The 62,223-nt window shown below is 39.8% G+C and overlaps 3 protein-coding genes and 1 long non-coding RNA gene across 4 annotated transcripts; 1 reads left to right on the forward strand and 3 right to left on the reverse strand.

Annotated features, from left to right (window-relative positions):
• Positions 1 to 1,144: 1,144 nt before the first annotated feature.
• Positions 1,145 to 14,911, reverse strand: naalad2 (N-acetylated alpha-linked acidic dipeptidase 2). Its single transcript, XM_038693819.1, has 20 exons — positions 14,758 to 14,911; positions 14,093 to 14,204; positions 12,849 to 13,035; positions 10,874 to 10,975; positions 10,571 to 10,696; positions 10,072 to 10,152; positions 9,728 to 9,833; positions 9,553 to 9,646; positions 8,959 to 9,054; positions 7,631 to 7,716; positions 7,232 to 7,351; positions 6,996 to 7,078; positions 6,822 to 6,885; positions 6,645 to 6,710; positions 6,414 to 6,507; positions 5,922 to 6,012; positions 5,543 to 5,807; positions 5,363 to 5,444; positions 3,811 to 3,903; positions 1,145 to 2,520 (listed from the first exon to the last, which is right to left on the reverse strand). The coding sequence occupies exons 1-20, from the start codon at positions 14,837 to 14,839 to the stop codon at positions 2,331 to 2,333; spliced, it is 2,220 nt and encodes a 739-aa protein (XP_038549747.1). The 5' UTR covers positions 14,840 to 14,911; the 3' UTR covers positions 1,145 to 2,330.
• Positions 14,912 to 17,554: 2,643 nt separating this feature from the next.
• On the reverse strand, positions 17,555 to 21,694 carry LOC119883401. Its single transcript, XR_005440635.1, has 3 exons — positions 20,504 to 21,694; positions 20,032 to 20,090; positions 17,555 to 18,045 (listed from the first exon to the last, which is right to left on the reverse strand). It is a non-coding gene; the product is annotated as an uncharacterized LOC119883401 (long non-coding RNA).
• Positions 21,695 to 21,795: 101 nt separating this feature from the next.
• On the forward strand, positions 21,796 to 53,477 carry LOC119883399 (NADPH oxidase 4). Its single transcript, XM_038694026.1, has 18 exons — positions 21,796 to 22,180; positions 22,681 to 22,776; positions 27,479 to 27,589; positions 27,989 to 28,073; positions 32,448 to 32,545; positions 33,276 to 33,303; positions 33,614 to 33,686; positions 36,289 to 36,369; positions 38,686 to 38,845; positions 42,958 to 43,122; positions 43,391 to 43,453; positions 43,988 to 44,048; positions 45,074 to 45,155; positions 46,388 to 46,507; positions 46,608 to 46,716; positions 47,618 to 47,686; positions 50,601 to 50,701; positions 50,841 to 53,477. The coding sequence occupies exons 1-18, from the start codon at positions 22,124 to 22,126 to the stop codon at positions 50,959 to 50,961; spliced, it is 1,680 nt and encodes a 559-aa protein (XP_038549954.1). The 5' UTR covers positions 21,796 to 22,123; the 3' UTR covers positions 50,962 to 53,477.
• A 462-nt stretch (positions 53,478 to 53,939) lies between these two features.
• Positions 53,940 to 57,850, reverse strand: tyr (tyrosinase). Its single transcript, XM_038694027.1, has 5 exons — positions 56,832 to 57,850; positions 55,938 to 56,154; positions 54,984 to 55,131; positions 54,431 to 54,612; positions 53,940 to 54,341 (listed from the first exon to the last, which is right to left on the reverse strand). The coding sequence occupies exons 1-5, from the start codon at positions 57,657 to 57,659 to the stop codon at positions 54,094 to 54,096; spliced, it is 1,623 nt and encodes a 540-aa protein (XP_038549955.1). The 5' UTR covers positions 57,660 to 57,850; the 3' UTR covers positions 53,940 to 54,093.
• Positions 57,851 to 62,223: the final 4,373 nt, after the last annotated feature.

The raw sequence follows: 62,223 nt of genomic DNA on the forward strand, positions 1-62,223 counted from the left end.
GGCAAAGTCTTTATATCCAGTTTTTAGTGTGCAATTGTTAGTATTGTAAGTCCACATTACTTGCTGTAGAGATTGTAGTTGAATGTGCTTTATGAAATGTGTTGTGTGTTTGTTTGCAGCATGAAGTACTGGAGCTACTGCAGGGAGAAAACATCAGACTTTTATTCCTTTATGTCCCAGTGGAAGACCTGGTTACGACTTGGCGCACTCCTGTGGTAGAATAAAAAACCCAATCGTTCAGACAGCAAAGCCTGTGATCTTTAGCCGCAAAAGTATCTCTTTTCAACGAACTAAAAGGTTCCTTCAGCCCCTGTTGTGTGCGTATAAATTGCCGTACAAAGCGATGCACAGGCATCATTATTTGTAACCACTATCCATGAGTAAAATTTACAAAGGAACATCAGATTTGATTGGAATATAATGAAAATCTATAGGCTTTGCTTGACCATTAAAGCAGCTTTTTTGTGTGGGAATATAATGAAGAGACACATGATAGTTTTTTTTTTTTTTTTTTTTACAAATTTAATAACAAACTGGATAAAGCCATCAAAGTTCTTAAAATAACTCCATTATTAATGACACCTTTGAGTGTTAACTGAACTGCAGTAAGCCAGACTCAAGCTGCACAGCCAAGCCACAGCCAGCCATTTAGGTCACAGTTGGCTAGTTGCCTGCCCCTGCCTTGCATTGCTCTTGGCTAGTAGAAAGCAATCATTAGTTATAAACCTATGCAAGGGAGCATATTTTATGAGAATTTTTAAAATAAAGTTTCTGAGGGTCTGAAAAAGGTGAGAGGACATGCTCTTTCAAAAATAAAATGCATTGGCTTATAGTAGAGAACAAGATCTGTTATATTGCTATAGGACAATTCTGTTGTCACTGGATAATGGTAAGGACATGTCCCTGTATTATCCCTAAATTCTACACCCTTGAACTTGTGACAAGTTTTGTGTATTTAAAAGGCTTCACATTCTTACAAACCTTTTACCAAAAACACCCCCCCAAAAAACTGAAGACGCACAAAAGACAGATCCTAGACAACAGATTAGACGTATCTGCATCGTGGATTATGTATAATTAATAAATATTACATGAGCAAACAGGCTTTTTCATTTGTTCCACAATAAACTACACTAAGTGGGTAGAGAACCATAAAAGACAAAGAGCATGCATTTTTATTCATTCTGTCAGGCTGTGAAGGTGAACAGAATATTAGTGAAACTGATTGCGGCAAAGATAGAGGTATCTCTTAAGAAGGCAGAGGCGATCACATTGGGCCCCCTCGACCTGCTCTCCCTCTTACAGGGTCAACAACAGGAAGAGGCCAAACATACAGAGCCATCTAGAACCTCACTAGTGTCCCTCCTCGGCTCGTCTTTTTCTGAGCAGATTGCCTCCTGTCTCATTGCGCATGGTGAGACCTCTTGCTGTCAACTGATGACTCGAGTCATCATGACTCTGTCACAGTCAGTAATATTGGCAACATATTGTAGCTTTAATGCAATGGTGGTGAGGCATATCATTCGGTCTTATTGGCTGGTTCATCTATCCAGTGTAGACATAAGGACCAGGGCACACTTTTCAGTGTGTTTTTTGCATCTCTTAAATTGGTTAACGTTGTTCAATAGTGAAATAAATGTTTCTGGACTGGACGATGTGCACTGTGTATTTTAGCTTGCATTCAGTTACTCTTTTTTTATTCAGCCTGTTAAAGAGTCCTTGGAGGTCACAAAATAAATTACAAAAACATTCTTGTTAAGGCAAGTCTTTGTTGCACAAAGGCAGCTTCAAACTGTTCAGTTCACAACATGAACATTTTAAAGATTATAACTTTTACCACTAACCTGTTCATTCAGGCTTAACATTATATGTTTTTGGGTGTGTGCAAAAGTACTGTGTCTTCAAGGAAATTAAAGAAAAAAAATCACAGCATGGATGAAAATAAAACATTTCAGTCACATGTCACATTTTTACATATTACATGCACAACATATCAGCTGTTTTCAGCCCACATGTAAAGAATGGATTCATTTCTGATTGAATTATTACAAAACAGCAAAAAAAACATATATTACTTTACTGAAGCCACATAACAAATTAGAATTTAAGAGTAAAAAGACAGTTTTGTAATTTTTATATATGGTGATGGCGCCCAGAGATTCACTGTATTACTGAGCTCTGGACGTTCCTGGAACATGACAGGTTCAGATAACAGTGATTGTCCATCTCTGCATGTGTTACAGGAAGTGTATTCTCTCTCTTCACATTCTGGTGTTATAACATAAGTGTGAACAGATAGCTCAGTCACATGACTTTAGACTGCGTGTGCTTCATGCTGGTGGTGTTAGAGTCATGGCAGCAGCGTGAACGGTGAATGCTGCAATGCTGATTTGACGCTTGACTTCCTCCCAGGACTTCTCTGGGTCAGCTGAGTTCTCGATGTCAAACAATGCATCATAGATCCCAGGGAAAGACTCCCCAGCATATTTGTTATGGCTGCTGGGAGCAAAAATCACATGCCTGAAACAGAGAAGAGGAAGAGTGTTATGTTAAGGACCGTACTGGAGATATTACAGATTCAATATTTATTGTGTGGGATTTTTAAGAGAAGCTCAAAAGTGTGAGGAGTAAAGGGGGGGGGGGGCACTCCACAGGTATCCAGTATGATTGTCAAACTCCTTTTTTTTAAATAGTTTTATATAATATATATTTGGAAATATGTATAAATAGACAGGATGAGATCAATCTGTAGAAAACAAAACAACTCAGATAAGTAGGGAAGCTAAAATATCCAGAAAGGGTTTAAAAATGCATCAGATTAAGACAACGGAAGGATTTTAGAGCCATTATTTTTTTAGTGTGGAAAATGTATAATAGGTTGAATAAGGGAATTTAAAATTTCACAGATACGGTGTAATAGAACTGACAACACAGTTTAAAGGATATTACTCTAACCTCTGAGGTACATAAGACTGCATTGTTTTGCTGGAGAATCAGTGTCTTTATCGTCACCTCTCATAGGATACACAAGCCTACCCCACAGTCTGCTTTGAGTCAGCTGCCAAAACTAGGTCTGCTGATAAAACAGACCATGCTTAAATTAAAAGTTGGTGTGTGTGGGTGTGTGAGAGAAAAAGAGAGAGAGAGAGAGAGAAAGAAAAAGATGGGAACTACAAAAACAAACATGGTGGACAATATCTGACATTCACACTAATTATTGATTGCTGAATTTCATTTAGGTGCTTCAGTTTCAGGGTTTTGGTTTTGCGCATGCAGGTTCACTGTCTTGACCTACTGTGACACTTGAATAAAACAGAGCCCTTGTTAAAGTCATCAGTAACACCTGTGCTTTTCCTGCTGACAAAATGTGTGCTGGGAAAAAGGTTATTAATCATTTCTAAGCAATTATGAGATAATCAACGACATTGAAACTAGAAATAAAACCAATATCTTCTTCTAAAAATGGTTATTCTTCAGACTTTTCTCATCTGTTTTCTCAGTTTATGGAATATAAAAGTAAAATTAATAAAAGATTCACTCTGGTCGAAGTAGAAATGTTTGTGAATTGACATTAGTTATGGGGATACTGCAGAGCTACAGATATCGATGATATATAAGACATGCAAGTAGAAAATATTTAGTTAACTGTTGAATCCAGTGATCCTGGCATAAATCGTGCTGACCATTCAAAGCCATAAACACACCACAGGGCTATTTAGTGGTCATGTGCTCGACTGGTTCATGCTGCTCCCGTTAAGGGACATAAACCAAATGGAAACTGTGTTACGTGTGTGAGTGTGTGTGAGTAACCTGTAGAAGGGTCTGCCAGGTAAGCCCAGGGGGTCTATGAAGGCTCTCTCCAGATACATGAGCTGATCATTCATGACACGTACCTGCAGAGGACTGAGACACACACACACACACACACACACACACACACACACACATTGCCATTGGACATCCAGTTGCCTTTCAGACACACTTGACTACACTCAACACACACTCAGGGGCCACTTTATTCTGTCATAAAGTCTACTTTTATGATGTCTATAATGTTGAGGTTTTTGGACACTTATATTCAATTATGCTTTAGCACTGAGGTCATAACTTGTGGTGGTGTTGTACTTTGAAATTTTAATCTTATATTCTTTTTAAGGATAGCTGTGTAACATCTGTCCAGGGACTACAGATGAAAAATGACCTCTTGGCTAACTCCAGCGCATTTACAGCGATGTTTATTAATGTGCACTGTATCCGTTAAATAATCCAATAAATAGATAAAATAAAATAATGGACTGCATTATACTGATATGTGTTTCTAATATTCTGGCTCCCTTAATGAACTGGGAGGACAGAAAATAAATTAGAAACACTACTCAATACAATGTTGTCCAGTACAACACCACCTTTAATTAAGACATCAGTAATACACATAATTTAATTTACACATTTTATAATCAACTTTGTGAATGAAGAATTTATGGCAGAGCTGTTGTTTTGGTGCACCTTTGTGTATGTTTCAAAGCATATAGAAACTACAGCATACACACCAATATATTTAAAGAGGGGGTATTATGCTCATTTTCAGGTTCAAAATCCTATTTAGTGGTTGTACCAGAACAGGTTTACATGGTTTAATTTTCAAAAAAACACCATATTTTTTGTCATACTGCACATTGCTGCAGCTCCTCTTTTCACCCTGTGTGTTGAACACTTCGTTTTAGCTATGGAGTGATACATCTTGTCTCTAAATGATCTTTGTTGGGAGCTGCACATGCGCAGTTAAGGACTACTAGCCAATCAGAAGCAGTAAAGGGCGGGCCAATGTGAAGCTTCATTTCAGCTGTACATGTTGCCGACCAGCTCCGAAACATGTACAGCTGGAGCAAGAGTTTCAGAGTGGTGAGTTATTAATCTGTAACAAATTTATCTTTCATCCATAAAGTTTTAACGGAGTTCTGTCTCTACATCACAGTCCATTGACTGCCTGGAGGGTAGCTAGTGTTTGGAAGGGAGAGAAGTTTGTGCTGCAGCTCAGTGTTTTTCCACCGGTGTTTTTGAGGGCGTGTCGGAGTAGCTGCTTGGCGAGCGTTATGAGGCGCATTTAGCTTTCATCCCTGTGACGTCACAGGGATGAAAGGGAAACGGCTGGACTACAAATGAGCTGTTTTCAGGCAGTTCAGAGCAGAGTTTTCTGTGGGAGATGGGAACTCCCTTTGGGCTTTTTCACTTTGCAAACCTATTACCTGCACAAAAAAGGTATATAACTCAATAAAGGGGAGGAAAAACCCAAAAAGCACAATACCACCTCTTTAAGCATTTGTTTGGATCTAACTGTATAAACTGTTAAACATTCTCTTACTCTGCTCTGTTGAGAGCCTGCAGGCGCTCATGGAAGTCCCTGGATGCAAAGGTCATGTTCTCTACAGCAGAAAACAAGGAATCTGAAAATGTAGAGGAAAAAAATGAAATGCAAATAAATACTTTAACTTACTATTTAAGTTATCGTAGTCTGAACACACAGGGACCAAAGTCAACTCACCAAACGACACATCAAACATCTTCATCTCCTCTGGGTGCTTCTGTGCCAACTGTGCGATGCTCTGTGCGTACTTCCTCAGTGAGTCTGCATATTCATTGACATCAAGAGGAAGGACCTGGGAATCGGCCAATTGGAAGATGAGTCCGCCTCTCACCTGGGCCACCGCCCGAAGTCTCTTGAAGGAGGGGTCGTAAAACTTCTGCACTATCTCAAAGGTTTCATACACACTGTGATAGACTGGATAACTGCTGTACCGCTCTGTTTTCTGAATGCACACAAACACACAGAGGACACTGGAGTCCTTGAAGGCACACAGTAACCTTATAGCAATATATCTTAATATTAATAAAATTAGTTATGTTTATGCAACATGTCTCACCTTGTTCTTGGTGTATCTGGCTCTGCCTGCAGCAATTCCCAGACGGATAAAATAGGCTTCAAAATCACTGCCTGACCCGAGTTTACTTATCCTACACAAGAGTGAAGGACAGACTGATTTGTTTGAGATTTGTTTAATTAATTCTATATTGTTTAATTGATTAGCTAAGACTGACACTTTACATTTGAAATTTGTTTTAAACCCAACACACGGCCACACAGAGACAGGTGATGGTAGAGTTGAGGCCTTTCAATAGTTACACATCTTCACATTGTGTGTCCAAACTGCAAAATTTATATTGGAGAATTAATAATCTTCACCTGTGACGTGCATCTTGTTCTTTCCTCTACTAACTTCTGATTGCAGCAATGCTATTGTGGCTGCTGAAGCTTGTTCTTGTGTGTGTTTTATTGTTGTTGTTCAGGTTTTGTTGTTAGTTTGTGTACACCCTGGCTCTGACCCAAAGAAGCATCAGATTGTGAGGTTTTGTACCTGGGTGCATCACGGTCATTCGTCCAGTTATCCCTCTTATGCCAACTCTCGTACAGAGAAACTCCTACCTCTTCCTCTTCTGGACTGGCTATCTACATGCAAACAAGACAGAGAGAAAGACAGGGAGGAAATATGAATACAACATAACAATTAACATGAAAGATAAAACTAATTTACTGAAATGTATTTTAGATGTACCATTCCTTTTGTGTGCATTAACCTGCTCACCTGGCTTAGTGAGATCGTAAACCAAAGTGTGTAAAGACGGAGTGCAGTCAACCCTCAATGTGTACATGCCTGGAATTCAAATAGATAGCCACAAACACAAGCCATATCAAAACCAATTCAGCCTCAACACTCGTCTTTAATGCATTGAGAATATTGAGCTGTAAAAACAAACACACTCACCCTCAATGGCAGAGTCTGCATTGATGTAGGCCACAGCTCTCTCCTGCAGCAGCTTAGCATTATCCTGTTGAGAAGGGTAATGTGTGATCAGTGTATGTCTGTGTGTGTTTGTGTGCGTGTGTCTTCGCGTGCTTGTGCAAGTGTGGAAGCACGTATGGGTTGGTGTATGAATACCTCTGCCCATTCTGTAGATCCCAGCAGTCCAAACTCCTCTGCATCCCAGCTGGCAAATATTATAGTTCTCCTAGGCCTCCAACCTGCACACACACACAAACACACCTCCTTGTCTTTGCGTGGTATTGTAAGGACACCAGATCAGAACATACATTTTGGGAACGACCCTTTCTGAGGACAAACACACATATACACACACACACACACACAGTACTGACGCACTCGCTAAGACGTACCTTTACTGAGCAGCCTGCCAGCGCTCCTGACTGTTTCGTGGACGACTGCAACACCAGACATGGGATCAATTCCTCCAAACACCCAGGCATCCCGATGTCCTCCCAGAATCACATACCTGTCTAAACACACACATACACAAACACACAGAGCCAACAATGCATGTTGACGGAGGAATCAGACAAAGAGACAAATAATGAAAATGTATTTTTCCCAATTTTATACAGTTAGTTAAAATGTCTTCTCATAGAAATGCCACCATGTGGCTAATTCTTTCACAAAACGTTTATACCAAAAACAGGCACTTACTTACAGGACTAATACAATGTATTCCTTGATTTAAGCTGCAGCATTGAAAAGAAGGATTTAAAGAAGGATTAGAGCAGGTTGGGTTGCTGTACCTGGCTCCAGAGCTCCTCTAATTCTGCCAATGACGTTGTAGATCCTGGTTACCTGGTTGTCAGTGTAGATGTTCATCCGCACTTTCCTGAGACAGACAGATTAAAGGAAGGGGTGATACACACAGGGGAGACAGAGATACACACACAAACAAAGAGAGAGGGGAGAAACAGATCAATAAGTTAGGTTTAACAGTAAATGACTAATGAGAGCAGAATTTGGGAATAAAAAGCAGAAAACGGTTATAAAATTCACAAAAGAATGTGTGTTTTTCTATTTGTGATTGCATACATAGCAGTATGTTCATTGTGTTTATCCCATGCAAAGACAGACACACATAGGTGTCATTTACACCAGGAATGCTGGGGACATGTCCCCACCACATTTTGAGGTGGCTGATTTTGTCTCCATCACTTTTTGAAAGCATTTTTTAAAATGTTCTGAAAAATAGCTTGCACCCCGAAATGTTAACTAACAAATGAAAACCCTTTGAGATAGGTTTATTTGCACAATAAGAAAACATGCAATGCAATTTAAATATAGAAGAAACAAATGTGCATTGTCCAAAAAAAGTAACTTAAAGCTAAAAAAAACAAGCAACTGATTACTGCATTACATTCTTTTAGATTTTTATATTCATGAATTGTCCACTGCCAGCTGATTTTTTTGTTTCCCTTTATATAAATAGAGATATGTCGACCACTTACTTATATATGATATGTTGATATGTCATTTTCTGCTCCAATTCAGGAGCAGAAAATGTCTCCAGAAAGCAGGAAATCAAGTGTTTAATGCTCCAATTTTCTGGGGGAGGACCCCCAGAATCCCCGCTCATGTTTTCCCACATTTAATATTTCTTGAAAATAGTGTTAAAAATATTCCCGTCTTATTCTCATGCATAATCACGCCCCTAATCTGAGCCCTTATGTCCCTGCCACTTTTCAACACAAAGTGACACCCTTGCAGACACAGATAGACAAACAAAAGAAGAGCGATCAGGAGGGAAGGGAATAGAGATCTAATCCTCTCAAAGGCCAGAAGAAGTCCTTTAGTGTTTTGCACATTAAAATTCAGTTACAAGGGCCTCCATTGTACTTTAGTTGGCTACATGCCACTGGGTCATTAAAGCTGAGCAAGAGAAAAAGAGCAACAAAAGGGGAGAAACAATTCAAATGCTAGAGTCAAGACAGCAATGAAGCCGCAGAGACCATCAACTGGAGAGAATAGAGTTTTACTGTAAAAAAGTAAGTGGATGGGAGAATCACATTATCACAAGGTGAAGTGATCACTATGACACTGGTCATGGAAAGAGCTTGATGTAAGCACTTACTGGCTCTTGAAGTCATCCGTAAAGCCTGGACCAATCCTGTAGGAGACATCCAGAGCTCCTTTCCAGTTGTTGGGTGGAATCTGTCCTCCCATTTTCCTGTTGAATGGTAAATAATTCACATATTCTGTAAATACTACAAATCAGTTGCCAATTTTATTTAAGGACCCCATTAAAAATGCTGTGTAACTCCAGGGAGGGCAATATCAGTCTGCAAGTTGGCCCACCACTTTGGTCCAGAATGGTATATCTTAACAACTTTTAGATGGATTGCCATGAAATTTGACTAAATACTTTCATGTCTCCCACAGGGTGAATTGTAGTAACTTTGCTAGTCCCCTGACTTTTCATTTGGCGTCACCATTAGGTCAGTTTTTAAAACATGTCCAATACTGCTTTTTAGCCACATACCAAAACAAATTCCCATTAGCCTCAGTGGTACTTTGTGCTAACATGCTAAAATAAGGTGACCACTAATTGTCAGCATTTTAGCAGACTTTATAAAATAGTTGTGCACTGAATGACTGCATTTTTCTTTAGGAAAAAAAAACACTGTGGAAAGTGTGGAAAAGAGAAGAGAGGAAAAAATTTTCTGACCTCAGCAGGTGAACTGCATCTTGGAAGCCAATTGGATGCACAGGAATCTTGGGGAGTCCCACTCCAGCGTCAAGGCTGAATCTGTAGGTATATTCTGTAAAACAAGACTATGTTAGATAAACTAACACATAACATACAGGCTCTAAAGCAAGTACGAAGACAAAGAGATACACACCTTTAGCAGGGTACCCTGGTGTGAGTGGGTCTCCTGCTCCATTCAGGTTGAGAACATTTCCTCTTTGAGCTCCTCCACCAGGTAGATTCCAGCCATCAGGGTAGGGCTGGCGCGCGCACACACACACACACACACACACACACACACACAGTTAAAATGCTTGATTTGAATACTCAGATTGTATTCTGCCATTGATAAAATTTACAGTTTCAAGGGAAATCATAGTGTCAGTACTGTCCAAAACATATCCAGTCTCTACCACTGTTACACACACAAACACACAATTTCATAATCCAAATCTTAACAAAACAATACTCTAGTTAAAATGAGGCAGAATACTCTACCTGGACTCCGGCAGCCCAGTAATCTGCTGGGTCTGAGAACATAATGATCCCCTTTGCACCGACTAACATGGCATTCTTCACCTGGTGGAGCAACAGAGAGCATGAGAGCATTTGTCATTTGGATGGTGTGCAAAAGTGTATTTATTGTTGCCCTTGTAATCTGTGTTGACCACAAAACAGTGATGACGGATTTGACATTGATGAAATGTGTTGAATACTAAAAGATAGGTGAAAAAATATTTTGAAATGCTACAGTGTGATGAATTAATTGTGCACCACTACTACAGATCAGAATTGAAAATTCCTACATGAGCTGGAGAAGATCAAGGTTCACCAGCACTTTAACCATCTGAACCAAGGTTGTTTTAAAGCAAGCAATCCACTTCAGCTGCTTTTAAGATGTAAGCTTTCAGTGCATTTTAATTACAGCACACAGTGACTGACAGAAATCCTTCATCAGGGTTTTTCATGTGGAGTTGTGTCCAAGAGTTTTTCCTACCTTATTACCTCTGAATATTTTCCCATATCTGACAATGACAATCATCCCTGTTACGTTGATGCCCATCTCTCTCTCAAGCTGAAAAAAGTCTTCCGTACGACCATAATTCACATACACCAAATCCCCCTGGAGAGAAAGAAACAAGAGACATCTTAGGTGCCTTTTCATGTGTTTTATCAGACATGTGAGGATGGGAATGGGTAATGTTTAAAGTCCATGTTAACTATTTTTACTACTGCAGTGAGAAGATATTATTGTTCTTGTCAGTACGATAAGGTTGTTTGCGTGTGTGCATTTGTGTACCTCAGGTTGTCCTTTTGCAGAGAAGGCACTGTATGGAGGCACAATGTTAGAAACATCTTCATAACCCTCTGGAACTGGCTCAGCTAAGGAAGTATTAAAAACCTGTGAAAGAAAGATGAGATGAGGTGAAACAAAGTTAAATGAAATATTGATGAGAAAGCCATTTATTCTCTAAAGTAAATGCTTTGAAATGTCAACTCTGGGAAAAAAGCAGAGGTGGAATATAACTATAACTGAGTACAAATTTAAAGTCTTTGTACTTCACTTCAGTATTTAATATTTCATGTTACTTCATACATCTCTCCAACATTTTAAAAAGAAATATTATACTTATCACTCATTTATCTGACTGCTATAGTTACAAATTTTACATGCAAAACACATAAAGAGTTGATGAAACATGATGTTTTGTCATAGACTGAACTATCCAACAGCATATAAAATTAGAAATGGAAATAACAATTAGTCTATTGGTAGAATATTAGTTGAGAAATTACTTTTGATAATAATTTAATTAATTTTTCATGCTAAAATGCCACACATTTCATGGTTCCAGCTTGTCAGATGTGAGCATTTACTACTTACCCTTGTAATTATACTAATCATTTTAGTTTGTATGTTTCTAGTGTGTCCAGTAGTTAGACAAAACAAGCAATACGAAGGTATCACAGTGGGCTCTGGGTGATTGTTACTATCTTCTGAAGTTTTACAAACCAATCAATCAATCAACAACACAGTCAGCAGAATAATCCATAATGAAAATAATCATTAGTTGCAGCCTTATATAAACTAGTTAAAGATTAGCTCCGCATCAACCAACTGCCACAGTAAAATGCTGCTACAGTCACAGTACAGTACTTTTATCTTATACTTTAAGTGCATTAAGTGCTTTAAGTGATTATGGTTGCGTATGTTGACTTAAGTAAGTGACTAATGTTTTAAATGAAGGACTTTTACTTGTAATAGAGTATTTTTACAATGTGGTATTTGTAATTTTGCTTAAGTTAAGGATCTAAATGCTTCCAATGCTCAGAAATGATCCCATTATTGGTCCTCTATACCAAAACGACAGATATGCAGATTCCAGTTGATCCTGTTCTGCTGGCAGCTGGAAAATAGACTTTCAGTATCTACTTTGTGTGTAGTTTCACCAGATTATCCTGCGTGTCAGGCCATCACCTCGGGATCTGAGTGCTGCTCAGTGAATGGCTGCTAAAATGAATCAGCTGAAATTTATTACTGAATTAGCTGAAATGTAAACCGTGATTGTATTGAAGTTAGTAATTTCATTTTAGCATCATGCCCTAATATGGCCGCGCAGTAAACCATGGTTTGTTTTTTTGTTTTTTTTCTGTGTTGTATCATAATCTTAACCCATAAGACACATAAAGAGGTTTTTCTCACAACAAGGCTATAAAAGGACCTTGGACTTGGAATGAACAGTCTTGCAGTTGTGTGGGGAAGACGAACAGCAGGGTGGCCTGGAGCAGTATATGACTGTGTTTTTAATGTACGTGTGATCTCCACCTGCACGCTGCAGCTTTGTTTTCTCCCCAAACAGACTGAGAAATGGTTAGGGGTTTGCAGTGGATTAGTGTTATTGTTCATATGCGTGAGAAAATCACAATCCCTTTGACATTTTGATCACCAGGAGGGTGGGGCTTAAAGTGGTAAAAACAAGTTGTGAACACATTACCATTTGCAACAACATGCAACAGTTCATTTTAAATAATTTAACATGTAATAAACTGGTTCTCCACAGGGTATGACTGCCATCATAATGCTATATTGCACCAGAAACAAGTACAGAGTTTTTTTTACAAGACAGGTTGAAAGGTTGAAATTACATGTTGGAAAACATTTTTTTATGTATTCATCTTATGTCATTATGTGTGCATTTGACTGGATGTTGTGGGTCTAAGTTTCATGAACAATATCTAGTGTCTTTTTTTTTTTCTGTGTGTCTATACTGTACCTCATTGCCAAACCGATCAACTATTGAGATGTAATTTGGTTGTGATTTGTTGGGGTAGGACAACAGGACGTCATAGGGCACCATCTCCACTGAGTCCAGTCCAAACTCCAGCCACTCTTTCTTGATCTGTTCTGCATATCTCAGGTTCTGCTCTGTCCCAGCCAGGTGGGGGAGTCGTGTAAATTTCCTGTGTAGAGGACATCAACAGTTACTTACAGAATAATAATGCTGACCTGTGGCCAGAATGCACAAAGTGTGAATGTCCAGAAGAGCTTTGGAAAGTAGTTTTGGAAAGGAGTTTGTTTAAAATAAATATAAAACCTAGTACTTGCATGCAAAGTTTCATCAATAAAGTCTCTTTCCACTTGAGCTCAGCATGATCCAGGAGGAAAAGCACACAGAAATAACATTATCCATGGCTCTGTTCTATTCTGGTTTCCCAGTAAGCCTTGACAGAGAGACATGCACTACACCAGAATACCAGACTATTCTAACTTTAATTTCTTATGTCAAAATGTCTTTTTGGCCTAGAAGTCTACAGTCACATGAGTGAGCCCTGTGAGGCTGTAACGCACATTACAGTTTTCTGTCCATTCAGCAAAATGTGTTACTTTAATGAGAAATGCTGACATTTAGCGTAGCATGATAACATGCTAACTTTTACAGTGTTTATAACATTTAGTCTAACAGCAAGTGCAGTTAACCCCTTGACACTCAGTTTTCTTCTTTTATTTCCTCTTAAACAGTGTTAATGTTATCGTCTTATTCCAGGCTATCTGACAGCATCATGTTTTGTGGTTCAGCTAATTCCAGTTCTTCATTGAAGCTATGATGTTTACAGTATGTCTATATGTGCACACTATGTGGGTTTGAACAATGTTTGGCTGCAAGGCATGCTTTTGTAATGACTGGCGAGTCTGCAGGGTTTGGTCAATGAGGGTTTGTTTTTGAGGCATCCTGTCAAGAATTTAGTTACTGTTGCTGAAATGTTTTGGGGTTGTTACATGAAAATATAGGAGACATTCAGTCTTTATATCCTTGTGGACCTGTGTGGGAAAGTCCATACCAAATTTCATGGCTAGCATCCAAGATTTTAGTCTGGACAAAAGTGGTTGACATTCTTCTTAAACATTCTTCCTTTCCAAGACATCTGGGTTTTTTTTGGAAAGAAGACCACTGTAGTGTAGTTGGATTACTTGTACTAACAGACAGGGCAAGTTTAGCGTGTTAGTAGAATTTTTTACCTGAGATGCGCTCTGATCTGGTCTGGCTGCATTTCATCCAGAAACTCCTTCAAATACTTGCTGGAAGCACTGCTGTTCACATTGTTTGCATGTGAGGGCTTTGCAAACCAGCCTACAGCACACAGACACAATAAAGACACTCAGTTCAACAACAGTGTTAGTTCTCTCAAGAAGGAAAGCAAACCTGTATGGCTTTGTGACGTGATTTAATGTACCCCTTCCAAGAATAAATTACAATAATACGGACAGAGCAGGGGGAAACAAGTAAAATATGTCAGCCGTTGCACAGTTATGTTAGAACTTAAAAAAATCTTCCCATTATGTTGGAAATTATATTTTGAATGGAGTTGTGGTTATGGACAGCATGTGTTAACCTGCTGTGAGCAGACAGACATGAAAGGTGTCAGAGTAGTGACAAACTTAAGCTCATACACACCACAAGGCACACGCAAGAATCAACTTAAACAGCACTGTGTAGATTTGATCGTTTATGAGTAATTCTAAATAAAACAGTGATTGTACTCCTTGTGTTGTGAAGGTATTTCAGCTACTGCCTTCACTTACAAATACACTTGTCATGGCCAACTCTACCATTATTTTCATTGTTGGTACTACAGTCTATTTCACTTTTGGATTTCTGTTCAGTGTCAGTTGTATTATCTTACCTATGACGAAGCCCAGAAAAAACAAAGCTGCCACAACCACAATCCACCAGATCCACCGAATCAACCTGCTCTCCTTTCTCATGTTAAAGCAGTATGTCCCAGAGGCTTCCACACACGGACACGCAGCTGACTCTGCAGAGCACGCTTGCAGAGATAGAGAGCAATTTGTTTAAGTAGTGCATGGTGGGGGCATAGCAGAGCGAGACAGAGTGACACAGAGAGAGAGAGAGAGAAAGAGAGAGAGACAGGGGGTGGGGTGGGGGTGAGTGTGTGTGAATACAAAGAGGGAGCTAGTCATTAATGGTATGTTTGGCCAGTAGACAGATGACTGTGCACTGTGTACCTTGGTTGTTTCAGCGCTGACTCACTATTACTCAACCTAAGAAGGCCAGGCATCCATGAGGACAGCTTGTTTGTGCAAAAGCATGATTAAGTTGGCGTTAAATTTAGTGCAGAAAGGAGTCAAGAGTTAAGCATGACTCTCTACAGAGTGACATGGGATCAGCAGATAGATCTTCACAGCTCATGTGGAAAATGTGTCTTGCAGTTGAATGCTAGAATCAAAAATGATTGTAGTCATTTAATAGTAGGTGGGCCCATGAGCGGACTCAAATACTTTTTGACCCATCTGTATATAATGTGTATTGTCTATTCACGTGAACCGGTAAACTTGGTACTGAAATAGTTGGATGTAAAAATCATGTAGATAGGAAATCACATTTCACTTGCAGCAGAAGTTTTCATATATATATATATACATACACACATACATACACATACACATACACATACATACATACATACATACACACACACACAAAAGGATCAAATTAGACTCATGCATCTATGGAAGCCGATTTCTACCAAGGAAAAAATGCATTAAAAGTTAGACATGATACAACAGAAGTACCTATCCTATAGTATCCTGATCCACTATCTCATAATTCTGACTCATGATGAATATTTACTTCTATCACATATAACTTTTCCTCTTTTCCTTTTTTCCCCTTTACTAGCAGAACTAGGCTTCCATACATATCTGCTTTCATGCTTCATCTTTACTAATTTTCTGCAGCTTCAGTCTACCTAATGGAAGTCATCAAAACTGCTCAACTAATCAACAGACAATAAACAGTGTTTCACATGAATCTGGCAGAAGAAGCCATGTTAGTATGTTACATGCCAAACAGGCCTAGTTTGTTGCTTGCTGCTTTCTGTCTCCCCACCTTGTGTTTGCTCTTGCATTCTCTTCAGGTGCTAATGAAGTGATTGGCTTGCACTTGTGCAGTCCGGTCGTGCAGCTCATTGGTCCAGCCATTCAGAAGTTAACCAATTTACATGCCAGGCCCGCAATAAAAGAAGACTTCCTGATAAGTTTGTGGTCTTTCATGTGCTGATGCGGATGCAGTTACTGCTTTGTGTATGAGTGGACTTTGAATTGTTTGAATTTGTAGAAGGAGGTTGGATGAAGGTATCCTATGCACTTTTCACTCACATACCATACTCTGTCCAGTTTAGAGGTTGGTGCCACCATTGGAAGTTTTGCTAAGTTCTTTTTAGATGAGATAGTAGAGCCTTTTTGTTTATATTCTGGTTTCTAGTGGCAGCTCAGTAAGGTCTGGATTGGCTGTATCTTTTGCCTCCATTTTATTTGGCACAACCCCTCTGTCCAATCATCACCATATTTTGCAGAAGAACCTAGATCGATCGGATTACCTTGTAAATAAATCTTCTTAATTGTCACTGGCCCTTTGACTCAATTCTTTGACTGTCATGTTGTCATTTCTTTTATTTGTTAAAGAAGGGGATGTAATGGTATGGAATGAGTCACTTCATTAAACTTGGTTCACTTCACACTGTTGCCTTTAAAAAATGCTCATTTGGTACTAAGGGGCCCAAAGTGTGCCAAGAAAATATCCCCCATAAAATGACTGGTAAGTGTATATCGCTATTGATAGTCGGACATATATTTTCCCACACTATAAACACGCAGGCCCTTGTCGTGCTTGACCCCCCTGGTTCTGTGAACAGCTGTGTGGGCTGGAGGATGGCTCTTTCATGAGGTGAACTGGAGCGTGAAGCGGGGAGGAGGCTCTCTGCCCTCAGGAATGTGGGGAGGACACAGCTCTGCCTTGTCCTTAACACACTGTTATCTGGAGAGAAAACTTATTTAAACCAGCAGGGGAGGTTGATCTGTGTTGTTTGGGTACATTAGTTCTCCTAAGCTAATGCTGGATTTTATTACTTTTACATGATACTTTTGCATGATGATGAGCAAATGACAATGACTTGGGGTGATGATTAAATTCAAGCATAACACAGTACAACAACCACCTCTTATGCTATTTATTGAGCATTTTTTCTCAGGCAAGGGAAGTATTTCCACATTGAAGTGTAAATTCATTCGTTTGCTGATAAAGATCAAGTGATATAATCAAAAACTCGAAAATAGCAACTACATTTAAGGTCATACACTGTAAGATGTTTATTGTCGAATTAACAGTAACTTACTGGCAACAATTATCCAGTAGTTGCTGTAGTAGTTTCATTCTACGGTAAAATTACTGTAAAACCAACAACAGTAGTGTTGAGCATACTGTCAAATAAAGTACAGTATATGTACTGTTAGTTTCAAGTACAGTATTATACCGTTACTTTTTTGGCATACTGTATAATAAAGTACAGTAATATACTGCTATGAAAATATTACTGTATTTACTGTTTTTTTCCAATACTACTGTATAACCAATAAAATATGGCTATTTATGGCTGTTGATGTAAAATAAGAAAAAGGACATTTGAAGACTTAACTGCACAAAAAGCAGATCGTTTATTGCACAAGTAGAACAAACCAGTCATAATAACACACACATATATAAAGAGATCTGTTGTGAAAATATTTCCCTATAACTAGCCATAGAGACTAGAAAAGCCAGGTTGAAGACAAGAAAATACTGAAACGGATGTTTTTCCATCCAACTAGTAAAACATATGGGTCATCAACCATCTTGCCCACATGCTAAACATGACATTCTCCATAAAAATCATCAGAATAAATAACAAGTAACAACTAATCAAAAATCCAGAAAATTAGCTGAACATTCAACCAAGCTACAGTTATCCTGTCAAGACACATTGCAATACACAAAAGAATCTTCACAAAACAATTTCTCACTGTAGGTGTTCTGGGTGGGGATGTCAGCATTGGAGAAGTAATGTTGGTGAAGTTAGACAGGTGAGGGTCGAGTGCAGTGGGCAGTGGCAGTGGTGACAGCAGTTGTGATTGTCCTGCAAAAAAATTAACAACAACACAACAAATCAATCACTGGGGCAGATATTCATCTAAAATGCAGAACTCACGTTATCTAAACACCTTTGAGTGAATCTATGAAGGCTGCTCTGCACTCTGATTACACAAGACAATCAATACCTTTGAATGTGACTTAATGAGAATTTAGGTGTACGGTGGACTCCATCAGAATACTCATAGTATACATAGTATACATACATAGTATGGGACACGTACATGACTTCTGTGAGTGCTGTGTTGTTAAGTCTTTTTTTATTCAAGGAAAAATGTAATCATCACCCTCCTATCTATAAGTTAGAGTACAGATACTGTGGGAGTATTTTCAGAGACTTTTTCCTATCCAATTTTACTATGGGAGTCAATGGAAAAATTGGACACTTTTACTCTCACTTCTAGCGACAAGAGGACCAAGGCACAAATTTTTGGTGATAGTCACAATTATTATTTAAGACTTTCTGAAGATGGATAATAAATTAAACGTTCTTAGACCATAACTTAAACTCATATTACAGGTCTGTTATACTCAAGCATTACCAACAAGCTGCCACAAGCAATCATTTTATATATCTACACTCACCTAAAGGATTATTAGGAACACCATACTAATACTGTGTTTGACCCCCTTTCGCCTTCAGAACTGCCTTAATTCTACGTGGCATTGATTCAACAAGGTGCTGAAAGCATTCTTTAGAAATGTTGGCCCATATTGATAGGATAGCATCTTGCAGTTGATGGAGATTTGTGGGATGCACATCCAGGGCACGAAGCTCCCGTTCCACCACATCCCAAAGATGCTCTATTGGGTTGAGATCTGGTGACTGTGGGGGCCATTTTAGTACAGTGAACTCATTGTCATGTTCAAGAAACCAATTTGAAATGATTCGAGCTTTGTGACATGGTGCATTATCCTGCTGGAAGTAGCCATCAGAGGATGGGTACATGGTGGCCATAAAGGGATGGACATGGTCAGAAACAATGCTCAGGTAGGCCGTGGCATTTAAACGATGCCCAATTGGCACTAAGGGGCCTAAAGTGTGCCAAGAAAACATCCCCCACCCCATTACACCACCACCACCAGCCTGCACAGTGGTAACAAGGCATGATGGATCCATGTTCTCATTCTGTTTACACCAAATTCTGACTCTACCATCTGAATATCTTAACAGAAATCGAGACTCATCAGACCAGGCAACATTTTTCCAGTCTTCAACTGTCCAATTTTGGTGAGCTCTTGCAAATTGTAGCCTCTTTTTCCTATTTGTAGTGGAGATGAGTGGTACCCGGTGGGGTCTTCTACTGTTGTAGCCCATCCGCCTCAAGGTTGTGCGTGTTGTGGCTTCACAAATGCTTTGCTGCATACCTCGGTTGTAACGAGTGGTTATTTCATACAAAGTTGCTCTTCTATCAGCTTGAATCAGTCGGCCCATTCTCCTCTGACCACTAGCATCAACAAGGCATTTTCACCCACAGGACTGCCGCATACTGGATGTTTTTCCCTTTTCACACCATTCTTTGTAAACCCTAGAAATGGTTGTGCGTGAAAATCCCAGTAACTGAGCAGATTGTGAAATACTCAGACCGGCCCGTCTGGCACCAACAACCATGCCACACTCAAAATTGCTTAAATCACCTTTCTTTCCCATTCTGACATTCAGTTTGGAGTTCAGGAGATTGTCTTGACCAGGACCACACCCCTAAATGCATTGAAGCAACTGCCATGTGATTGGTTGATTAGATAATTGCATTAATGAGAAATTGAACAGGTGTTCCTAATAATCCTTTAGGTGAGTGTATTTAAGCTCATCTTTAGCTGTCATGTTATAGCAAGGGGCTAAAACCAAGTTCAGAGTATCTCAAATCCAGTAAATCCCTAACTAAATGTGAATATATCCAGTAAGTTTAGTGGGCCGTACTACAATAATGGGCCATGGTAACGTTATGTTAGTTAGTAATAATGGACTCACAGTTTTACAGGTTGGAATCTGAAGATGGTCTTGGTCCCACAATATCGCTCAGCTCCCGCCTTGTGGAAATAAGAAAACAGAAAAGCCAGTTAAAATAAAAATCAAGAAGACTGCCTGCAAACATAAATTCACTTTAATGTTAACGTTACATGCAAACACCCAAGGTCAGACTCACAGCTCCATTAAATAACATAGAAAGTTCCGGTAATTTTGGCCTTCAGCCTAAATATACTATCTTCTTTATAAAATAAAATGTGCAAATCAAGCATTTTGTTTAAGCTATTAACGTTAATTTAATCAGCTTCTAACTTATTGACAGGCTAACAGGACAGCTTTGCTACACCAACCTAGCTAGCTAACGTTAGCTGCGGCTATTTACCAGATACGTTACAGAACGTCATAGCCACGTGCAGTTCATCTAGACTAACGTTAATATTATGTTAGTGCACTTTTTGTTTCTTTCACCACTCACCAGATATTAATGATGAAGCAGCTTCCAGGTCAGCAGACAGACAGACGATCCCCGAGTACAGGCTCTAGAAATTGCGCTCTCATACAGCTGCACTCCCCGCACTGAGAGCTACAACCGAAGAGTCTGTGTAAAACATCACACAAAACATAAGCGCCAGCTTAACGCATCCAGTCCGGAAGAGTCTAATCAGAAAGTTTCAAGAACAGTTTCATGATATCTGATGTTAAACTAAATATTGTTGAGTCAAATCCAAGACAGTCTTTCATTTCAAAATGGAGGTTGGTGGTTGTTTTCGCTGTCAGTTAGTATGAATGCATTGAAAATCTACAGTAACATACTGTACACCACTTTTACAGTAGGAAACTGTTGAAATTACGGTAATAATACTGTGAAAACAACATGATGTACAGTAACATACTGTACACCACTTATACAGTAAGAAACTATTGGAAATACAGTAATACTACTGTGAAAACAACAAAAATCATTTACAGTGTATGCACATATGTTTGCACATGCACATCTGTTTGTAATGTCCTTTATTTCAGGATAAAGTTCTGGTCCAACTGAAATTTTCTCTGAAAGACACTAGGTGGCACTCAGAGGCCAGAGAGACGGTACTACTTGGTGCACATGTGAAGTGCTTAAAGGTGCAGTCATGTGGCTCATTTCTCCAAAGATCATTAGCAATGTCATTAGCAATCTATAGCAATGTCAAAAATTAACACATATATCGGAAATTTTAAATAACCATTACCACTTGCAAAGCATTAGCAGTAGTAGCAGTAGGCTTCTGCTTTTACCATTTTGATGCCACTTTCTAATTGGGCATCCTTCATGGGTTGCTAAGTGATAACTAATGATTAATACATCATTTAGTATTGCTCTATCGATCTAATCGAGCTAATTTGAGTCGGTTGGCTGTGAAAATCCCTTTGGCAGGTGTATACCCATACACCTGGGTAATAAAGCAGTTAAACATGTTGGTAATCTAGTAACAATGCCATTAACATTAATAAAGTCATTAACAAAAGGTTGTAATCATCAAATCTTCAATTGAAAGTGATAGTAAGATGTTAATAAATTGATTTGAGTCCAAATTGTAAGTAGCCTTCTTTTCACCAGAAATAAGTGATCAACTTTTAATGAAAGTAGTTATCAGCGCACTTCACACGGACATGTTAGGCTGTGGCGCCCTCTAGTGTCAGAGAGGAGCAGTGCGGAGCGGTGGAGCGATGTGTTATTGTTCCCCTCTCTGTTTGTTGGCTGACTTTATTCGCCTCAATGTCATTTTATTCAAGATGTTTTGCCTGCCTTTTTGACGCTCGGGCGTGCCGCAGAGCAAACCGACCTGAGATAAGGAGCCAGGGAGAGATGCGGTCGTGTTTCAGACGGAGCTGTTCACCGCTGAGACTTGTTGGGGGATGAAAAGTCAAACTGCGCTCAGAGCAGACAGGAGCGGCGCAGTGCAGGGAGGACGGAGCAGATACCGGCCGGTCTGCACACAGGCAGGCAGACGGAGACAGAGCTGCCGCTGCAGGGAGGACGAGTCTTCACCTCTCGGCCACACCGAGGCTTTTGCTGAAACGTTTGGGCAGCTGCTGGGCCAGTGAAGGCATCATGGTTGTGTGTGCGCGGAGCTGGTTCGCCAACGAGGGAGGAAAGCACTTGGTCCTGGTGGGGAAACTTTCGTCAGGAGATTTTAAAGCTGTTCGGCTTTGCTCAAATCGTTGGCTGTTAGATTTGTTTGCTTTACCTGTTTAGGAGCTGTTCCGACACTTTTTTAAAACAAGATAACTTGCAAATTATTTTACAAAGTTCTGTATCACCTTCAATGCTGAGGAAAAATCAATTTAACACATTAAATTAAAGGTCCCTTAGTTAGTCAATGCGCAATAGTGAGTATTATACTTAACATGCTGTATCCATACTGTCTAATGCAACCGTTATTTGCCGGTCATTTACATTTTGTTACAAGCTGAAATGCAAATCCTGCAACATGTAATGTTATATGAAATGCTTAGTTAGGGGCCATTAGTCCAACAAAAGCAGTAGTCCTAGATATGCTGTTTGTATTTGTTTTTAAAAAAATTTGTTGACAATGCCCTGCCAGTGAATATAAAGCTGTAGCTTAGACTACTGTACATCCTGTGCTGTGTGTGTGTGTGTGTGTGTAGGTGCTGTGGCTGGGAGCCAACACCTGGCTGTTCCTGAAGACCTTCCTGCTGTACTCCACTGGACAGCAGTATCACTACCTCTACAAGATGCTCGGGGTAAGATCTGACACTTTTACATACTGCATTTAGTATTTTACTTCTATGCCTCAATGCTGAATTCACAGCTGAGCTCATAAATAACATTGTATTCAGTAGTACATACTGAACTGCCAGCCAAAGGTTTGATTTTTGTAAAGTTAAAATCTGTAAATCAAATGTAAATAACAAGTTTTCCCTTCTTGCAAAATTCAAACTACAGGTTCATAACCTGCTGTCTTACAAATAGTTGTTAAAGTTTTCTGAGACTGTCAATGGTTTTTCACATCAATAAACTGACTAAAGTCACACTGTGTAATGACAGTAATGACACAAAATTGTGATTGATACGTGTGTCAATTTACTGCTAACTATTGAGGAAACGATTGAATGTCTCTTATATAGATGGTAGTGTCATGGACTTTGGACACAGTATTATTTGGTATTAAATGTATTTTTGGGACTTCTTAAAGCCCCTGCACATATGGTCTGCTCACACAGGTGTTTACACTTATTCTGATGATAAGACCTGCACATACTCATCAACATATCCACGTACAAAGAGATTCATCTAGAGTCTAATTATTGACTAAACTCATGAAATAGCTGTTCAGATGGAGGGAAATCAATGTACAGCATCCACAGAGAAAAGTAAAGCATTCAGATTCAAATTGTCAGAAGAAGTGATAATGGCATCCTCACCAGTGGCTATCACTCAATAACAAGAAACATTCTTGCTGGTTACATCCTGATATATTATGCTACATGGCCCCAGAATTCATTCACTGCAGTCTCTTTAAAATACAATCAGACAACATTTTCAACAGAGTTCAGGGACTAAATCTCTGTTTTGTAAGAAACCAACTGCTTCTGGCTTCAGAGACTTCTATTTATATCAGAGAAGCAGGCTTTGTGATGGATGGTCGACCGTCACGTGCAGGATTAATGAGTCTGACTTTAAGCTCTGTGGCAGCAATTAGCCACATGTGTGCGTGTGTTGACAGGTTGGTCGGTCAGTGCTGGCCAATATATTGGCACTATAGTGACACACACAGAATCAGGTGAGCATTGGTGTAATTATTGTCACAAGTTCATGTTGGTGTGTGTGTGTGTGTGTGTGTGTGTGAGTGTATATGTGCGTGCCCAGGCTCAGGATGCATGTTTGTGCCAGTGAAAATGTTCTTTGTCTTTGGAGAAAATAATACAAATGCCACTGACATTACTATCCAATCAGGGACTTTCTATTGTATTTGCTTCCTAATGTTTAAGACCTGTGTTTGTATTTACAGGAGTTGCCATATAGTACTATATATAAGTTGTGGAAACAACGACCCAGTTAGCATCGTCTATTTGTATTCTTATGTGTGTTATTACTTTACAGAAAAAGTTTTGTCAGCACATACGCAGCATGTTGATAACAGTGGCACATGCTTCTTTCTCATTAGGGTACTTTTCACTGACACATGGAATAACTCAGAAGCCAACTTGTGGGAGGATTTTGACTTTAATACCATCTGAAAGGTTCTTTATTGCAGCAGGAAAGACAAAACATATAAAATGGTACATATCAGAAGCTGATAAATGGAGCATGTTAAGGACATACAAAGACAAGTCTAAATTAATACAGTTTATACATGTAAAATGTGAGTAAATATCGGCCCATACATTATGTGTATTTGTAAATGACAGCTTTAAAACATATTTAGTCAGTGAAAAAATTTTAAGAAATTGATTAAAAGAAACAAATGCTGGTAGTATGAAGTGAGAGGAAAAAAAGACAGCTGAGCTATTCATTCACCGCCTGTACAGTGAGAGGCAGAGGGGAGAGAGGGGCAAGTGTGGGCACGCCGCTGTCTTTGACTGAATGCCTTACCAGAGGGCTTAAGTTTGTGTGTGTGTGTGTGTGTATGTGTGTGTATCTGCACGTGTGTGTGTCTACATGCAAAATGGAGATATATTTCAAAGCTTTAATGCTGCTGAAGGAAATTAAAATCTAACTTCAAAAAGTGTCTTATCTCATTCACCTGTATGGATTATTGTGTGTGTGTGTGTGTGTGTGTGTGTGTGTGTGTGTGTGTGTGTGTGTGTTTTGGTTGTTCAGGGTGTTGGATATCAGATCTCCTGCTTGTGGTTTTTCTGTCAGCTGCTTTTCTATGGGAAGCTGTGGTGAGAGAATGTGAGTGGGAAGTTTTTAAAGGGTAAAAGTATCAGACTTTTAAGTAGTTGACTTGCTATGTGTAGATTCTCACTTTTGACCTGTTTAAGCCTTGAAACCGGTATATTTTTCAGTCTGTTGTAGACCAAATTGTGGTTCCTCGTGTCCTTGTAGACTATAGGAGGACTGTCATTTTGCATGTCTAACCTGTGCTTGTCCAGTTGTATAATAAAATGCAAAGTAGTTAGCTCAGCTGTTTGTCATATTTTTTTCAGAGAATTGTCACTCATCTTCCTGGCTTCACAAAGCTTTATTGTGAGTTTTGGCTAATTTTTACAGTTATACACAGTTATAGACAAGCTGGTGAACATAGTGGAGCATTTAGCTGCTAAAGAGCCAGATAATTAATTTAGGTGTACAGACCAAAAGCAAAGTTAAAACAGAGTGAACACTGGATTTACACTCACTAGCCATTTTATTAGGTACACCTTGCTAGTACCGGGTTGGACCTCCTTTTGCCTTCAGAACTGCCTAAATTCTTTGTGGTATACTTTCAAGAGGTGGTGGAACTTTAGTCGCTGTTACCGCCGTTTGAATCCCTTGGAATCAACCTAAATTTGAAACAGACCTCAGCCACTGGCCTTTGTAAAGCAACAATTATTGACATCCAACTTTTCAGTCTACAAGGGGTAAGAGTTAAATACTCAAAAGAGTTTGGGTTGGACTACACTTTCACACATGACCTGTCTCTCTCTCTTTCTCTCTGATCTACACACTCGCACTCCTTCGTCTCTTACACTAGTTGTGTCAGTTTCTTATGGATAATCAGAAGAGACGGCACCAGCAGTGCTCAAAGGGGCTGTGCGGAGTTTACAAGATGCCAAAGTACATCCAGTGTTTCCGCATGAAAACAGGTTCAATTATTGAGCTGTAGCTTTAGATTCGTAAAGCCAGATTACATAATAGACATCCCTCCCATGTCACTTCAGGTAAAGTGCACTCTTTTTATCCTGGTGTCAGGTGCTCTATCAGCCAGACGGACTCTTCTGAGATGTAATAGAAATGTATTATTTACATATGTGCCTTTGTCAGAGGTTTTTGTCCAAAGAAATGTGCAAATGAGGTATGGTCCAAACCAGATTAGATCAAGGAGAAGAAGGAGAATAAGTTCCCTCATTCTCAGTATTTTGTGTAGGAGGCAGTAATTAAAGGGGTAATATGTAGTTTTCAGCGGCCACTAGTGGTGTGGTTTTTAGATTGCAACCAGGTGTGTGCTCGTACACTTGCTTGAACTCATGAGCGAGCAAAATCCCACACTCACTGGGAGACAGCATCACACAACAAGCTGGAAACTCATGTAAACTCCCAAGGCAAAGTTACAGTCATATTTTTATCAGCTTGAGGTTGAAGTAATCCATGCTTGTTAAACGATAACTTTCGTTACATTGAGTACATTTAGCCGACATGACATGTCTGCGTTAGCTCGCTGTAACTAACGTTGCTATTTGTGTCTTTCACGGGAGGCTCAGCAATTTGAGCTATTTATATTGGATGAAAATTAAACGGTTAGTGTGCTTGACTGAATATTATAAATGAGATTGTTGCCACACTTTAAATCAGATAGACCGCAGTAAGTAAGATTACTGTAGTGAATAAAGTAAGTTCTTCCACTGTGTTGTTGTCCTCCGCTGTTATGTTGCATCATTGTATATTATGTGGGTAAGTTACAACGACTGAGACTGGTGGAGAAGCTCTGAATTGAACGTTAGAAAGCAAACAGCCATGCTAACGATAGCTGGCTGCCTCTTCCTTACTTCACTACAGGCTAGCTTTGTAGCGTTACATAATTTCTTACTAAAATCAGCATTTTAACATAATACAGATGGTACACAGGATAATATGGATCGTGTTAGCTAATGAAGTAATGTGGAAAGTCATACAACTGTAGCATTTTGCACCAGATAACGTTAGCAACTGCTCAGCGTAAGCCGGTGAGCTAACGTTATCTAACATGAGCTAGCTTAAGCACAAAATCCCAATATATTTCACTTGCTTTGCAGTAATGTTAGATGACTTGTCCAATTGGATGAAAGCCCGTTGACAAAAAGTAGTAAAAAAGTAATTTATTAATTACTGATTTCATTGAAAAACTAAATATAGGCCCTTAAATCTTTTAATTTAAAATAGATTAACCTCAGTCATTTGAGATTGTTAGGATAGTTTCCATTATCTCTTAAAAATTCTCAAATAAGTCATCTGTGTGTCATCACCTTTATAAAACTAAATAAAAGCGTTCTATTTAAATGCAAAGCTTCAGCAAAGAAATGCCTAAAGGAGAATGCCTTTGCTCTCCATACTGAGAAGGATAAAGATAGTTTTAAATAACCCTATGTGGTTGGGAAGTCATGACTTAAGCCCTCAGTGTGCACATTGAATAGTCCAAATCTGAACAAGAACAGCTCAAAAGTGTGAATCTTAATCCTCCAGACCCTTATCACTTTACATCCTCTGAATCCGGCCTCATTTCAGCAACTTGTCTAATAATGTGTGTGTGTGTGTCTTTCCCAGCTGGGGCTGTGCATCAGCAGGGCATCTGCATCTGTGTTGAACTTGAACTGCAGCTTGGTCCTGTTGCCCATGTGTCGCTCCCTGCTCACCTTTGTCCGAGGAACACATATGGTAAGAAACAGCGTGAGGGACGTGTGAGGAAAGATAGAGGGATGGGAAGAAGAACAAAGAAATCAATAGTGGCCTTTTATTGTGGCCAGCCCAAGGCACACCTGTGCAATACCCATGCTGTCTTATCAGCATCATTATATACCACACCTGTGAAGTGGATGGATTTTCTCGGCAAAGCTTATGTCCGATGCAGATGAAATCTGTGATGTGTTCTTGTTAGTATTTTTTATGTTAACGTACTCATATATTGGAAATTAACTGTTAAAATATTGGTGAAATATTGTAAAGATAAATTATGGATGTAGGCAGGGAAGACATAAAGTTGAAAATGAGCTGCGTGTGTTATGTTTCCCATAACTCCCGGCCATAAAGCTAATACTATTGTTACAACACATGCAGGTATCGAGCAGAAAGACTCGCAGACTGCTGGACAAGAGCAAGACCTTTCATGTGGCCTGTGGAGTTTCCATCTGCATCTTCTCTGGTAAAAACTGTCACTTATCAGCTCATATGTCTTTATGTATTGGTGTGTGTGTGTGTGTGTGTGTGAAGTGTGGATAAATGCCCAGGCTAGCTCAGCATTTCTGGCATACCAGCTGTGATGTCCTTACAGCTGGTCATGTGTGTTTTTGCTCTCTAGCTGTGTGTGTGTGTGTGTGTGTGTGTGTGTGTGTGTGTGTATGTGTGTGTGTGTGTGTGTGTGTGTTGCTCTTGTGACATCATGGGAGCTTCTAGCAGCTGTGTGTCCGCCAGGTGTCTGGTTTACAGGCATCTTCCTCTTATTCATTCATGTCAGGAGCCTGGCTTCATATCTGTACTGTAAAACGCACTCTTATTTTTTTACAAAAAAGCCTAAACCCAACAGGAAATTGGCCATTTTGAAATTAATGGCCATTTTTTCCTCCTAGGGAATTTAACAGATTGGTTTCAAATTTTTGCTGTGCATTCTAAAGGCATTGACGATTTAAAGTTGTGCTATCTGTGAGTTTTCGTCGTTGGGTGTGTCTTTGGCATGGCGTCGAAAATCGATGATTTGCCATCAAAAAAGTTGTTATAACTTCAGTGTACATGCTCAGATGTGTACCAAGCTTTACGTGCTAGGTTAGAGTCCTGCCCGGAACACATCTACATGCCAAAATTCACTCAATATCATAGCGCCACCAACTGGCAACATGATGGAAGCCCTTTATGGCAAAAATTATTTGATTTACATGACATTTTCACAGTGCAGTCCACACTTCATGTACTAGTACACATCCTGTGATTAGCAGGTGTTCTCTAGCGCCACATAGGGGACACAGGTAGTTCCTGACTAGTACAAAAGTCAAGATACTTCAGAACCGTGTCTCCTGACCTCTGGCCAATGCACCCACTGCCACAACACTCCCCAACGCACCTCAGGGGGCTAGGGCCTGCTCAATGCAGCTTGCAGCTTTAATTTAAAATGCTTTTTTTCGCCAGGGACTTCTGAATTAAAATGTTGAACAACTTATAGCATTTCAGCTCCACCAGATAGCATGTAGAGTAATTCTTCAGTAATTTAGTATTGACTTACTTCCAAGTTGTGGGAAACAGTAGAGACAGATTAAAAAGCTATGGTCAAAATCGAAGGAGCAGAGGCCAAGACATCCTGACTTTAGTCTCTGGTGAGGTAAAATTCCAGAACACCTGATCCTACATTTCCCATTGTCGTGGAAATTATATTCCTGGTGAGGGGCTGAGCAAATAATTGAGTTACAACAAACCGTTGTCTTTGAAGAATTTATTTAACAAAAGAGAATAAACAGAGAAGTACTACAACACAAATCAGCTGGACCAGAGGTTCTGTCTCCTAAGACAGTCACTAACGTCTGGCCCTGAGCAAAGGGATGCATCATCATTTACACAGTCTAGGTTTCTATGTTTCGGGGAACAGAGATCCTCTCTCGGCCTTGAATGAACATTCCAGGAGAGGAACAACAAGAGAGGGAAAGCACCAAAACAATCTCACAGTTCTGACCTAAACCCTAGTAATGTGGACAGACTAACATAAGAAGTATAGGAGAGGAAAGGTTAAGGATAAAAACATAATACATATATATCTGTAAGACATAACAGTGATAGTAATGATAATTCCTAATTACACTGCTCCCACCGAAGCCAGACCCAATCACGTGGGCCCGCCAGCAGTAACAAAGGAAGATCAATTCCCTGGCAGAGAAAGCGACCGGCCGACGGATTTAAGCCATCCTAACCGAGAACGTACGGAACTCCGCCAGCGTGAGGCCGCCAACCAGCAACCCGGCTGGAGAAACGACAAGCAGTAAGACTAAAACCCTGCATTCTGTGATCAGTGATATCCAATAGTTTGTTAATCGATTATCTGTAACCCTTAAAACTCATAGCCTTATAGAGTTATTGTCATAGCTTGCGTTTATTAGCTGCCCGTATGAATCAAATTCCCCCCACAAGAGAAAAGAATTTACAATAGAACTCTTCTTGTTTACATAATTGTTTGATTAGCCATTGATTATTTCTTTGTGTATTTAACTGCATTTATTTCACCTTAGTTATCTAATAAATTTCACCGTAATCACAGGAACTGTGTGTGTGTATTGTCTAACTCCCTAAAGTCCCTGTCACGAGGATTTACTCCTTCGATATGAGACTGACTGATTGATTTAAGATGATTGAGTGATTATTAACTAACTGATCACTAGTGAATAATTGTATAATTATTAAAATGCTACCCAGAGGTCTGGAGACTCTGGGTGAATTGAATCTCCGGTGGTGCCATTTTTCCCGAGGTTTATGAGTTAATATTTCTGAAATATTAATTTTCATAAGTTTATTAAAAATCATACGTAGACCTGCTACAACAACAATTAGATGGATTGCGATGAAATGTTTTTACAGACATTCATGGTCCCCAGTGGATGAATCCTACTGACTTCTAGCACTGACATGAGCTAGACATTTTTGGTTTTAAGTGAAATGTCTGCAACTATTAGAGGGGTTCCAAATTACTTTGGGAGTTGTGGCGGAACAATTCACACCATAATTAGATTTGTCACCAGATACCTTCAAAACTAATAACATCCCCATCAGCCTCATCTGTACTTTGTGTTTGGTGCTAATTAGCAAATGTTAGGATGCTAACAAGCTAATTTAAGATGGTGAACATGGTAACATTATAAATGCTAATCATCAGCATTTAACATTGTCATTGCGAGCATGTTAGCATGCTGATGTACAACATCACTTTCCTAGTCAGGGTGAGTACTACTGATCCTGTGGAAACAATTGTAAAATATTTTTTATATTTACAGATTACACAGATTGCTCATCTGTTCACACAAATAATATTGAAACATAACTACCCCCATAGTTTGTTTCCAGTTTCCTGAGAGACTGTCTTTTAATATGTCTATTCTAAGACGTATTTGTGCGTATTGTAATCAAATGTCTTCCCACAATCAAACCTTAATTGTCAAACGGTTATACCGTTGTTAGTTTTAAGCATTTGATAAAAGGAAAACAGTTGTCAGTAGTTAAACCTTAAGGTTAGCATTTCCTAGGAATCACATCAGATGAGAGGAACTTAACTAGCTTCCTGGATAATATTGGTTGTTACACATTCTTACTTAGGGAATATAAGCAAGATACACGAATGGCATCAGATTATGAACAAGTAAATACAGAGTGACATTTATACATTAAACGGCATTTCAGATCGATGGCATGTAATATTTATTTTGTCCTCTTGGGGGAGCTCTGGTTCCATGAAGATAGCTTTGATTATTCTTTCAACAATCCTTTGCTCAGGAGCTGGGGAATTGAGTTATTTAACATTAAATTCGAGCTGGAAAATTAATAGAATAGTATAGGATAACATTTCTTTATCATATAATTTCTAAAGGAAGTGTCAGAAAGTGTTGGGAACAAAGCATTGGTTGCACTTAGGGAAAGCAAACCTTTCAACCCCCTCTTTTGGGATCTCCTGTTGAGAGTTGATATCTGAAACCCCCTCCTTTTCTTTCTCTCAGGGAGAGAGAAAGACTTTGGGATCTCCAAATTTATTTGATATAAAATGAACAAATCCACACTGGCTTGATCACTACATTGTTGAGACATTTCAGTCTTAACCAAAGTTGGAAACCGACTGACATTGCCATCCATAGAGCCAGTAGAACGATAGAAAGAAAAGAACAGCGGAGCTGGCATCTGTTCTTTACTATCACGTCATCTGTAAGCTTAAACCTTCTTTCATCATTACAGTACGTACATACACTCGCACACACATGTGCACACACGCTTACACACACACACACACACACACACACACACACACACACACACACACACACACACCATGTCCCTTTAGGCAAACCCTCATGTTCTAATAGCGGAGTTCTGAAGTTCTGAGACAACAAATGACAATGAAGACAGAGAGACAGCAAAGACGGGAGAGAAACATAGACTGAGAGAAGAAAGAGAGAGAGCAGGGGTGGGGAGAGGAGTGAAAAGCAGTGGGAGTGAGAAAGGATGTGAGTGAGAAAAAAGGACCCTTGTGGCCCATGATTATGCCCTCTAATTCAGCTGTCGAACGGCTGCGTGGTTGGCCCATGATGTCAGGGAGGAGTGGGTGTGTGTGTCTGTGTGTGTGCCAGTGAGTCAGGAGGATGTTTTGCTGACTTTCTGCTGAATAGACAGAGAGATGTCTGGACGATTGTCTGCTAGCAGTTTATTTTGACCTTTATAATTAAGTTTGTGTGTGTATGTGGGCTGCAGAGGAGATGTTCTGTGTGTCTGCTGGTGTCTGTGCACAAAAATGCGTGTTTTAAATCAGTCCTTTGTAACCCTCTCTCTTCTTCTTCAGTTGTACACGTGTCTGCCCACCTGGTGAATGTCATCAGTTTCAGTGTCAGCTATTCAGACGACTTTCCTGCTCTCAACTTGGCTCGCTACAGAGGAGAGGTGAGACACAAATGCGCGTACATATGTAGTTTATAGTTGTGAGGACGTCATTGACTTGACACATTCCCTGGCCCCTAACTATAACCATCACAAGTTATGCTTGAAACATGTCGTGCGACCACATCTGAAAGCAGTATTGTTAGATGTTCTGAATAACAACACTTGAAGTGTAGAGATTGATGTCATAGAAGCCGAGGTGCGGTGAGCTGTAAAAATAGTTAGAACTGCACAAAGGCATTCATGTTGTACACATGAAAAGTGAGGAAAGTTGTTGTTTGAAGAATTAAACCTCTGTACACCTGGCCAATCGTTGCATAAAGTGGACATGCTGGTCATATTGTCTGTTTCATAAAGGTACACAAATTGTCCTCCCATATTGAAGTCTGAAAGGTGCATGGAGAGATGTGCTCAGACTAGCATTTAGTCTGAAGCATGCCTTCAACCGAAACCTAACTCTCACATTGAACCTTAAAGTCTTAACCCCTCCAAAAATGTCCTTACTTTGAAGAGAATAGCATGCATTGAAGTAAAGGGGAGAAAATTAGAAATGAAATCACCTGCTGAAGTGATTGGTTGGAACGAAGCCTGCCGAGGTTTTCTTTCTATACTACGGCTGCCACTGCTGAGAGGTCTATGGCTCAAATTAGTTCACACACACACACACACACACACACACACACACACACACACACACAAAAACAATTATTTGTTTTTTGTGTTTCCTTCCCAGGACCCCAAACTGATCATTTTGACCACAAGTAAGAAGCACAGCTCTTTCTTATACAGTATTGTGTGTAGACCAGATGTGTTTGTATGCATGTGGATACTGGTATGTTTTTACTAGTGTAGTAATGAAGGTGGTAAATGTGTTGCAGATTAGCGTGGCTTTATGCCAAGAAGAGGGGAGGAAGTCGTGCTGTGTTTGCTGTGTTTAGTCCTCTCTTAAACTATTTAGTCTTTAAATATTTTCCCTATATTTAAAATTTTTGCTATTTTGGTGGATAAAATAAGTCAGTTAGAGTATGTGGAAATATCATAGCATCTCCCCTTAATAATAATTCTCTTCAGTCCCAGGAGTCACCGGCGTCCTGTTGGTTCTCATCCTCTTTCTGATGTTCACTTCCTCCTCCTACTGCGTGCGGTAGGTACACCAAACCATCATCCACAATCATAATCGTCATAGTTTGTGTATGTTTCTTATACACTGCTCAAAAAAATAAAGGGAACACTAAAATAACACATCCTAGATCTGAATGAATGAAATAATCTCATTAAATACTCTTGTAGACTCCGTCTCATGCTACCACTAGAGTGAAAGCACCGCCAGCATTCAAAAGTGACCAAAACATCAGCCAGGAAGCATAGGAACTGAGAAGTGGTCTGTGGTCACCACCTGCAGAACCACTCCTTTATTGGGGGTGTCTTGCTAATTGCCTATAATTTCCACCTGTTGTCTATTCCATTTGCACAACAGCATGTGAAATTGATTGTCAATCAGTGTTGCTTCCTAAGTGGACAGTTTGATTTCACAGGAGTATGATTGACTTGGAGTTACGTTGTGTTGTTTAAGTGTTCCCTTTATTTTTTTGAGCAGTGTATGTTGTGTCATGGATGTATTAAGAGACGTGTATAGAGTTTGGCGAATGAAAAAATGCGGCCGTATTTTACCCATAGACAGCCATTTGTAAAAATTTCCCAAAGCCTAGAAAATACATTTTTATGAATATAAAACCACATTTATATACAGATATATCCTTTTTGTTTGTTTGCTGTGTGAGCAACTTTCATTTAAATGTATAGGAGCAATATTGGAGCCTTCTCTTAATACAAACGTGGTTTTTGTACTTGTACGTGAAAGTGTCTTTGCTTGTGTGTCTCATTGTGTCATGTCTGTTCACCTTTGTCTTTCTGTCTGAGTGTGTGAGAAAGATGGAAACCATGAGGAGACATGCTAACAGAGGTCTCTGCATGTGTACACGTGTGTGTGTGTTAACTTGTGCAGATGTGTGAGACTTGAGGTGTGTGTTTGGGTGCCTGTGCTCTCTTGACCGTCTTCAGTAATTGAACAGACGATAATAGATAAGAGGCTTTTCCAGAACCCTCAAGGGTCAGATAAGAGTTTGGGTAAGTGGCTAGACTGGTGAGATGAAGGCTACTGCAAAATGAGTCACAGTGATCTAGTGATATTATCACACATTAATGCTTGGAACATTATTAACATATTCTGTGAATTACAATAGTTTGCATCAGCATTTTTATCTTTTGACATTGCTAATTACATATTTATGAGGAATGTTCTGTTATCATGTCTATGGAAGAGGAAATGGGTAGTTAATTAGCCCATCTGTAAGCCAAGGCAGGGGAAAGAACCAAAGACGGATTTGTCTATGTAAACAGAAGATAGCCAAACCAAGAGTTGTTGGCACGGGTTTAATACCATTAAAATCTTAAATTTTAAAATAAAGTGAAAATTCATCATATATGTCACAATTAAAGCTTCCTTATGTGTAATAGCTTAAAATATCTGAAAGTTTATAATGCTTCACTTCAATCATAATGTTAACAAAAGAAAACAGAAAAGAAAATGTTGAGAATCAAAATCAGATTAAGAAAGTCTTACTGATCATTGGTTTATCTAAGGTCCTTCTTTTATTTGGGAATGTTCCCAAAGAATACCATTTAAGATGAATTACCATCCACTTAGCCATGACTTACTTAATGTGTTGTTGCTTTCTGAATAGCTAAAGCTAACCTAATCCTTATTGTTACTGTTGACCTTGCCCAAATACACTGGAAACTATGATAGCAAAGTACAAACAATGTGGTTTTGTTATAAATTGAAAACATTTAAATGTAAGCGCCGTAAAACATGTTTTCATTGAAAGTGTGTGAATTTTTTATCAGCAAAAGAAAAAACAATGCCCCAAGCCTTTTTAAAGAAATACTTATCCTGATAATATATGGGGGTCTCTCATACGACCACACCTCCCCAAAAAAAAGGACCACACTACTAAGGTGGAGAGTCAGTTTTATTTGGAATATAGTTGTACTGGTTGTAGTTGTAAAGGTATACAAAATGTGCAATGTTATACACATTAAGGCGAACCTAAGGACAGTTTCTTTTCCAAATCCCTATCAAATTTCCGAGGTTAACGTCACTGGATTATGAGGCACTAACCACCTAACGGAGGTGAACACTGCTCGGCCTTTGTGGTGTCCCTGTATACTTTCAGAAAACAAACATGAAAGAAGGTGCAGCCAAAGTACAAATACTGTACATGGTTTAATTATGTTCTTTGTTTGTAGTGTTTATCGGGCGGGAAAGAGAGAGGGGGCTCATCATTTGTGTAATGACCCATTTAATATTGAACTCTGATGTCCTGCTTACTCAGGCCTTGAGCTGGCAGTCTGTGCGTCTGTCCCTGAACAAACTCCGACCTCGCTTTCTTCTTTTGCTGCCTCTGCTCTTTTTGTGTCTCTCATTCACGTGTTCCCTTACATTTACATTACGTTTATTCATTTAGCTGATGCTTTTACCCAAAGTGACTTACAATTGCTATACATGTCAGAGGTCGCATGCCTCTGGAGCAACTAGGGTTAAGTGTCTTGCTCAGGTACACAATGGTGTCCCTGCCATTGCGCCATCGCCACCCCGCCACACCCTTAAATCATGTCACCATGTTATTATTCTTTTTCTGGTTATTATCCCTCATTTAAAATGTCGTTTTATCCTTTTTTTTTAGGTCATCCAACTATGAGATCTTCTGGTACACACACAACCTCTTCATCATCTTCTACGTGATCCTTATGGTGCACATGGTCGGGTATGTCTCAACAAAAATGTATGCCATTTTTGTTGCAAAGTTTGTACAGTTTGTCGCCATCTCAATCACTGCCTCAAGGAGATAAGATAAGGATTTGCTTTATGTATGATTGATGAATGTCAGCAAATAATTTGGGAGACTCCAGCTGACAGCTGGAGATATCTCTAAATTTCTATCTGCAACTTCATACTGACTGACAATCAATCATACATACATTTTTATTTCAGAGAATCCATGAAATGTTTTGCTGACTTACTGTCATGTTACTGACTTATTCAATATGAAATATTTGTATATTTTTACTCAGCACAAAATATGTAATTTCTTGTTGAAAGGAGTAACTTTCGTTTGGTTGTGTGTGATCAGGGTGCAGTAATTTCTTACTTGCCTTCACTGAGAGTCATTCAACTGTAGAACCAGGGTTTGCTTGTACACGCCTGTTCTCTCAGTGTAGTGTTTTGTTGAGATATATTTTGTGTTTTGAGTTATGTTAACAGTCTGTCAAATGGCAGTTTTATATTAGGCAAGTAACACTAAAAGCTGGGGTTATCTGTATTAGTATCAGGAGGTCTGGGTGTGGCAGTAAAAATACTACACTACTACATTCATACAGTGAGGAAAATAAGTATTTGAACACCCTGCTATTTTGCAAGTTCTCCCACTTAGAAATCATGGAGGGGTCTGAAATTGTCATCGTAATTGCATGTCCACTGTGAGAGACATAATCTAAAAAAAATAATCCAGAAATCACAATGTATGATTTTTTAACTATTTATTTGTATGATACAGCTGCAAATAAGTATTTGAACACCTGTCTATCAGCTAGAATTCTGACTCAAAGACCTGTTAGTCTGCCTTCAAAATGTCCACCTCCACTCCATTTATTATCCTAAATTAGATGCACCTGTTTGAGGTCGTTAGCTGCATAAAGACACCTGTCCACCCGATACAATCAGTAAGAATCCAACTACTAACATGGCCAAGACCAAAGAGCTGTCCAAAGACACTAGAGACAAAATTGTACACCTCCACAAGGCTGGAAAGGGCTACGGGGAAATTGCCAAGCAGCTTGGTGAAAAAAGGTCCACTGTTGGAGCAATCATTAGAAAATGGAAGAAGCTAAATATGACTGTCAATCTCCCTCGGCCTGGGGCTTCATGCAAGATCTCACCTCATGGGGTCTCAATGATCCTAAGAAAGGTGAGAAATCAGGCCAGAACTACACGGGAGGAGCTGGTCAATGACCTGAAAAGAGCTGGGACCACCGTTTCCAAGGTTACTGTTGGTAATACACTAAGACGTCATGGTTTGAAATCATGCGTGGCACGGAAGGTTCCCCTGCTTAAACCAGCAATGTCAGGGCCCGTCTTCAGTTTGCCAATGACCATTTGGATGATCCAGAGGAGTCATGGGAGAAAGTCATGTGGTCAGATGAGACCAAAATAGAACTTTTTGGTCATAATTCCACTAACCGTGTTTGGAGGAAGAAGAATGATGAGTACCATCCCAAGAACACCATCCCTACTGTGAAGCATGGGGGTGGTAGCATCATGCTTTGGGGGTGTTTTTCTGCACACAGGACAGGGCGACTGCACTGTATTAAGGAGTGGATGACCGGGGCCATGTATTGCGCGATTTTGGGGAACAACCTCCTTCCCTCAGTTAGAGCATTGAAGATGGGTGGAGGCCGGGTCTTCCAACATGACAATGACCCGAAGCACACAGCCAGGATAACCAAGGAGTGGCTCTGTAAGAAGCATATCAAGGTTCTGGCGTGGCCTAGCCAGTCTCCAGACCTAAAGCCAATAGAGAATCTTTGGAGGGAGCTCAAACTCTGTTTCTCAGCGACAGCCCAGAAACCTGACTGATCTAGAGAAGATCTGTGTGGAGGAGTGGGCCAAAATCCCTCCTGCAGTGTGCAAACCTGGTGAAAAACTACAGGAAACGTTTGACCTCTGTAATTGCAAACAAAGGCTACTGTGCCAAATATTAACATTGATTTTCTCAGGTGTTCAAATACTTATTTGCAGCTGTATCATACAAATAAATAGTTAAAAAATCATACATTGTGACTTCTGGAATTTTTTTTTTTTAGATTATGTCTCTCACAGTGGACATGCACCTACAATGACAATTTCAGACCCCTCCATGATTTCTAAGTGGGAGAACTTGCAAAATAGCAGGGTGTTCAAATACTTATTTTCCTCACTGTATGTACTTGGATGTGTCTTTATGGCCTTTTCAATAACCATACCTCAGCAATCCTAAAAGTTACAATAAAATAACTAAGCTAACAACATTCTTGTCTTTTGTCAGGGGAGCTCTGAAGTATCAGACCAACATAGAGGCCCACCCTCCTGGCTGCATCAGAGCAAATCAGAGTAGCACAGAGCGGCAATTTGAGGAGCTGGAGAAGGGTGAGGATGATGAAAGGAGATGCAGAGAGGAGGCTCAATTCCAGCCACACTACCCCCAGGTGTGTGTGTGTGGTCGGTGCACGTCTATTTCATGCATCTTGACATTTACCTTTATTTGTGTGCATGTTTGGGTTGTAGGAAGGAAGTGCCCGTAGGTGTGTGTCTGTGTTGTAGTGAGTCTTTAAGTGTTGCGCATGTGCAGGGACGTGCACAGGGGGGTTGCTCTGGTTGCCCGGGCAACTGCCCGTTTGCCTTTCCTGACTCAAGTTGCCCTTCCGACTCGCCCTTCCGAGAAAAAAAAATAAAATAAAAAAATAATCGCGATCGCAAAGCCTCATTCACTTCCATTCGGGCACCGAAAGTGAAAGTCAGTAGGGGAAGGGCAAACTCTGTTTAAGTGGCTGCACTGCTGCAGCGCTGCCTGCACGTCAGTCGATTCTGTTCCCTACCGGAATTCCTGTTTCCTTCCTTTATGCAATCATACTACAACAAATCATGCGTAGTTTTGCCCAGTTACCATACGTGATACGTACCAACAGAAGTGAATACGAGCTAGAAGCGCAACTGAATGTACGGGAAGCCAAAAGGTTAAAAAAGGATTGTATTTTTTTCAGAAATCTAAGCGTTTTTTTATTTAATATTTTATTAGAAGCGAGTTTTCCCCATCTGTCAATTCAATCTAGATTATTTATTTTCAAATAAAAAAAAAAAGGAAAAAAATAAATAATAATGATTAAAAAAAACAATAAACAATAATATAAGGAACTCTTTTTCTCATATGTATTTTGGTGACATTTATATTGTTAATACATTTTGGATACTGTGTTTAGTGCCTTTTTTCAGGTCAGAGCAACTGCCCTTCAAAATTCCTGTGCACGTCCCTGCGCATGTGTGTTGAGTATTTGGGAAGTGTTGGAGGGAGTTCTGTGTGGGAGGGTCCTGTTTATTAGAGGTGTAGTGCTTGTAAGGGAGGGGCAAGCATCCTCTTTCTACATCAAGGCCTGTGTTTCTGTGTGTTTCTTCCTGCGGTGTGATTATGTGTTTGCACATGGTCGTTAAGCAATGAGCTGGTTCCATAAAATCAGCCCTTAAACCCGATTGTGCTCTGCAGGCTTTATGGGCGCTGTAAGCAATTAGTCAGCTACAGCTAACTGCCAACAGAAAGAAACAGAAACACCACACACTGTGATAGAAAGATAGAGAGTTTGATTCAAAGCCCTCTTGTATTTTCCAGAAACATGTTGGGAGAAATAGAAAGCATAGATAGACAGCAACAGGTGTCCTAAGGCAAGCTCGGGTAGGACAGAAACCTCCTGTGGAGCAGAAGGGCAAACACGAGCTTGATCTTGATTTTCAGTATGAATATAGAGAGCAGAAAAATTACAATCAATATGAAAGAGAGACTATAAAAAATCGGGAAAGACTCTCCTATAAAAGTATGTTTTAAGAAGGGACTTAAAAGAGTTCACTGACTCAGCCGACCTGATTTCCTCGGGCAGGCTGTTCCAGAGCCTCGGGGTCCTGACAGCAAACGCTCTGTCCCCTTTAGTAAATATGTACAATATATAAATATAATAGGCTAATTATTATAATATGTATTATATATATATTCTGTAAACCTTAGCTGATTTTATGGCAGGCTTTTACAAGTCTATTTGCTTGGTCCAACTTTTTTTGCATGTTCGCAAATGTGGCCCTCTCACTTCACATGTCCACTTTGTATGGCAAATGCACTCTTTTCATAACGCACAGACTGTAAGTATACAGGAACCCTGAGAGGGAAGTGAGACAAAATAATCTGTCTAAATTCTTTAACATTTGTGACACAGGTAGATACAGAGAAAAAAAGTTTTGCCAGAATAACTTGTGAAAACAAGTTTTGGCAGAACATTTTTGTTGTTGTAATTCTCATTTCGACAACATAAGGCTGAAGTGCACCACAACCCCATGTTATAGGACTATGGACTAAAATCATAAATGTTCACATTTGTAGCCAATAAAAAGCCATGGAAGAAACGTTACAACAACACACAATAAATGTGCCTTGTGTTTAGAGCTCTTGGAGAAATTAAAACTCATCTGGAAGAAAACATGAACGCTTTTAGTTCTATTTAAAACATGGGATTAGTGCTGCCCTTCAGCTCTTGTGGCCAAAATGAATATTACAACAACAAACACTTTTTTTTAAGGAATTAAAGTTACAGTGTGTAAGTTTTAGTGACATCTAGTGGTGAGAGTTGCGAATTGCAACCCCCTCCCTATCCAAGCAAGTTGTATAGCTACGGTGCCTGAGACAGGATAACGGATATCCTCTTTGAGATAGTAGAGAGTTGCCAGTCAAGAAATGAGGTTTCTTTAGATAGATATATTAAGAAATTATATTTACTTAATTATTCAGTAAAAGCATGTGTTTTTATGAATATTATTGTTAATTGTTCATTAATAAACAACAGCCACATCAAGAAATTAAGTGCTACATGATGTCTCATACTCCTGTAATACAGCTTGGGAGGGTTGGCTCATCTGGACTAACATCACCAAAGAAAATGACCTCTCACATCTCAAAAACACTATCACATCTAGTGTATCAAGTATGGCCACTGACAGATAACAGGAAAATGTAACCCTCACTGTTTCTGCACCACAGTCCATTATAAACCACATAATATGTGAAATTTACAAATGCATTGTCAGGTGAGGATCAAGGCTCCTCTCACTTTGTTTAATTTATTAGATAAGCAATCTGCAAATCTTACCAAAATGTTTTTTTTTATTTTTAAAAATATAACAGAAACACAAATTGGTACGGACAGCCATCATTTCTGCTTGTGGTAAAACGGTGCAATGTTTTTAATGGGCGTTTAGCATGTGAAAGTACAAATTACACCTTTGTGTGCACAGTGGCGAAGCACTATATTTTTAATGCAAATTCGGAAAGTATTCATTATTGGTCACTTGACAGGCACATGGTCATGTTATGTGTCACTATTAGCAGTAAAAAAAATACATGTTTTCCACCAGGGCAGTATTCAACAGAAGTTTAGCTGCTGATCTGAGCTTCCATGTTGTTACCATTTTATTGCCAATAATATTCATCAGTGGTTTGTCTCTGGAAGGTAAGGGCACATTTCTGTCTACCTTGCAAAGCCATAACAGAGCGCTGTAGAATAACTACATTAAATTACAATCCAACAACATGTTTTTTCTACCAGGGCAGTAAAAGTTTAGCTGGCTGATGCTTCCATGCTAATGTTTTAGTGTTAGTTTTAGTTACTGATCAGCTGATTGTCTCGCTAACGTAACCAGAAAATCCAAACCACAGCCCTGGAGAACAACAAGGCTACATGAAATAAATCCAACAAGATAAGACACTGACATGGGAAACACACCACGGCTCTCTGTGATTATGGCCAGCTTCTAGCTAAAGCTATCAAACAACAGTTTTCATTTGCATCGCTAAAGTCCGACAAAACAACGACAACTTCAGCTGCACTTTGAAAACATCTGTCCCACATTAAAACCTTCCATCTGGGAAAATCCACACCGATTATGTAAGTGATTTTTTGCTGTTAGCTGTCTGCATTTGTCCCGACTCCTCTGGCTAAAGATCCACAGGTTGTCAGCTCTCGTGCTAAATAACACGTGTGCTCGTTCATTTGTCTAAATGTCACTTCTCTTCTTACTTCTAATAAACCAGAGGACTACTCAGAGACTGTTTTTATTATTGTTATTATTATTTCCTCTTCTTCGTTTATGGACACATTTAATGTAGTGATGGCGTCTACACTGCCGGAATTATACAAGCAGAAGAAGAAGCTGTGATGACGAAACGCGCTCTGTAGCGCGAAACTAACAGCACGTTCACATATGTGCAGATTGAGAAGCATTGTCCAGCCTTAGAGAAAAACGACCTTTTATTACAACTTTTATTTTGTAGCTATGGGCATCAGTTACTTCAACCATTTACTCACTAAAGTGCTGAGATCTCTGAAAACAATGACATCACCGCCCAATGGGGAAACAAACATGACATCAAACTGTCCATTTGAAGTGCTTCTATTACCTATTTGTTTGATTCACTGTTAACATAATGATAGAAAGTCTCAGTGTGATAACAAATTTAGTTCTGGTTTCATCAGTGCTGCATTGTGTTTCTCCCTGTTTATTTTAGACATGGCTTTGGGTGTCCGGTCCTCTCTGTCTTTACTGTGCTGAGCGTTTCTACCGCTACATCCGGAGCAGTGACCCTGTTACTATAGTGACAGTCATCAGGCACCCCTGTGAAGTCATCGAGTTGCGCATGCTGAAGAAGCACTTCAAAGCTCGTCCTGGACAAGTAAGAAGACACAACATGCCTTAATCGCCAAACATTTTGTTTTTGTGCACTTAATTTTTATTATCATATGATGTTCAAGGAGAATATAAAATCCACTGCAGTAAGTGAAGATGGTTTGTTTCTTTAGTTAAAAGGTTCATCTGATGCTTGCACTGTTGTTTCTCCCCCTTTTTTCTCTCCACATGCCCCCGCTCTAATCTCTTTCTTCCCCTCTTTCCCTCTGTCATCCTGCTGTCTCTCCATCTCTCCTCGTCCTTTTCTTTCTCAGTATGTTGTTCTGAACTGTCCAGGTGTCTCTTCATTTGAGAACCATCCCTTCACGCTAACAACAGTAAGACTTCCTGCAACACATTTGTCACTCATGACACAATGCAAATACACACACACACACACGTCTATACATGATGTTGTCAGATCTAGTGTAGAGACAGAAGGAGAAGACAAAGAAAAAACTTTCTGCTTAGACAGCATATAGATATGGACACACATGCACACACACACACACACACACACACACACACACACACACTTCCTCACTGAGACTCACATGCTACATTATGTGCATGCCTGTGCGTAGTGTGTTACGGAGCTTTGAGGAGGACGGCAGTGAATCACACTGACAGAGAGCAGACAGACCCCTGAGGCTAATAAAGGCGTCTGCCAACAGGAAGGCTGTGTGTGTGTGTGTGTGTGTGTGTTTAGCTATGTACTGTATATGTGCACTGGGTTGTGTGTGTGTCAGTGTCTTTGTGTTAGCTGTACATGTTTGTGAGTGTGTGTACAACAACTGAGAGTGTGTGTATGTGTGTATGTCTGCTCTGTGTGTGGGTGTGTGACTCACTGTCTGCTCTCTAACTCCTCGCAGTGTCCCACAGAGAACAAGGAAACTTTTGGCATCCATCTCAGAGTTTTGGGAGACTGGACTGGTGGGTGCTCACACACAAACACACACCACACACACACACACACACACACACACACACACACACACACACACACACACACAAAAGGGTACTTACACAGCCTTACATGTGCAAATATACACAGATAAAAGGACACACGCTTTCTGCTCTTTATCAGAGTTGACAGGACGGAGGTAATTTTGTTTTGTCCTCTTCATTCCCTCTCTTCTCTGGGGAGGATACATTTCCTAAAAACTCCCATTCCGTCTCATTTGTGTAAATTTGTATTCTTTTCTTGTGTATGTGCGTGTGACTTCTTCTTTACCTTGAGGATATCATTGGTTCCCACAGTTTTATTGTCTGATTGGAAAACTGTATTATGTGTGCACACACACATAAACATAGGGCCTTGGGACTATGGGTGTGAATTTGCTTTCTTGCTAAACTCTAGCATGTTTACATCTTGTATTTTTATACTGATGTTCATTAACATGCTCTGTCCCTATCAAATAAACAAATACAGTAAAACACACAGTACACAGTTTATTAACATATAGTGCTGCTTTTGGGTTTCAGCTAAATGGAAAAGTTAGAAAACTGGATGGAATCAGTAGATGTTTTTTGGATGTTTTTGACGGAAAAACATGGCGAACTGTGTTAAAGGCACAAACACTTTATATGCACATACAGTATGTCAGAGAAAGATTTCCCAAAAAATGTGACTCCCTTCTAGAGGAAGCTGTGGCCTTTGGGAGCCTGCAAGAACATGTACACTCATTTCCAGTTCCTACTGTACACGCGCACATGCTTTCAGGACACAGGAAGAGAAGTCGGTTTGTTTGTGTTGGCCCCTTAATGTGCCATGACCACATGTTGTATGGAAACAATGGGAAACATTGAATTGGAATGTATGGACACCTCTCAATATGACAATATATGCACAGGTGTTTGCATTCACATCTTTATGACCTGTCCATTCTTAGAGTTAGATCAGTGTATAAAATAATGTGAAATTACAAAGCTGTTCTCCTCTCCTCTCCTCTCCTCAGAGCGGTTCACACAGCTGTTACTTCCTGAACCAAGGATAGACTTGGAGATCCTTCCCATGGTGCATCAGAGGAGATACCCCAAGTACGTTTCTGTGTTTGTGGGTGTGTGTGTGATGTGGCTGACTTGATTTCTCATGAAGGCTAAGAATCACAGAGGGGTTAGAGGTTTTTAAACCTCCTGACCTCTGACTCTGTGCTCTTCCTGCTCTGTGTGAGAGAGAGATAGGTGAGAGATGAAGGGAGATGTTGGGTTCAAGGCAACGAGAGTTTGTTTTGTGACAGTAAACCAGAGCTAACCAAACCATCTAGCCCCCCATTGTACAACAATTCCCAATAATGGTTATTAGAAGGGTTAGGGTTAATTTCCAGTTACTGGTATACTGCAACCAGGGTACATGCATATTTAAAAAAAATTAAGATTAGAGTCGCTAATACTAAATAGCACAAATCAGGATAATTTGTGCAATTTAAACAAATCAAGATAATCAATAAAAGCAGTTGAAAGTACTGCCTATTTACGACATCTTTATTTTTATAAATGTATAAGACTAGTGTAGGTGGTATTTCTCCACACTTAACCACCCCAAAATGCTTTTATTTTGTTTCCAAGGAAACATTTTCGAAAATATGCAATATCTGCAACATTGATACCAGTTTCATCTCTGTGTGTTCAGTATGGAAATAAGTTCAAAACGTGTTTGACCTAGCTTAGCACAAACACTGAAAATGAGTAACCTGCTTGCCAAGCTACATCAAAAGTGAAAAAAATGACTTTTCAATGATGATTGAACTTTTTCCACAAAGTTTTTGGACATGAATAAAAGTTTACAGAAGTGTTACTGAGATCACAGTGCTTGTGATTATGTGACAGTAATGCTGAGCCAAGCCTCACCTGGTGGTGAGTGTTGGGGCGTGTAAAGGATGCCGTAGCGTTACCAAGTGTTTTCTGGGCTGAGTTTTAAATTTCATGTCTGGGACTGCCTGAGTTTGTTTGGGTGAACTTCCTTAATGCAGAGAAAGGTTTGACTGTGCTTGGCGATTTTGTATCTGTGTGTGTGATTTCTTAATGACACAAGTGTTTGAGCAGCTGTTGTAGAGATGATGGCTGTGTGTGTTCGGGGGATTACTGTCACACACACACACACACACACACACACACACACACACGCTGCTCCCAGACTGTGGGATTTTCTGTGCAGGATGTTTATCTGCTTATATTTGCTTGACCCTGAGTGGAAAGTATAAATATGTGTGTATATTTCTTGGTTAATTGGTTAATAATCTTTTGTATTTTTGTTTGCATTGTATGTTCAGGCTTTACGTGGATGGTCCCTTTGGAAGTCCATCAGAGGAAGTATTTAACTATGACGTTAGTCTTTGTGTTGCGGGTGGAATCGGAGTCACACCGTTCGCCTGTGTGCTGCATGCTCTGCTGTGAGTAATGAGAAAAAATTCAAAAATGACAAATGATGAACAATTTGAGCATTGAGGATTTGTATGTTTCTTTCTTTCTTTCTTCCTGCTATACATCCAGTGACGGCTGGACGGGTTTCAGGTTGCAGAGGTTGTATTTTGTGTGGGTCTGCAGGGAGCTCCAGTCCTTCTACTGGTTTGCTGAGCTGCTGTGTGCTGTGTATCACAAGGTCAGGACAAGGTTATATAACTAAAACATCAGGGAATTCAGCTATGGTTCATAATATTTAATTTACTTTAATAAGTTTGGTAGTTGCTTGACCAGCATCCAGTGTTTATGATACCTTGAATGTCAGCATTGGGAAAGATTCCCTTTCTGAAAGGACTTAAGTAGTAATTTGGCTTTTTTGAACTGAGCCACTGCCCCTCAAATTGTCTGTGCTTGCCCCTGCTTTTACGGATCATTCAGAAAATGTGCCGTTTTATCAATTAAGATAGTCCACTAGCCACAGGCTGTTGGGGATTTCCACCCTGTGTGCTGTCAGTCAGATCAAAGAAAGTTTTTGGGGTGTTAAGGGGAAGAAGGTCAGAGGTTGAAAGCATAAATGACTGCAGATGAGCAGAGGAGTTATTACTGTGGCACCTGTGCTTTTAAAGTCTCATCACACTAAAGCAGAGTTTGTGTAGAAATATAGATTGATCAAATAAAAACAGTTACGTGGTAATGGTATCAACCGCTGCATAGCTCCAATTCCAAGTTTACTGTCACTGGTTTGTTTTTTTGTGCGTGTGTTTTTGCAAAGAACATCTTTATAGGCATTATGAAACAGTCGGCAGAGCAGGGGATACATGCCCTAGGGAGCCAATTGAACAATTTAGGTTTTTGCAGAGATTTAAGTTGAATGAGAGCAATGAAATGTCAGGACCTGGACAAACAGACTATTATCAGTTTCAGGTTAATTGTATTTATCGCCATCTTGTGGCTGTTATTAATTTTACCTCTTGTATTTCAAAGAAACCTACTGTTCAGAATAAATGTTGCATTCATCATAAATTTCGCTTTGTTGAATTTGATTAAATTCATCACAGCACTACAAAGCACTGAAATTTCCATTTCTGTTTGTCATTTAGCTTTGGCAGGAAAACAGACCCGACTACTTTAATCTGAAACTGTACGTCAGTCAGACAGACAACCTGCAGGTAGGTGTGACACACATGCACACACAATCTAATGTTTCATCTTTCATTGGATGTCCACCCATTCATGTCTTCAATGTGGTCCGGCTGCGGACGGTAGCACCGCTCATGCTCACACCACGCCACGCCCCCTCGCGGTACAGTCTGTAATGATTGGCTGTAGCCGTCGCACCTTTCTGTATGGTCTGTTCTGCACATGCGCGTACTTATTCCCACCCAATTTGTACCACGCATGTGTGGACATTGTAGTTCTGAGTTGACAGAAGCCCGTGATTTAAAGAAAGACTTCATTTACAACACAATATTATACAAATACACAGGGAAGTGTAATCAACAACAGGATGGCTTCAGCAGAAGAAAAGTGTAGTGTGCTAAGTAGTGCAATATTAATTACTTTTTCTTTTCAATAGTACTATTAACATTAAAAGATATTAATATTAACTTCCATTTATATTACATAAACATAAACATTTTTAAAGCTCTAAAAAAATTTATTATTATTAAAGGATTGCCTCTTGAGATGCATCATCTCATTTTCAAGAGGGTCCTATTATAGAAAACCAAAGACAATAACACAACCAGCATGATTGGTACATCTGTTTATTGAGGATGTCCACAAATGTTACATATAAAATGAGTAAAACAGAATAAAATACCACAATACAATAAAGATTTAAAAGAAAACACAGAACAATAAAAAAATGTAGGTAAGGATCTTAATAAAAACACAAAACTAAACATTATATGATTATTTAGATTAACAATGTTAAAAAGCTGAAATTAATAACTTTTATTAAACATTTTGTTTTACGTATTTGTCTGTTAATATCATAAGTTCATATTTTGCTGCACTGAGCTGTGGTTACCTACCTGCTGCTTCTGCTGCGCCATTATTTTGTTACCATCTTCTACTTCAAATCCTGCCTTCTGTAGTCTGATGAACTTTGACCTACACCGAGACCCACGCTCACGCCACGCCCTTTAAGTCACAGTCCGCAGCCGGACCCTTCTCCATGTCTTCGTTGATCCATTGTCTTTAAAAACCTGACCCACTAGAGGGCAGTATATTACAGAGAGAGCTCCTCTGTACTCTGAAATATATTTCAATACATTTATAATATACAACTGTTCGAGACCATGAATGAAACTATACAACAGTTTTTACTTCTGCAAACTATTTATCTGTACAAGGATGACTGTATTTCAAGACAGATGAAGAATGAAGATATTTACCTCACCGTGACAGAAATGCTTACTAAGGGCATATCTTTAATCGCACTGTAAATAGCTGCTAGTATTTAGTCTATTGTTTATAAAATGACTAATATCCTTGAGATCAAACTCTCTCTCTATGTGTATTTTTTTTGGCCGTTTATTTTTTGGTAACTGCTCCTCGTTAGGATAGTGGTGAGTATCCCCGCCTGTCATTTCCTGACGGGGACAGTGGCACTTTTCAGAGTTTGTTGTTGGTTCACTGGTGTGTACATGAAGCTGTAAAACCATCTGCTAAGCACGCCGTGGAGTATTTGTTATTTTGTCAATATTTTTTATGTATTTTCATGTTCCTGATGTAGGAGGATTCCAGCTTTATTGTAAGACAGGCTCTTGTTAAGGCAGGTGTTGCCTTACCCCTCTACAGAAAAACCCTGACCCGTGTCAGAGTTGCTCTGTGAAAATGGATCAACGTGGGACTCGTGATTAACTGGCTGACCATAAAAAGACAGTGAAATGATGATTTGCCTGACCTTTGTCTCAGTACTATGTCCTATGGAAATGACTTGAGATGAAGTGAATTTATAGGGTTGTCAGTCACAAAGTATTGATGAAAATATTGACTAAATAAGTAACTTTAGAAACACAATGCTATAAATGATCAAATAAATAATATAAAGGATAAAATTGTATTTGTAGGCAATAATGTTTCCTGTGGGAAATAGCTTGATTTTAAGCTGTGATGAGGTTCAATATATCAGTAGCTTACTTGCTGAAACAACCGATGCAGCTCAGTATTTTCACTTAATTCCACTGGTCTGTCCCTGAATTTGCTTTGCACTGTAGATAACATTTAATGGCCCTCAAACTAAAGAGAGCACAAGCTGCTTCAATATGTTGGTTAGCAAGGGAAAGCAAGATAAGGGGGAGGAATTGGAGGCTGACGAAGATGGAGAACCTTTTGTCATGACAGACTGGAAGCTTTTACTTTATAGATAGTATTATAGATATAGATAGATATCTGGTATTATAGATATAGATAGATATCTGGTATTATAGATATAGATAGATATCTACCTGTTAAAGGGTATTTTCCCCTTGCTGTTGTTGCCAAGTGCTTGCTCAAAGTGGGAATGATTGGGTCTCTGTAAATAATTTTACAAAGAGTATGTCTAGACCTGCTCTATATGAAAAGTGCAATCTGCTGCTACATTGGTTAGATGTCTCGAATAAAGTAGATATGAAATAATATCTCATATATTGACCACCACAGATGCACATCCCCTCAGCTGTACGGAGCTTTATAGTCAGTTTCAGCTCATTGTTTAGCTGGCTGGCTCACAACGTTACTGTTTGGTTTCCCCTCACCAACCACATTTTCAGCTGCAGCAGGCAACAGTGAAAAAGATCTAAAATGCTATCTGCTCTGCACTAAACAGCTGTCTGACATTGTAAGAGACTAGCTGGTGAACATAGTGGAGCATTTAGCAGCTAACAGCCAACAGCAGTCTCTACCAGTCAACAGTTGGTAGAGACAAAAAAAACCAGAGCTAAAAGAGAGTGACAATTGGTCTTACATTTGTTTACACATCCATCTGTTTGCTAACAAGTTTGCCACATGAACGTACAAAGTTTCCGCTGCCAAAACAAATAAGTCATTTCAGGTTTAATAAAAACTGGGATGTTTTACTACTGTCTTTTCCAGAGCATGTCTGAGGAGAAGTACCGCCCACTCGCCTCGAGGCTGCTGGTTGGTCGACCCAGGTGGAAGTTATTGTTTGATGAGATTGGGAAGACCAATAGGCAGTGAGTAGAGTAGGAATGTCCAGGGGTGGAGTAAGAAGCCGGTGTTATTACATAGTATTGACTGCATCCCACAATGTAACTCTCTCTCTCTCTCTCTCTCTCTCTCTCTCTCTCTCTCTCTCTCTCTCTGTGGTGTCAGTAAGCAAGTTGGGGTTTTCTGCTGTGGACCAAAGGGCATCTCCAGAACTCTCCACAGACTGTGTAACTCAGCCCGATCCTCTGGAACAACCTTTGAATTCAACAAAGAGTCCTTCAGCTGATCGAACATTAGAGCTGGCTCTACAGTTCGGCATCAGAGGAAAAAAACAGCAACTTTGAGATGGATGGATTTTCATACATTTCTGGCAAACGTTCCTTATTTGAAGTACTTCTCTGATAATTGTAGGCTACTCTTGGCTACTTGTATTTCTATACACATCTATCTGTAAGCAAACAACTGACACTGACATGGAAATTCTTGACTCTTCACTGACTATATTATTATTTCTTATGCATCCTGCCCATGGTTAAAAAGGCCCAGCAGGACCAGACCTTAATGTGTAGGCCTGTTCCTCTCTACAGACCAGTCTGACCCCCAAAGGATGGCTCTAGGAGCTTCAACTTCATCATCAGATCCAATCAACCTCTGGCCAGCTCACTGCTTAGATTCTGATGCTCTGTTTTTCCAAAGCTGTTGGTATTCATATGTGTCCTGACACACCTCTGTGGAGCAAATTTGTTTTCTCACATCTAATGTGAGAAGAAAAAAAAGTCTGACCACAAGCACAACAAGATAATGTATTACAGGGAAGAGGGAATTCAATATGAGCTGAACCATCATGCCGGGACCAGACAAACTGTTTTTGATCTAAACATTTAAGAAATGTTTCACTTAACCTTTACTTGACACCAAACTGGCACCCAGCAAGCTCTACCAATCAAACATTTTAGGTTATATAGAGCAAAGTCTATCTTCTATAGATGGGTAAGCACTGTGTATGCATGTCCAACTCAAGGAAGAAGGAACATTGACAGCCTAAAGGCAAATGCCGCTCCTCAGAGAAAATTTGATTCTTTCTGTCTTATCTGTCCCCTGTTTATGCATGTGCATCAAATATCTGTTTTTATGCAAAGCAAAACTACACTACACCTCAAGCCAGTATTTTTAGGTTTTTATTTTATTTATATTGTTTAAATGTATTTTATATTATGTGAAAACCTTCTGCAGGGCTTTGTCAATTTCTACACAAAATAAGAGGTTTTTTTTTTGTTTTGTTTTTTTTACATATCTCTAGAAAAACAAAGTTACTGATAAAAAGAAATGAAGATAATGGCGGCACTGCATTAATAACAATAATAAGTTTGATGCATTCCTACCATTTATCTTCTTTTTTTTTTTTATGGCCAAACTGGAAACTCCAGATTTTGGCAAAGAATCAGCCTCTTTATGGGTTTTTTTTTTCTTGTTGTCCTTTTTCTACAAGGAGGAAAAGTTTAAAATAAGTACTATATTCTATTTATTATATCATGATTACTTGCACATAGTAAGTGGGAAAAAAATTACTGATCTGGGCACAGAACACATTATTACTGTAAATAGTTAGATCAATAGCTCAAGGACACATTGGTGGATGGGTCACAGTGGGGGGATTGAACCTAGGTCTCTTACACCAAAGGCATGTGTCTTATCCATTGTGCCGCCACCACCACCACATATATAATTTATAGTCAAGCTAATAGGCTACTTAAGAAACAATGTTATTTTGACAAACGACATCGTCTGTTTACTTGCATTAAACTCAACCTACTTTAGTTCTGTAATCTGTTGACTAAGCTATCTCTAAATTTGTGAAGCTATTAATGGTTGTTATTCAGATTAGCCATAAAACATAAACACGATGACTGACAACCAAAAACAACTCTAGGCCTATCAGTGATAATGTGACACATAAACCTTTTATAAAGACAGGCAGTATAGACCGTGACTAACAAAGATTTTCTATTTCTGCCACCACAAGTTGGAGTTTTGGTCAGTGATTTTTTAATAGAGGAAGGTTTCACACAAATAGACACAAATATGTAACCTGAGGGAAATCTGTGAATGGTCGTACTTGGCAATTTTGACCAATACAAATACACAACAGAGGGATACTGTAGTTTTTCACATGGGGACCCTTTTTCTGAGAAATCTTGACGTTCAAATAACATCTTAGAAAGCAGTTTTGTTCTCGGTTATTCTGAAAAATTCTGAATGAATGCATATTTACTAAGGAAGGGAAAGAGGTCACTTGGGAGAAAGTAATTTTGTTTGGACACTGATTTATTCAGTGTGAGGACATAAATAATATGACTTTTACAATCTTAGCAGTCATGACAGCTGCAGAACAGCAAACCTGGCCTGAATCTAAATTACCTAAAACACTTCCTTTCATTCAAACTTTTCCTTGAGCTATAGTTATTTCAGTTGAATTTTATTTAACTCTGCTCTTACTTTAGTAAGCATATAGTATTTACTTACAGTATGTGAATTGTTAACAGTATCACAGTCAAATAGAGTACCATAAAATGAAATAATAATAAAATATGCATCTGTGTTTCAGGTTAGTAAGGAAAGTCAAACATTGTGGCCAAGGAAGGAATATCCACATCACACAGCTGTCATTGACTGCTGAGAAGCATGTGTAAATAGACACTGAATGTACTCTGAGGTGAATGCTTTAACCTGACATGAGTCACAGGTCAAATACCCACATGAAATTACTCTGTGTAGTGATTAAATCTTTTTTTTTTACACAGACATGTGTTGCATTGTAATAATGAACATTTAATGGCTCTGGAATTATATCAGTTTGTGTGTCACGCAAAAATATTTCCTAGAAGTATCTATGAATGTATAAAATGTTAGGGACATCTCCCTGATGTTGGGTTCCCGCTCCTTGTCCATAATCCCATTTAAATTGTCTCAAACCTTGAAGGTTTAATTCACCTAATTCCCAGTGCTAGTGGGAAGTATTATTTGCTGAGACATCTACCATCGTGTCTTCTGTCACTACCCAAATAACCCCAATACAAATTTTGTATTTTGTTGCTTCAAATACTAAACCTGTGAAACCTGTAACAGTGCTTCTGTAAAGACATGTTGCTGGCATTTTTCAATGTTATGACCACCACAAATTAAATTCATTTCACCTTATTATTGAGGTGCGAAAGTCTCAACAGTGAGGATTTCAGAGGCAAAGATAACAAACACAACTGTCTGTTAGACAGAAACTTTAAATAGATTTATTGTGGGAAATCTGTATCAAGTGAAGTCTTGTACCCAGATTCATCCCATTCATTTGCTTCATGAAAATACTACGTGTCCCTAATATTTGTACATTCATATACAGCTGTATGTACAGCACCTGTGTGTGTTACAGAGTTGTCTGATATGAAGATGAACCTTCCTCTGAGCTGCTTTGCAGCAGTGGCTGACTCTCTCCGTAGCTTGACACCCTCTTTTTCCTCTGGCTACGTTTCCACTTTCTTCTTGCAACAATAAGCAGCACAGCAACGAGTGCAGCGATCAGCGCCCCGAGGATCCCGGCTCCCAGGAGCCACTGCCAGATCTGCTGGGCCTGCTGGAGGTAGGGCGTCAGGAACTCCTGAACAAACCTCTGGCCTGTAGGGGGGATACACAAGATGAGACAGTTTGACATAAAGGTTGTAGAAATACTAATTTACTGGACATGTTTGTTGTTCTGTACTGACCAGGGTCCAAAAGGTAGGCATACTCAAATCCTAGAACTTTGCTGGACAGGAAGTAGTCTCCGTTTCTGTAGAGAGGCAGGAAGGGCACCATGTAGTAACCATCATTATGGCCAATGGGTGCATTGGCCTGTGGGTAGCTTGTCTTGAGAGGCTGGTGGGTCCTGAGCCAGCGCTCAAAGATACTGGAGAAGAAAATAAATGAACAGAGAGATAAGATGAAAAGGAAATGACCAATCAAATGACGGTGATAGAGATATATAAAGAAATGGAGGAAGAAAGTAGAAAGGGAGAAATATTAAATCAGAAAGGTGGACATAGTCACCATCATCACCATAGGAGAAACACAAACAGAAGTTTTCACTTGTACATCTTTAAAAACCAACAATTGTGGTTATTTTTTTAATGGTTATTTTTTGAAATGGGTCCAGAGACTCTTGAATTTGCCATAAACAGAAATAATCGTCCAGATGAATAAGTGACAGCCAGCATGTATAAACCCTGAAGCTATTTTCCTGTGTGTCAATGATAGAGCCATTTTTGTGGTTTATCATACCTGTCAATGAAAGCATGGTGCACCAGGAATATGGGGTCGTTGGCTGAACTCTGCACTGAGGACATGGAGCCGTTCATGAAGACATGCAAGGAGTTGTGCATGGTGCTCTTGCCTGGCACTGCCATACCTGTCTCTGGATCGGCAAAACCTACAGAACGGAAGAGAAGTGAAAGACAGAGGGGAGATGAGGGGAGGATGTAGAACGACATGAGAGGAAAGATAACAAGAAACTGAGAGATATTTGTGACACTGTGTTAAAAAGGAATAATTTTACCTATATGTGACGTTATAATAGTTCAATAGGTTGGATGTACTCACATCTGGTGTTTCAAGTGCTCTTTCTTACATCGTTGAGATGCTTTTGATATATCTGAGATGGATGATGTCTAGCATGCTGACAAGCAAGGGACTTATTGAGCTTAAGACCAGCTGAAGGCCCCCGACTGTGGAAGCAGTCATTTAAAGTAGAGCTGGCTCTTTTTGAGACGTGAAGCTTGTGGAAAATGCTTCAAGGTAACTATGAGTTAGACACTAATGTGGACAAAAACATTAGACTCAAGCAACAAGATATCGATAAAGTAAAACACATTTTATGAACCTAGAAAAATGTATTACTCAGTCCCATATGAAAGATTGAAATTGGCGTGTTTAGTGGGGTGATTTAATTTCATGGGTGCACTTTTTTTTTTTGCTCGTGTACCTATTAATAGGTGTACATTAAGTATTTGTCTTTATTTGTGCTATTTCCTCTGTGAAAGTGTCCACACACAGACACACACGTAATTATATATCAACCCCTGCACAAACTAAATGGGTCAAAACTCATTCACTCGATTAGACAGATTAGACCAAGGATTAGGTTCAGATTCATTAGTTAAGCATGAAAGTTCAGTAATACATTCTATGTGTGTGTGTGTGTGTGTGTGTGTGTGTGTGTGTCTTGCCCAGTCCTACCCTCTATTGTGTTTCTAAAGCTCATATTGGCGAATCGGTCCATGGGTCCTGTGTCATACTCGGGGAGGCCCACAATGAAATCCACATCAGCTGTTGTGGGGATTCGTGGCACGCGGTTTGGATCATGGTTGCCGGGGTTACGCAACAGTGGACCCTCCCCAGTAGCGTTACACAATACCTCTCGCATGTTGTACTCCTCTGACTGGCTGCAGATCACCTACACACACACATTCAGTGAAGTACTGTCATCATGGATTTAGTGAAATGGCTCTCATACAGGAACATCTATTTACTGTGAACGAGGGACAATGTGCAACACTGTAAATGTAGACAACATTATAATCTGATGTTTGCATAATGTACATACATGTACAGTACATATACCCTGAACAGGCAGATGTGTGTTACTTCTTTTGGAGCGTAAGCACAGATAAATATTGGTGAAGACAAATGGAATGATGTTAAACCCAGTAGGAGAAAGTGTTTGAAGTACAAGATACAAACTATAACAAGATTTCAGGCGATTTTCTCTGAATAAAGTTGCCGTCTTAGATACATTTACTGGGATGTGGATACAAAGCCTCTGCAATAAGTAGGAAGGAAGGACTTTCACTGGGCTGGATCAGTTGAGGATGAATTCTTAAATAATTGTGTGTTTCCAACCAAATCTCTCATTTCTTTGGATTAAGAGGCTAAACCAGCTTTAGAACAACAGGCCTGCAGAGTAAAATGGAAATACAACAAGGCTTTGTTTGTTTGTCAGGGAAAGGAATTTTCCATCTTTTAATAATGGACAAGAAAGATTTGCTCATACATCTACACATACTCAGACATGGGCACTTACACTGATACACACACACTCAGAGTCAGAGAGACATAATGACATTTTCTTACCTTCCATGAGGAGAAGACTGAAGCAGGGCTTATGAGGTTAGGATTTAGGGGGCTGCGTCCACCCAACAGAGCATCAGTGCACACCTCGCATGACTGGGCATCCCTCCAGTCCCAGTAGGGGATGGTGAAGTTAAAATCTCCCGTCAGCTTCCTTATCTCATTCTCCCAGAAAAGCAGGAAAACTCGGTGCCATGGCAGAAATGCTGCAGATTCATGGGCAAAGTCAATGTCCCTCCATACGTTCCCTGGTCCTCCCAAGAAGGCGTCCCTGGACGAATAGTAGTGCATCCAGACAAACAGGTCGTAGGTGTTGATGTCAGAGAACATGGGGTTCTCACCATTTTCACCCATCTCTGCTCGTACTGCTGTGGAGATCACATAGTCACGACTGATGGTGTTCTTGGCCAGGTTCAGATAAGAGATAAACTTCTGTTGCTCCGCAGCTGGCAGGGTCTGGAGGTTCCTTCGCACTGATTCCCTGTACTCAGCACAGTTTGATCCCCAGTAACCAAACCTGCATTCTCCACAGTTAAAACCTCCATAGTTTCCAGCACAACGACAAGTCCGGTTGAAGAAAGCTAAAGGCCAGCGCTCTCTGTCATCTATACCTCTGTGGGGGTACTGGGGCCCATGGGGCTCATCTGAGACCTCCACCTCGGTGCAGAAACCACGGCCTGACAGGGCACCGCAAGCTGAGCCGTCCCCATCCCACACCGGGCAACACTCTTTGGTCCTTAGTCCTTCTGAGTTGGCACATGGGCGAGGGAATTGACATAAGCAAGTCCAAATGAGCTGCAGCAGAAATACAGATGCATACAGGCTCCTCATGATGAAAAGCCAGCAACTCCAGTCTTCCCCACGGTAGGAATGTGAACTCCTGCTGAAAAGAGGGACACAACAGAACCTGATGCCAAGGTGAGGAGCACAGAGGAGGAGATTCACTGCCTAAAAGTTACTTCTAGATAGCAGGCTACATGCAGGGAAACACAGGGTTGCACATTCAATCAAATTTGATCTACAGATGGCTTCTGCAGTAGACTTGTAAATGAAAAACAACACACTCTTTATGGAACTTAAATTTACACAAGTAACCAACTATTAAGTTACTTTAAAAAACAATGCAGCTTGCAGGATCTTGGAACTTGCTATTCCTCTAAGCTTCCATCCAACCCTCTACCAAATCTCCTTCCACCTCGTTTTACACACAGCCAATAGTCCACAGTTATCCCCCTACTCACTGAGCCTTTTTAGGGGCCGTCCCAAAGTGTGTGATCTCACTGTGATCTTGCGCACTCGGTAAGGTGCACACACACACTCACTCAAGCGTACGCACTAACAGGCCATCACATGCTCAGGATAATATTCATGATTCCTCTTTCAGTTTGTCTTGAGACCAGCTGACCTCTGCTGCACTACACCTCAGGCAGAAAAGTGTGTGTGTGTGTGTGTGTGTGAGTGTGAGTGCGCACCACACTTGGCAAAGACTGCCCCGGAATTTATGCATGATCAAGTGTGCAGTTGATGTACTGTGAGAAAAAGTGAGAGTTGGAAAGGAAACAGCAGATAAATGAATGAGAAATGAATGAGAATCGGGTCTTGTGCCACAGAGACCTTAAGGTCTGCGAATTTTCAGTATGGTCAGGACTTTCCATTAGTTTCTCCTCTGGTTGAAATGAGTGTTGATGTATTCGTTAGGTCTGCTTCATCAGTACTTTGCAGGAAGGGTGGGGAAAACAACTGAATTGGGGTGCTAACAGCATGCATCTTGTTGACTCTCTTTCATCTGATGATGAAACAGTGGTAGGATTTAGTAGCCTGGGCAACATGTTAAACATATTAAATTACTGTCTGTTAAGTTAAATCATCATTCAGGCAAAACGTTCGAGACATTTTTGGATAAAGGTGAAAAAACACATTTCCACTTGGATTCAGCAATCTGAAAGTTTGAATGTGACGATTATTGGCCAGGCTGTTGATGATTGCACAAACCAAATTTCTGCCTTTAAAGTTTTTGAGCGTCTTGCATCTCTAATGTAGTGAAGAGTTGGTGTCTTCCATTTTATTTAATCTTTCAAAAATAAAATCAAACAGGTAGTCTCATTGTGATCATGATTTGATCATGATTCAAGCAAGACCTGTGTACCAGAATAAATATACAGTTTAGGTATGGACAGCCACAGAAATTGACACACACACGTTACATGACGAAATGCAAATACCTGAGTTCAGTCTTTAAAAATCCTCAAGCAAAAGAAAGTTTTTTGCAGCTGATTCAATTTGTGGGGAGCAATGAGTATGTGAAATAAGTTTTTCCAAGCTCAGTTTAAACATGTGTCACAGCCATTGTTAAAATATCCCGTGACCTGACATTGTAAGTACTGTTCATAATGATGCACTTCAGTTATGGAGGACCGTCCAACCGAATGGTCAAAAGCAGACTTTAGATTTGCAATGGACAGGTTAACCTATAGCATATAAAATAGTCTAATCAGCAGGTTGCGGGACACCTAGAGCACTTGATTGGGAACCATTGGAAACTCCTGCCTGAGTTCAGTCAAATACTCCTAACAATTTAATGGACTGTTCATCTAGCCTCAGCAAACATATTTTCTAGTAAAATATTGTCATCAAAATAATCAAATGCTGGGGTAAAATCACTCTAAGCAGAACAATGAAATAAACAAAATGGACAACATGAGGAACCTTTGATATAAAACATCAACGAATCCTTGTTGTGGCTTGTGTGTACTCATAAGATTATATCAAATATATATATATCAAATATATATATAGATATGTTATCAATGCAACACCTTTATTACACATTAGGCTTCAAAAGAGAGAGAGAGAGAGAGTTTCACCCCCCCATATGGGCTTTCCCTCCGTAAGTTCTGCAGCCCGGTACAGTCGGGCTCAGGGCAGAAAGTCATATGCTCAAACCTGGGGATCACAAGCCGGTCACATGCTGCTGTAGCCAGGCACGGGGTGCAGCTTATCCCGCCGCAGGAACGCAATGGAGCGCACAGTAATGACCATCACAGGATGAACCTGCCCACAGGGCTCCTCGGCAGACAGTGTGTGTGTGTGTGTGAGAGAGAGAGAAAGGGCTTTTTCTTTGAAATTACTGAGAATTGTACCTCATGTAAAGCTCTTAACAGCAGTTTACCCGAGTAACCCCTGAATATTTCTACAACCATGTGACATCATCGGAATGATGCCTGGATGCTTGATCGCGACTTTCTCATTAATCACGTCTTCTTTTTGTCCCAGCCAGACACAAGAGGGCAGCATCGCCTGTTTATTGCCTGAAACAGAACAACAACAGGGCTACTGCCTACCACAGCATGGTTACTACAAACAGGTAAGCGTTTCCTCATCGCTTGTAATGAGACAGGAGAGAAAGGAGAATACTGATGATGTGACCAGCCTGTGGTGTTTCTTATCATTATTTTACTTGTTTTACATTTCAGAAAGCTTATTCATATTGAAATCCTCTCCACTGCCCTGCACAGATGAAAGATAATTCTACTACCAGAGAGAGACATAATTTGCACCTTGCTGCCCGAGGAGATAATTTTGTCTCTTAGCTAGAAAATCTGAAAATCAGCTTTTCAGTCCAATCTTGAAAACAGGTGGAGCTGCACATAACCAGTTTTGTATTCTATGAAAAACAGGGCAACAGCTGGCTCACAGGAGTGATGAAAGGAGAAAAGTGTCGTTTAACTCTATGTAAGTGTTGATCATGAGTGTGTGTGTGCACTGGAGGAAATAAAATGTGCCCTGCTGTGTATGTGTGTGTGTGTGTGTCTGTGTGTGTGTGTGGGGGGGGGTCTCGGAATCAGAGATATGGTATGAAGGTTATGACCTCCTGATTTGTGACTCTGTGGCTCCTCACCTGCATCTAGACAGAAAGCGAGGTAGAGCTTTTAGTACTAAATACTAAACTAAATACTTTTAGTACTAAGCTTTTAGATTAATTAATTAGTTGATTGGCAGAAAATCTATCTGCAACTATTTTTTCAAATGTGAATATTTTGCAGATATTTAAATTTCTGGATATTTTCTGGCTTGGGAGGTAGAACAGGTTGTCCCCTAATCGGAGGATCACTCAAAGTGCTGCTACACTAGCAGCACTTTGAGTGGTTGAAAGTCTAAGACTAAGACTATAGAGCATTTACATTTTTGGATCTCTTAGTCTTCTGTGACAGTAAATTGAGTATATTTGGGGTTTCAACTGCTGATCAGACAAAACAAGACAACAAACATCTGGCTCTGGAAATAATGTGATAGGCATTTTTGGTGATATTCTTTAGACCAAACGGTTAATTGATCAATTGAGAAAAATAACCAGATTAATCGACTGCCGACCTTTCCAGGGTTTAGTCCACCTTTAGCCCGATGTCAGCTGAGATTGGCTCCAGCCACCCCGCAACCCTGTACACAGGATAAGCGGTTGACGATGGAACAAAACATTAGTTGCAGCTAAGATAAATACATATTTTAGGAGTGGCTCCCTTTTCACTGGGACTTTGAGAATTTAGTTTTTTCATTTCTGCAGGAAGAAATTCACATTCGTCTGCGGCATCCCCAGTCTGTGTTGTCCCTGTTATCGGGGCGTCCTGGTAGTCAGAGACACTGTGACAGCTTGTCAACCCGGGCTGACAGTTAACGTCGACACTGCGGCTGCTTTTAGTTCGTGTGCACCCAGACTGTGGAACACCCTGTGTGGAGGAACTGAGGACATATTCCCTTTTTTAAAAATGCTTTGAATTTGCCTTTCTCTGCATAAAATGTGACAAATAAACCCAGCGTTATGTTAGATTACATACTAAACCCACATCTGTATCAGTGGACTTCTCTTTTGAGGGCTAGTCATGTGTTTTTTTCCCACGCAATCATTTTAGAATTAGGTATAAATCTGCCAATGGGGTAAGGTTTTTTTTACTTGATTACAGTGTGTTTCAACTAGATTCAACACAAATTGCATACCGTTAAAGTAGGTGGACAGATCTGCCTCCTGTGTCAAAACCTCACATGCAATTTGTATTTGTGACATGTTAGGCATACTGTCTGGCCTAAATGTAAATCACGAAAATATTTAAATACCTGGTGATGGCATGAGGTAGACAATCAAGAAAATTAGGCTCATTAGGAATTAAATACCACATGGTGAATGTTCACCACATGTCACGATCTTGTTGTTTAGTTCACGTAAAACAAAAAAAAGTGACATTAGAGCCACAATGTTCTTTTATACAACGCTTCGTACAAAGTGAATGTTTCGTAACTGACGTTCTCGTTTCTCTTTTGGCATCATGTGGTAGTATTTTTTTCCTGTATTTGTCCTACTTAGTGTGGGAATATCACAGCCAAGTGACAACCCTGGAAATCA

This window comes from Micropterus salmoides, unplaced genomic scaffold (assembly GCF_014851395.1).
Source record: "Micropterus salmoides isolate LMB-PRFRI ecotype aquatic unplaced genomic scaffold, ASM1485139v1 Ms_hic_scaffold_3, whole genome shotgun sequence".
Classification (NCBI taxonomy): Eukaryota; Metazoa; Chordata; class Actinopteri; order Centrarchiformes; family Centrarchidae; genus Micropterus; species Micropterus salmoides.

What these genes read in the sequence shown, in the direction of transcription:
- tyr (XM_038694027.1), bottom strand. Translation starts at nt 57,659, where the DNA reads ATGAGGAGCCTGTATGCATCTGTATTTCTGCTGCAGCTCATTTGGACT. An exon ending in CACCATGCTTTCATTGACAG is followed by an intron (nt 54,613 to 54,983) that starts GTATGATAAACC and finishes TTTCTTCTCCAG; the next exon opens with TATCTTTGAGCGCTGGCTCA. An exon ending in TGCCTACCTTTTGGACCCTG is followed by an intron (nt 54,342 to 54,430) that starts GTCAGTACAGAA and finishes TCCCCCCTACAG; the next exon opens with GCCAGAGGTTTGTTCAGGAG.
- naalad2 (XM_038693819.1), bottom strand. Translation starts at nt 14,839, where the DNA reads ATGAGAAAGGAGAGCAGGTTGATTCGGTGGATCTGGTGGATTGTGGTT. An exon ending in GATGCAGTTCACCTGCTGAG is followed by an intron (nt 9,055 to 9,552) that starts GTCAGAAAATTT and finishes ACCATTCAACAG; the next exon opens with GAAAATGGGAGGACAGATTC. An exon ending in GGTTTACGATCTCACTAAGC is followed by an intron (nt 6,508 to 6,644) that starts CAGGTGAGCAGG and finishes TTGTTTGCATGT; the next exon opens with AGATAGCCAGTCCAGAAGAG.
- LOC119883399 (XM_038694026.1), top strand. Translation starts at nt 22,124, where the DNA reads ATGGTTGTGTGTGCGCGGAGCTGGTTCGCCAACGAGGGAGGAAAGCAC. An exon ending in ACTGATCATTTTGACCACAA is followed by an intron (nt 33,304 to 33,613) that starts GTAAGAAGCACA and finishes AATTCTCTTCAG; the next exon opens with TCCCAGGAGTCACCGGCGTC. An exon ending in CTTATGGTGCACATGGTCGG is followed by an intron (nt 36,370 to 38,685) that starts GTATGTCTCAAC and finishes GTCTTTTGTCAG; the next exon opens with GGGAGCTCTGAAGTATCAGA.